The sequence below is a fragment of the Ptychodera flava genome, unplaced genomic scaffold (genome assembly GCF_041260155.1).
Source record: "Ptychodera flava strain L36383 unplaced genomic scaffold, AS_Pfla_20210202 Scaffold_84__1_contigs__length_488627_pilon, whole genome shotgun sequence".
Lineage (NCBI taxonomy): Eukaryota > Metazoa > Hemichordata > Enteropneusta > Ptychoderidae > Ptychodera > Ptychodera flava.
The window spans coordinates 88056-160144 of NW_027248406.1; the positions used below are offsets into that span (position 1 = coordinate 88056).

Below are 72089 nucleotides of genomic sequence, written 5' to 3' on the forward strand. Positions count from 1 at the left end.
TTGCACATCGTCATCTATTTTGTAAATTGGACGTTTCTTGCAAAATCTACTCAAGCAAAGCCAAGCTGATAAGTTCTGTAGTTGGAGAAGAATTTTCAAGTTGCTCTCAACTCAAGTTTTGTCTTAACACAATAATCTCCGGCATACGTTTTGTAGTTTTGAGGGAAATTGCACATCGTAATTATTGCCTGTATAGTGTTATGGTGGAATCTGTGACCTGTATTATTAACAGGGTGACAGGTAAAAACTTGCTTTTTTCATTCATATCAACAGAAAATCACTGACACATTTACAATACCTGCCGAGGAATGCGAAAAGTTATCAGTAGTCACTGACGGACGATAATTAAGTTGACAAAGCCCCATTAGCTGCATCTTTTTGCATTTTGCATACCAGAAAAATATCACCCGACCATTAGAGAGGTGTCTTAGCAAATTTCACCCTTTGTATTCTTGGTGGTGGATTTGGTCGATAAATTCAGGTGCTTACGCGTGTTTTTATGGCGGTCACATTTGAGTTGCAACTCAAAAATTATTGCGTTGTTAAAGTTTAAATTGTGCTTTCGTCGCCAACGTTTGAAAGACTTTCCGTGATCACATTTTGGTAAGCATTTTCCACATAAGTTGAGCTTGATTTCAAACCTTATCGAAAAACATGCAAAAAGATAAACAGATATTCAATAATCAATCACGAACAGATAGATTAAATATGCATCTAAAGGAGGGACGGTCGTTCTACTAGCATAGAAAAATTTGCTGTATCATTTGCCAACGAAAATGCTACAGTATTCCAGACTCCCTTCAGTAACACGAGAGTATGTATTCGTTTGCTAAAGTCGAACTAAATCGTAAAATTCACTTTTGCTTAATACAAAAACAGTTAAAAGAAAAAAGATAGCATCTGAGACTTGGCTCGGAGAGTTCGAAAAGTGCAGTTAGTTCGGAGAGCAACAAAATTCAAATTTAAGTAAATATTCGCAAACCATTCACCTCTGCTTTCTGGTAAACAGACACTGGTTGGCTATCGAAAGTAATGGGTCGGAGATATAAAATGGTTTGAATATTGAAATTTTTGAACTGTTTCCGACGTACAGCTAAAGGTTTTTGCCCGATGTTTTCCTTTTTATAGACAAAATTTTGTCATGGAAGCCTTACATAACACCATGGACCATGATAACACCAAAGAGGGTTGGCACAATTATCTTAGCGTCAAAGGAAAGAGCCCGCCCTTTCACATTGTTACCGTTTGTGTTTCTCTCTGTTTTGTCATATCTTCGACCAAGGGACCTTTAACGGAAACAGCTGATTCCATTTCGGTCCGGGCAAGCTCTTTTTCGTCCGGAAAGACCGCATTTTCCTGTCCTTCGATCTGCTCATTCTTTGACTTCTTGCTAGGATATTTCTTTTTGTAGCCAGGGAGGCCGCCAGTCTTCAAATCAGCACCATATGGGGACCAGTCATCCTCGTCCGGGCAAGACGTAGCCTCGTCCATCTCAACGTCAAAATTCCCGAGCTGTTCATGTTAACGAGATGTTAGTATTAACGGACTCGAATCTTCATTAAACACTTGAACAATTCTGTACTATTTAGCTTTTGAAAAAAACATCTTGCTGGTAAAGTGAGTTTAAGGGCTTCCCTGTTCTATATGTACGTCTCACTAATGGATTCTTTAACTATGATTGTAGAGGGCCCTATCATGAACAATGCTTTTTACAGAGCACTAATGTCTACCACATTTCCATCTCTGTTTGCGATAAAGACGTTATCGTGACCCTCTTTATCTATGTACGTCGGTTGTGTTCACTTCTAATGTCGTTTCAGGTTGCCAAGATCCTACCAGTGTTTCAGCACCTTTCGGCATGTGCACAGCTTTTTAATGTAATGCACATATGAGTTTAATCTTGAGCGGCAGAATGACTGGAACATTGACACTACATATTGTGAGAAAGATATCTCTAATGGTTATGAAACATTATGTTTCGATAGGGTATCACTCTTGCTGGATGCAAAATTGTTATCTTCACAAAAATAGTCCCCATCTCCTGATTCATCGTTTAAAAGTTAGACATAGCTTGGTAAGTTACATGTCACTAGATCGCTGATCTTTCGACAATGACATAGGTTATAATATTGACGTTGCGTTTGGCCATTGTTGGTCAAGGCGACGTACATGAAGTGCACAAAGTACTGGCATTATTCAGGCTCGATGAGCAGACTTCGATTTGGATTTTCATACTTACAAGCAAGCAAGCAAGCAAGCAAGCAAGCAAACAAACAAAGTAAATAAAATCAAAATATTCATAAAGAAATAAATGCGTATTATTGCATTCATACAAACATACATAAATGAAAGAATGTAGATAAATAAATATATAGATGAATAAAAAATAAAAAAATCTATGAATAATAAACAAATAAACAAAATAAATAAATGCTACTTTTGACGTCATGTTTTCATCATTGCCGCCTTGAACTGATTTTCCCCTCGCTGATCTGCTGGCGTTTCTAAATCTAAAATATCCACACATATTACAAACATGTAATAGTCATTTAACAAAGGGGTTACACTGAATTGTACAATAATAAAACAATAGGAATGCAGCGAATCACAATTAAACCTTTATTTGCGAAAATGCAATGCAAAAACAGTTATCCGATATTACTACATTATCCATATATCACTACATTTGTACATACAGTTTGGTAATAAAATACACTCTAAAATACTGATACTGGTCTACAAAAATACTGCTCCAAGACTATGCTATCATTGTTGGGTAAACAATCTTAAAGGGACGATAATCCAGGCTGGACAGTTGCCTGTATGTTACGTTCACTTTTTGTGTATCACGCACAAGCTATGTAGATATAAAGTTACAGTTCTGTCTGTGTGAACAAACGTCTGAGTGACTGCATCTATTCAACTCACTGTTTATCTGTGCGTCTAATAAAAAAACTGGTACTATTAGGCGTCTGCCTGCGTGTGTTGTATTAATTTTTGTCTACCAGGAGTGTTGTCAAAAGACTCGATTCTTTTTATCTCATTACGTTATCTACACAACGTTTGCGTGCGGCACAAAAAGTAAACGTAACATATAGGCAACTGTCAAGCTTCGATGATCTTTGCTGTAATGTATATTCAGCAAGAATTGTTATTGAACGAGCAAAAAGTTGTCTACAGTCAATTTTCTTCTATGACCGAGACTGACTCGCTACAGGGGATAAAATTGGAACAAAGTAAAGCCTTTAATATGTAAATCATTATCAAATAATTATAAAGATATATTACTCATATATACTAAGGCGTGAATAATTAAAAACTGGACTGCTATTATAATATTATACTTGAGGTAATTTCATTAAACCATTTCTTACTTTTCTATTATACACCTACCTATCCTGAGATACGCCTGAGATTTGTATGTCGTACTATTACAAAATGACAATGCTATATCATACTTGAAGTTATGTTTTTTGATATCAATTTCACTTTTTATTGAACAGATACCTACCCTTAGATAACACCTGATATATATATATATATATATATATATATATATATATATATATATATATATATATATATATATATATATATATATATATATATATATATATATATCCTTCTTATGGGGGCCACTCGCCTAATTCGTACAATCATAGTCGGAAACTGAGCAAGGTTTAAGCACAGACAGACGGTACAGAAAACTAGGTTTCTCTAGGGTCTATGGTTTAAGCTAACATCATCTTTTATCCCATTTGACGTTGCCCATGACCCTTAAAGTTTTACAAAATGTGTGCTGTAAACTAAGACTCTCATTTTGCTCTCAATATATATCCTTCAAGTTGTCTCCCTGTCTGCGTCTCGCTGTCTCAACAAGCCGACAAGTCCACACAAAAAGTTAAAAACTAGCCAGAGCATCTCCCACACTCTTGAATAATATATGAATTACATATATATTTCTTAATTTAGAAATCCCTCTTTGTATGCATGCTATGAAAGCCAAGACAACTTAAGAGGGTGGCCTGTGAGCGTTCTTAAACATTTTTATCATTTAATGCATTTCAAAATGTAACAATAAGGGTTTTTCATCGGAGATTATTAGATCACATAGCAGCAGCATTTTGCAAAGACATAGTCATGTTATGTTATGAATACAGCAGTATGAAGGGCAGCAGCTATGTATGTCTGTCTGTCAGTTTGTCTATCTTCTGAGTTTTTCTGTATGTATGTATGTATGTATGTATGTATGTATGTATGTATGTATGTATGTATGTATGTATGTATGTATGTATGTATGTATGTATGTATGTATGTATGTATGTATGTATGTATGTATGTATGTATGTATGTATGTATGTATGTATGTATGTATGTATGTATGTATGTATGTATGTATGTATGTATGTATGTATGTATGTATGTATGTATGTATGTATGTATGTATGTATGTATGTATGTATGTATGTATGTAAAGTAAAGTAAAGTAAGCCTTTATTGAAATCGTATCCCAGTTGGGATCTTGATCATAAAGTACAATAAAGGTTTTGCAAAAACAACAATGAAAGAGTATATATAATATATATATATATATATAAATATAAATATCTATACATGAGGTCAACATGTTAAAGGTTCATAAATATGTATGTATGTATGTATGTATGTATGTATGTATGTATGTATGTATGTATGTATGTATGTATGTATGTATGTATGTATGTATGTATGTATGTATGTATGTATATGTATGTATGTATGTATGTATGTATGTATGTATGTATGTATGTATGTATGTATGTATGTATGTATGTATGTATGTAGTAAAGTAAAGTAAAGTAAAGTAAGCCTTTATTGAAATCGTATCCCAGTTGGGATCTTGATCATAAAGTACAATAAAGGTTTTGCAAAAACAACAATGAAAGAGTATATATAATATATATATATATAAATATAAATATCTATACATGAGGTCAACATGTTAAAGGTTCATAAATATGTATGTATGTATGTATGTATGTATGTATGTATGTATGTATGTATGTATGTATGTATGTATGTATGTATGTGTATGTATGTATGTATGTATGTATGTATGTATGTATGTATGTATGTATGTATGTATGTATGTATGTATGTATGTATGTATGTATGTATGTATGTATGTATGTATGTATGTATGTATGTATGTATGTATGTATGTATGTATGTATGTATGTATGTATGTATCTATCTATCTATATATCTATATGTGTATGTATATATCTATGTATATACATGTGTACATTTCCATTTCGATTATTTATCGCTAGGGATTTACCACTAAGGCATTTTACAACGCAATCAGTAGAGGAAGATAGCAGTGGTTTGCTCTGAATAATGTTACATACATGTAAAAATAAACTCTTTTAAAAAATTAAAAATAATGAAAACCTTGAGCTAAATATAGACTTGATTATTGTGCAGCGTGATGACAGTGCATATAAAGCAGATACTTATAAGATGTGATGGTGGCCAACAGCAGATATGGAACACAGATAAATAGTGCCATTACGCAATATGCTGTACAGGCTGAACATTGGAGGTTTCCTAAAAGAAAGAAGACGCAAGATAGATACATTGTAATTTTCAAATACAGCAGAGGAAGCCAACAAGGTGCCGTTAAGATAGCTCAGCAAGAGCAAGGTCAGAGGTTGTGCAAAGCTTTGGTACGTGTTAACTTAAGCATAGCAAAGCAAAGGCATACAGATTCGGCAAGATCATCCAAATGGCAATTTTACACTAATTAGATGCATATGAATGGAACGAAAGGTTAACACATTCAACAAGTCTAAAGTATTTGTTCCCTGTTTGTGTCACTAGCTGTATGTTGAGAGTAAGCAGCGAGAGTATATTATAGAGTGTCTTACCGCTTGTCGTTTGTCTTCAACAGCCGCTGTTTTATTCAGTTCAGTTGTTCTTTGATACTCGGATAATATTATGATAAAAATTGGAATCTAAGTGAAAATGAATAAAGTTTATGAAGTCAGTATATGATGTATATAAATTAGTGAATACATAAATACCTACATAAATAAATTGAATCGATAAATAATAGAAAATAAAGAAATACATAAATACCTACATACATACAGTACATGCATAATATATAAATGAATTAAAAATTGATAATAAATAGATAGATAGATAGATAGACAAATAGATAAAAAGATAGATAGATAAATAAATAATAAATAAATAAATAAATAAATAAATAAATAAATAAATAATAAATAAATAAATAAATAAATAAATAAATAAATAAATAAATAAATAAATAAAATTGTGCTATCATAATTTTTTTAACTCGGAAAGCTTTGTCTCCCCATATAAACAGACACTATATAATGAAATCTATATATAAAGTATATGCATGATAACTTGACCTTGTCAAGATATGTGTGCGTGTGAAGATTCACTGACATTTTCCATATGCAAAGCAGGGGAAACAGCAGAAAACGTTAGGGTAAGGCCCCTTTCAACAAACACTGACTTACGTTCATTAAGAATGTATAAACATAGAAGGCTATTTGCATAATTGCCTCAGTGTTTCCACCCTGCAACAGAAATAAAAATTAAAGTCTTACTAGTGTGTCGATATAAATTCGTGAGATTGTAAAGGCTTGATAAAACAGATACGGGGATGTAATATTAATGGGCGCGTTTTTCTTCGAACGATAACAATGAATTTATCATGGGAATGGAAGAGACAGATAATGAGAATCAAAATGTTTTCAGGCACGAAAGCACAAAAACGCAGCCGTGGGACGAAAACTTAGATTGTATATTTCTGTTCCTTGAGTTAATTTCATTTCAGCCCTTTTCGATCACTTCCCGTCCACCTAGCTACCTACTTACTCATAGCTGCCTATCCAGTTAGCCAGCAAATTACCTATACCTAGCTACCTATATAGTTAGTTACATGTAGCAAGCGAGCTACCTACACACATACATAGATAGATAGATACATAGATAGATACATTGATACATACAAAGATAGATAGATAGATAGGTAACTTACGTATATATGTATGATGTAGCCGATATGTGCAGTGTCCATCATCTCGTAGAAAATCAGGAAGATCAGATAGTTTATCAGCAAGGGACGCGTACCCTTTCATAGGAAAAGATATTAATAATAATTCATCATTTTTTGAACAACATTTTAAAAGGGAGTATAATAATGATGTGTGTACGATATTCTAGGGTAATCTTTTACCACCAAGGAGTAAAGAACCAAAAGAGATTGAGTGATTCACAGATCAGGTTCATTGAAGACCAGCTTTGTTGTGGAACTATAACCACTATTAAATTTGCAATCAATAGGGTTTGTGGAGTGTTTGCAAATGTTAAACGAAACAATAAATATAGGGTGGGAAACAGAAGAGATTTGTACCTATGAGTGCAATGTTGTCATTAATATACGAATAGGAAATTTATGTATTTTCATCTTCGTGTGATATTTTAACTCGAAATCGATTGAAGTATGCCTTCATCTAAATTCTTCCCATGCTTGTAATTGCAAATGCCGATGACATTGACCTCTACTCTTATTGATAGCGAGCCCCGCCCTTATTGCTGTTCTGTGCTCGTATACATGTACTCCAAAAATAGTCTGTTGAACCAGTTTAAACAAACAGCTGTTTTGTTTTTTTCGCAAACAAGACGTACATGTATCTGTTCTGTTACGATGTATGAATAGGTACACATCCATATTTATTAACTGAGAATGTTGTTGGATATGAGAAATTGGAACATTTTGAAGGGTTACTTCTAAATTTACCCTTATGAGGAGAGAAGGACCTTTTTAGTTGCTTTTTTTCTCCGCCGAAAATTCCTTTTATCTCACTCATCCTCAGTATTTAGAATAAGACAATTTCTTATTTCTCCAATATGCGGTCTAAAAATCTTGAGCAAAGTCTTATTTTTTTGCCAAAGTCACTTTTTGGCATTTGACACGTGACTTACTTTTTCAACGCCGACCATTAAAATACAAGAGTTGATGAAATATATGGAGTACACAAACATCATAGTAAACCATAGCTTGTACAATCTGTCGTAGTATTCTGCGTACAAAAGTAGACAAAATCAACAAAATATTTAGTCTCTGCGTAATATAACTACACAGTTCACATGATATATAACTCTTCATACATGTGCATCTAAGTCTGGGAAATATGATAATGTCATTTGAATGCATTTTGAAACATTGTTGTATCTCTTATAAATTATTCATTTATTCATTTATTTATCCATTAATGAAATTAGTTCTCTCACATACCGCCATGTTAAGAACATGTATAAATATAAGATAATTTACATGTGTTATTATCTATTCATATATTAAAAGTTTACCTTGGATATGACGATGTAGCTTTAATTACAATAAAGTAATTTACGCTCGAATGGTATTGGAAACTAATTTTTATACAGATGATTATTTGTTACAGGCGTCGACTTTGTCAAAAGTCTGAATACGATACAATTTCTACGCACTTCCCGTGGGATGTTGGAAAACTCTCTGTTGTTACTGATTATCTCAATAATTTTTTAAAACTCTCGGTGATGGAATTATTGATGGACAATTTTACGTCATGTGGCTTTGTTGCAAACATTTGTATCCTCGCTCTGTTTTGTAGCCACAAACTATCAATATTACATTAATATTTATTCTAGAAATGAAAATGTTAAGCTCACCATCTTCACTCTTTTTATTCAGTCGGATTGTTAGAGAATGCATATACCAGAACAAGTAGACGAAAGATAGCAGCTGAAAAAAAGCAAAAAATATACGTCTTATTACACCTCACGTGTTACTCGTTTACGGATCGTGATTGGCTTAGACTCATTCACGTGATGTACAACAAAAAGTCTTGTAACAAACCTCGTCCAGACTCCATGTTCTTTGTGGTACGCATCATTTTGACGCTGATATATGCAAAGCGCAAGTAATCGGTTGACATTTTCCAAAACTGTCAACCGGTTAACAGTTCGCCACAACTGTTGACTGGGGAAGTTTGAAAGTGCCGTCTACGCATGCGCTCATTACAGAACGCGTTAAGAAGATGTGTCGTCTGCGACCGAGGCGAGTGATGATAGCTGAGGAACTTCTCAATTTTTCGACGAGAAAATTGTATGGGATGTCACATATTGGCGGCCCTATTCGGGCAAATAGGCCTAGTACCAATGTCAGCCAATTGGGTCATAACAAGAAAGAGAATCATAAATTTGGTGCAGCTAAACTCTCAGATTCACTTGTATTGTCGTGTTTTTCTGTCATCCCCTGATAACACTCTTTTTCTTTCTTCAGGTACACGTTTTCCAAAGCAAAACCTAAAAACTCTATGATCGTTTAATGTAATATGTGATCGGTAAGAAACACATATAAAATCAATTGATCAGTACTTAGATAGTTACAGTAATGAATTGAAGAAGACATTCAACCAAATGTTTGTTAAAAATGTGCCAGATACATTGTATTTTAGTCAACTTTTATAAAAGGTCAACTGAGACGTAGACTCAATCATGATGAAGTATTAAGTAGATCATACACGTTTAAAAGTGACCTGGACGTTATTATAAGCCATAAAGGGCATTGGCACATCTTTGCCACACCTCAGTTGCAGGGCTGTCAGTCGCTCGGTCGACTCAAAACAAGGTTTCAAGGTAAAATGAAAAGATCAAATTGACTTCAGTATCTGCCAATGACCTGAGTGTTATCCCGTGTCACTGCGATCCAATCACAACACTATGTATATTTTGACGCACTATTCACGTTCAGAGTGTACCCGTACATTTGGCGGACGATGCCGCAAAGACCCCTACCCGCATGGTCGTTCTGTCACGATGCATAATAATGAGGCCACAAATTAATTAACCTCCGGGCGAATGAATATGACATAAAGGTAACAGCGGAGCGAGACATGACGATTGTTCGTTTAGTTTGAGCTGCTATAACGTTACAGGGAAACAGCCGTCGGAACTGCGCCTGTGCGAGTTTCTTGTTTACAAACGAGGTATCTCGTGCACGATATCTAGATGTACCTCATCATCATAGCTGCAACATTTAAATTATACAATGTAGATTATGACAGACATGTTTAACTTTCATCAATCACCATCGTACCTTGGGAGGGACCATGCTTAGATACAGTTTTTACATTGGTCGTGTGGGTCCCATACGACCTTTGAGCGCAGTTCCGACGACTGTATCCCTTTAAACAAAACAAGCAATAAGAAAATGCCAATAGAACTATATACATGTAAGTTTTCCCATTTTGGGCATGGGTACAAAATAACATTCCAATGCTATGTCAGCGATCTATGTATCGTCTTTCCGTCGTTTGCGGCTTAAAATTTTATGCAAGGCCTGAGTCGGTCGGAGGGATCCATTCGTTGATTTCTATGAACTATATAGTAACTGTAATTATTAGTCACCAAATATGGGGAACTAATTAACCCCCTATCACAATCAGTCGGGTTAAAGGACATTGAATAGCTCAGGATATGCCACTTCTCAACACATAATTCTGGACGATCGAAAAACGCGGGAAGTCAGGCCGTCATTCCACATAAATATAACAGCAACAATTTATTTGTTTATCACTCAATGAATTAAAAAGAGTCACTCATTGTAAAGATTTGGTCTTTTTGCAACTCGTGTCTCTATGTAAACGCGACCGAAATTTGTACGCGAGTGTCTATCACAACGTAACCGAACACGATTCAAAATACTATTACCAGAGCTGGAAAAGTTTTCAACAGTTAATTGAGATATTATTGTTGTTTGATCATCCGCGCAAAACACGGCGGAAATAAACTACCAGCTGACAGATTTAATAAGTTATTCTTGTCTACTTTGTTTACAACAATGAGAACCAACTCTCATTAATGCATAACCCCTCGTATAATCGGCCAATGAATGCCAAATAAATTGATTCATTATTACTGATGTCAAACGGTAGGAAAGCACGATGAAAACGAAAATACCTTTGCCGAAGAAAGTTGATGTCAGTAATTTAATCAACGCGGTCATGGATACAAAAATACTGGCGCAATAGTTTAACAAAACATTAATTATCAGTATTGTTTATTTTAAGAAAGACGAATGGCATTGATGTTCGTATCTTTCCGCTCGGGGAAATTTATTTATGGTGGAAAAAAACGATAAAATGACTTATAATTCAGTAGCTGCTGTTCATATATTTTTAGAATTTAATATCAATGAATACTTGCCGTGACATGCATTAAAAATTGGTGCAACAAAAACAAACAACAAACGTGCTTGTCAGCGATTGTTGTTTTTCAGTTGCCTTGCTCATTTGAAGCGGCCGAATATTTCGTTGAGCTAAGTGTCACTTACCGCCCCGTAGATGGCAACAGCGCGTGTGGCTTCCTTGGTGTTGTTCCAGCACAAAATACGCGTAACAATCGGCATCTTCAACGGTAAGAAGGAATCCGACTTTCCGATCAACCGAACGATTCGACCGTGGGACGCGAGCGACCAAGCCCCGCTCCACTCAGACCATTACCTGCCCAGTGACTCGATCACACCTAACCGAATGACAGAGAACTTCATCCGTTCAGTTTTTACATCTCATTTCCCTGTACCAATACACGGTGTCACCAAAAATCAACCCGGATAGAGGATGACCGACCAGCTGCTACCAGTCACATCAACGATACACAGCCCGGTCATTTTTGCTGCCGATACAAAATTAACCTCAGCATATTTCATTATTCATTAATGCACGCTGCATCATCTAGGGACCAATGCGATTGGAATATCGAGGGCGTAATCTACTTTGTGTTAATTTCATTACCTAAGTTCAATGATACCTGTTCTGCATTAAGCGTAATGTTTTAGTAAAATTTATATAAAAAAGTTGAATTGTACCATTTTAACAGTTGATCATACACCCCTGGAGACCGGATGACCCCCTTTGTGGCTATAATTATTCATAAACGGGTTGCACAGAATACAAATACGACAACCTTTGTCGTTTCCCGAGATCGACGAGGACGACCTTGCGTTTAGAGCCACTAATTATGATATTTGATTTGATGCGACGAACCTGATGACAGCTCGACAAACATACATTTGTCATAATTTCATGACATTTTTGGGGAAAAGACGAATAGAGAGATTTGAAGGTGTCCGAAACGGACAACCATCGTTTTACATGTTCTGCATATACCCCCAAACACTCCAGAAACCTCATTTTTAGTTTAGACAGGGTATGTTTCTTCAAAAATAATACTCGTTTGAGAACGTCCTGACATGATTTTACACAAACATATGAGGTAAAATGGTTCATTAAAACAGACGAGCATATTTAACGCTACGTCTATTTTTTATAATTGCTGGACACGCGGCAACATCCAAAAGTATGAGTGGGAATTCCATTTTTAATCACCGATCAGCGGTCAATTATTACGCACCATCATAATTATGTATAACAAACTAAACAAATAGCAAAAAGGTCACACGCACACAGTCTATCCGTACTTGCGAATATTTTTGGATTATCTGTCCGCTCGGTTTAGGTGAATGTTGACTCAACGTCCGCCACCATTCAGGGTGCTGTTTGGGCGTTTGAAAAATCCATAAATAGGATGTGGCTGTGATAGATAACTACGTATTTATACGACGCAAGGCTACCACGCACGAGTCCTGAAACTAAAAATAGTAAGGCGATGGATGTCAACTGTTACCTGCTACACTAAGCCCAATATGTAAAGTATTATGAAAAATGTCAGAACCGATCATGAAGTAGTGTACCGTTTTCGCGCCATAGTCCATAGTAACCCTTATCTTTATTCACGCTAACCTTGTTATCCATCACATTTATCCCGCAGTTTCGTCAATCAATGTTAAAGGTATACAGTCACCTGTAATCTAAGTATGCCCATATATGGTCAAAGGCGTGTTCCTTGGTATTCAAAATGCCCATGTGAGGGCGCTGTTTTTGAAAAGTGGCCACCCATCAAAATTAAGGAATATCATGACGGTTCACATTCTACACACAGCAAGGACAACATATATATCAGATGACGAATAGAAAATGGCATGAAAAATAAATTTCGCTCTGTCGCTCCCAAAAATAATTCATCTAAAAATACCGCCGTGCAGGCAATGCTGCGAAACGCGTGGATTCTACACGCACTGCGGTTGCCATGGAATGAAAGTCATTTATCGCAGAGACAAAGTAAAATTCATCGCTGCTTTCGCTGATTGAAAACTATATGTCATTCATACGTGAGATCGACGTTAGTTTTATACAACATTCCGTGATTAACATGTTTCATCAAGATAGAATACGCCTCGGTGACAGATATTTGCACCCTCAATTTTTTTCAATTCATTTTCTTCTACCACTTGTGGGGGCTCGCTTTAAAGCTCTCAGAATAAGATCATTTTTTGCGGTCCCAGGTTTTGAAAATCGAAAATTATAATTTTCCTTATATAGTTAACACAGGGATGGCAGCCATTTTCAGATAGGTCATTTGTTTCTCCGGTACCAAAATCTGCATGTTGCCCCTGTTTTTATTCATGATTTGGTAAGAGAATTAGTGAAGATTTCAATTCTTTAACTTTCGAGGAGCGTAGTACCTTAATATTGTCCGACACCTGTGGCGACTCTCATCCAGACCTGTATAGGCCGATGTGTACACATTTCATGAGTCATATTGTTAGAAGGTTTCAGAAAGACTTTTTCTTCTTTTAATTTACAATGTCAATGTTACGTCTTTCCCGACACGCCAATATATTCTCCTTACACCTGTCTTCCCTCAAACATTCCGTTCAATGCATAGTGTGAATATTGAACTATTTATCTTGTTGTTATGTAAATCGGATATTTGGCCTGATGCTTATTTCTATCGCAATCCAAATAATATCGCCATGTCAAGTAGAAATAATTATTAATGAGAAAACGTAGTATATTATTAGATAATGAAATTCATTATTTTAATTATCAAGCACCATAAAAATCCTGTGACGCAAGGAAGGTAATGGAATGCAATTTTCAATTCTGATTAAAAACCATTGATACCTTCTCTTCAAGTTGTCCTAAATTATTAAAAAAAAAACCTGATTATTTTGTAAGTGAAGGGGAAATAGCTTAAGCGTAAAAGGTTTATACATGTATTTGACTTTTGCAGAGTGCATATTCCTCTCATTCGTCTTATCCGTGGTATAAACACAATATGATTAAAACTATATTTGTATATTTGATTCTATCTCCTGAGATGTATATGCAAATTTTTGATCATAGGAGGTATTGTGACAATAGTTCAAACCGTGTCATCTCCTATAACTCTCATTCATGGTAGGGTCAAAGGCCGACTTAGGTCACGTGACTGAGGTGAACTCAGATAGATCACACTCTAGCTGTTGGCAGGTCAGTATTTATGTGTTGATGTGACACTTGCCAAATCTTGTTGTAATTGTTTCGAGAAGTGCGCCATCACAATGTTTCAATGCCTTCCATGTTTGGCAGTCATTAGTAAGGTACGAAAACCATAAATACAATGCTAAACTTAAGCAAAACAACATCACAAATACTTCATTGACCTTCAAGGTTGTCTGTTCCCATACTGCAAGTAGTGAAGTCACTCTGGGAAGGCCTACACCAGTGAAACAGGCAAATTATCCTGGCATTCTGAGGTCAGATAAGGTCAGGTAAAGCGAGTCCAGTGATAACAATACTATGCGGTCTATTCGTCTTTCCGTCTTTGTCTATGGCTATCTCCTCCGTATACTCACTTGATCTTTGCTGGACATCACTTAAAGAATGGGAAATTTTATCAGAGACACTTGCCGTCCAAGCCATATCCACCTAATGTCATGCCACCATGTGAACAGTGAGATGTATTCACGTGAGAGAACTTGGGTCCATATTTTTGCTATAGTATTTTGTTACAAAGATATCTTTCATGACATTAATTTTTGCTACAAGCACAATTATAATGTGTGTTAATTTATCCGTAGGCCCTAAAAACCCTTCCAATCCCCAAGCACCATTTTTTCGTGCTAGAATTGTTTAAGTAACACCTGAGAAAGCTGTGGCCGCGGTGCAAGCCTTCTCAGTCAGAGCGCCACCGTGACCAATAGGTGGAATGGCTCGATTCGCCTTAGACGCCATCATTTTTTATCTGACTATCACGTAAATGTCTTCCATTTCTCTGCGTAAAATTTTCTGCTCCTCGGCCACGTCCGCGATTATTAACACACAATTCTGAGCTCGCTGACTGATGTCATTCATATCCGCCGTCAGCTCCCTCATGGTTTCGTGAAGGAGATCGGTGGTGGACGTGGCGGCGTCCATTCTATGGTACGATGACGTCATCATTGGCCAAACCTTGTCCACACGAGTAGGAGGTGATCCCTAGGGGAGAGAAAATGACAATACATTTCGTTAGTATGATTCACTACCTTAAAGAAGATCGACAAGGATTGTCACCCTCTCAAAAATAAAGAACTCAGCTGTTTCTATCTTCCCAACGTATCAAAAATTACCCTCGGTACTTTTACTTGGTGCACGGTGCGGTGGCGCTTTCGTTCACATTCAATGGTCACAGAGAAGTGAGACTCTTTTATTCGCAAGTAGTTTACTGTAAAGTGAGATGTGCGAGCGTGAAAGACAATGAGACATGGAAGTTTCATTTCTGAAGAGACCCAGTTGCCGATTGCTTCATCACAGGAATACTGATGTGCAGGATAAAAAGTAACGGTTCCCACCTGACGTTCAATTTACATCTGGGAAAACATGCCAAGCGGAGAAGTCTCGCAAAGTCAGAGTACTTTCTACTCACCGTAAACTTGACCCAAGTTCATCATCAGCACACGCATGCAGCTAGAGAAAGGTCACCGGGAAATAGAACATTCCACAATACATGCAATAATATACGTGATGGAGCCTGGGCGTAAATGTTCAGAATTGTGAGAGATGAAAGCTGTGGTAGCTCAACATTTTTTTCTGACTAGAGAGTCGAATAATTTCCCTTGACATAAGTATATTTGGACATATGAAAAGTACATAACTTGTTAGCTCTTTCCTCGTATTTTTTTGAAAAGCGATATCAATTTTCAATTCTGTGATCTTGTTAACTTAATTAATCTTTAAAAAGTCAAGGTAACGTAAGAAACGATGCATCAGAAGTGAATTTCATTTAGTTATGAACAAAAAGCCGGTAAAGTAACATCACAAGTTCAAGTATGAAAAACAACAATATTACTATTGTGAACGCAAACTTACTTGAAAATTAAAGTTTGGCAATGATACATAAAGACTATTCATTTGCTTGTTTGTTTGTTTGTATGTATGTTTTCTTCCTAATGTTGTCTTTGTCGAGTATGATCACAGTATTAACATTCTTAAAGAGGCTTTACCAAAGACAGTAATGACAGTTTGGCTGTACATGGAGACAAAATTATCTATTCGAGCTTTCTGAAGGAACATGACAGTTCCCTTTTCGCCAGTTGAGCTCGTGACCGTGTCTAAAGAAATGAGTGCAGACGCCACCATTAGCAGTAAGTGTGACATTTCGTCGCCATGCACTCATCGTCATGGTAACAATCACCGCGCCGACCCAGGCTCATCGTTCCTGAGTGTGCGTAACATGCATAACGAAAACTTGTACAGGAAGATTTGCCAAAGAAGAGTGTGGTGCGTCTACGTAGTTTCTTGTTTACATCGAGACAAACCAGCTAGTACTTGTCCCTGTATTCAAACATGTTGACTGTGGTGTTGACCCAACGCAGAAAAATAACATTTTCTGTAAGAAGAGTCAGCAAAAATACCTCGAGAAGAACGTAAACATTTTGTAAAATTATCATTAAAAATCCGGATAGACAGCTCAGTCAGGTAATTATTTGCTTCCCTCAGGATAACAATATCTTATTTTCGAACCTTCATATCGGGTTCTGTGTCTGTGTGCACTGATGGCTGGGGCAATTCCATATTAGATTCGTCTCTAATTTCTACTTCGTGAACAGTCGCCCAAACTGTGCTCGCTCCTGTTCCATTTCTGGAAACAACATCATCAACTCGTGCGGGCGCTGTTCTCGGGCGGAAAAGTTCATCAGATGGCGACTTCGCCTTCGAAAACGGCGGCTGCGAAGCGGTCGAGTTGACCTCAAAATTTGTTGGGAAGACCGTGGCGGGAGTAGAATCGTCGCTGATGGAAATCTCATTTGCTACTGCATCCAGCGAGACTGAAAATGACGACTGTGTTTCATCCAATATTGCACCATCCTTCAACGGAAGAGAGTAATACGACCGGAAACAATAAATTATTTCCCATTGCAATTCCACTTCATTCAAAATAACTGTCTATAGTATGATTGCATGGTGATTGAAATTGAATTCCGTGTTTCCCAAGTGAATACAACATTCATTGAATACTTTCATATCTCCTTTTCGTTGGGCAAACACCGGTTAGGTACACACAGGACGACAAAGCGCGCTAATCTAAAGTGTAGTTCATCGCAATTAGAGTTGATTGTTGATCTCTTTAAAAGCCAAGATATATATTACAAGACAAACATAATACCTGAGTTTCATTGTTGCTTCCCCCACTGGCTGACAGAGTTGATATTGGGATATGACACACAACTCACAGCACAGCTACAAAATAAAAAAAGAATACAATAGGGTAAGGTAAATTCATCAAACATCTATATCATGAATATAAGCACAGACACACATGCATACACACATACATACACACACACGCACGAACACCTGCAATGCCCATCTTCCCACCACCCTCCAAACACACATACCTCTGTCTGTCTGTCTGTCTGTCTGTCTGTCTGTGTCTGTCTGTCTGTCTATGCTTTTAGCATATACATATATATATATATATATATAATATATATATATATATATATATATATATATATATCAGAGTATACTGATGTCCTCGTGGGAAATTACAGTCCTCGATGCTGAAGCAGAGCGTTATAAATAACAACACAAAATTACTTCAAGTACAAAGTATTGATATCTGTTACTTCAGTTTCATGCATCCTGCAATCATCAGATAGAAGTGAAAGGATTCCTAGAATAGTACATACCAATTATAATTATAAGAGTGTCGAGCTTGGAATCTTTTCATTTCTTTTTGAAGATCAGTTGCTTGGTGCATGATGCATGAAATTTAAGTAACAGAGTTCATTACATTGTACTTGAAGTAATTTGTGTTATATTATATATATATATATATATATATATATATATATATATATATATATATATATAAAAGCAATAATTTAACAAATGCTAAAAGAAAACTGCTATAAGATCTCTCTCACTACCTCTCTCTTACATTATGAAGGCATTATGCAATATGTAACCTTACCGTAATAATTATTCTCAGTACCCAAAAAACGATATTGAACACGTTCATTTCTGTTAAGCCCTAATGACAAAAATATCAAATTAGCGAGAGATAAATATTAGAACATAGAAATTATGGCAAATCTACAGTGCGTTTCACCTAGGTATCGCAACTCAGCGTATGAGACGGACATATTCCACGTACAAAACACACGATTAGCTTGGGTATCACGACACATTTGAAAGCTACCAACTCATTGATTAATTACAGTAAACCAGTGTGGAGCAGCCCCTCTGTCTAGATTGAGAGATATACTTGATCTACAATTAAACTGTTTTTACGATTTCAGCTAAGAGTTTAAAGAGCTGAAGGTTTTCTCAACAGAAACGTCTGCTCTCGAAATAAAACATTAATACGGAATTTCAACTTGAAATGAATGAAATAAACTTCGTTTCTTGCGTTGACAACTGACATTTGAGGTTCATGTCAGATCTCGAAGTCGACATCGGGCCCTGTGTATTTCATTTCTTACAAAGTTAAAGTTTCAGTTCTTCAACTCTTAGCTGAAATTGTAAAAACAATTACATTGCAGATCAAGTGTATCTCCCAGACTAGACTTGGGCGGCTCTATCAATAAGTCGGTGACTTTCAACTATGTCGTGATACCCAGGCTAATCGTTTGTATTGTAGGTGAAATATGTCCGTCTCATACGCTGAGTTGCGGTACCGAGGTGAAACGCACTGTAATCGATTGTGATGCCTTTATTTGAAACAAGTTTCCTTGACTTCTTCTACTATATTTACGTCAACGTTATGTAATTCTATTGTTAAAATGAGGATTTTTTTGAAAATGATGCTAATAATTCTGTACTTTACTTCGATCCATCCATCCTTCTTTACATACGTCTTTACATCCATCCATCCATCCATCCATCCATCCATCCATCCATCCATCCATCCATCCATCCATCCATCCATCCATACATACATACATACATACATACATACATACATACACACACACACATATACATACATACATACATACATACATACATACATACATACATACATACACACACACACACACACATACATACATACATACATACATACATACATACATACATACATACATACATACATACATACATACATACATACATACATACATACATACATACATACATACATACATACATACATACATACATACATACATACATACATACATACATACATACATACATACATACATACATACATACATACATACATACATACATACAAACATACATACATACATACATACATACATACATACATACATACATACATACATACATACATACATACATACATACATACATACATACATACATACATACATACATACATAAATGCAGATGCATACATACATAATATCTGTGACCGATTCTCAAGACGTACTTACCGCGGCTCGGGTGACATATACAATCATGGCAGTATCCACGACTAGGTAAAAAATCATGTACAAAAAGTACGGTAGTAATAAAGTCTTCTGGTCCTATTCAAATTTTCCAATGGAAAAATAAAAAAAATGGAATCGTATGTTATGTATGCATGCAGATTTTATAACAGTGATGAGCCATTTTTGCCCCATACATGTTTCTAGATTTGACCTCCCATTGAGAAATATTGAAATATCAATTTAATTTTATTTACGCTATTTATTTATTTTCTAAGACCTATCTTAGTACTTGGTTACCATTGTGAAAGGCTTGTTTATGACGGCAATTGTATTATGGCGGAGAACGTTTCGAATCGATTCTTCACGGTTATTTATATTGATCATTGACGATAGAATTGGACCAGGAAATGATATTGTTACATTAACGTAGTTGAAATGAACTCACCAAGACGGAGAATGGCAACATTGTCAATACAGGTAAAATTATACGTAAATTTCGACGTTTTTTATATCTGTCATTTAGATTTCGAAAAACTTTGGGTTGTTAACCAATGAAGATAGCGATGCCTCTCTCGCTCTATTGTATGATTCAAGACGCCTTTTGCTGATGCAATGTATATTGTGAAAGAGAACCCCGTGTTACAGCGGATGGTCATGTTGGATAATATCGTGAAGAAATGCATATGTCATAGTCTAGTCATAGCCTGTAGCCCGTGTGCCTAGTTTGAAAGAAATCAGGCCAGACATGTTTATCAATGGCTTCTGGACATGAAAAAAATTGCAAGAAAATGGCCTCCTGGCAGCCATATTGTATCGTATCACAAAACACATTGGCGTGGCACGTATGCTATAGTGTATTATCCTTGTGCCAATTTGACAGAAATTGGGCCAAGTACGTCTGAGATATCTATGTGGACGTACAGACGGACGAGGCTCAATCTATAAATCCCCCGGACTTCGTCCGCGGGGATCAAAAGGATCTCTACTAGTAAGCAAACCCAACTAACGGAATCAGAAAACGTACCAAATGCACGATTACTAAACAGCATCGCCATTTTACATCTAATTACACGTGAAATTACACAAGAATTAATATGTCGTTAGAATGCGCCATGGAAACCGACATTGGTCGATAATTAACATTTGGCTATACCGCTGCTCTCATTATTGAGGTTACCATGGCCAGATCGTTGGTGATAACGGGCTTTTTATTTCTACCTCGTTAATTCTCAAGGCTATTGCCGGATTTCGATGTTTCTAGCAAAATTCATCAATAAAATAGGTTGTAATAAAGCTAATATCAATAACAGAACTGTACGCTTTATCCTTGCATAAACGATGAATGATAATAAACTTCCAATCACTACAAACGGTTTGTTATAGGGGTATTTATAGAACGCAACCGACATCTTCCGTTATAATTTTGGCCATTGTATGAATGGTGGAGATTGTTATCAATACCACACAATACAAATGACAATTGTATACGATGGTTTTTTTCGACGGGGATGGGGGAACATGTCCAGATCCATCGTCTTGGCTCCCGCATATCCCCGAGGCTTATCGAAATTCCTTGTGTAAGTTTCAATTTCACGTTTTCCTCGGTAACTACGAGGTGAGTTCACCTTCGACAATCTAGGAGTACTTCATTGGCAAGAAACATTCTGAACTTGTTATCGCATTATTAAGCGTTGACTCACGAAAGACAAATTGTGCGTATAAATTAATACCCATTCGACGACATAACTGATAAGGATGGATAACATCATGCTCGACAAAGGACAATTAAGAAGAGTAACTAATTAAGGTTCTCAACTATCTAGCCATATAACATTGCATGGAAACACTAGGCGTCATCGTCTTTAATATAATTCGTTTTGCTGTGTCGAAATTACATACTCCGCAGCAGCTTCGGCTAAATGGCAACCACTAATTGCTTGTAACTCGAGATCTCCAAATTTCCCATGGATGCGCACAATTTCTATTCATGCATGTGGCAATATTGAGTCTCTGTGACGTCATACAGGCTATCGTTTTGCAAACGTACAGGACGCAATCAAATACTGCTGCCCTTTAAGAAAGGGAGCCCAGACACTTCGCATCAAAACCAGGTCGCCCACACAACTTCGTGTCAAAACCACGTCGTGCCATAGATCCTTAGGGTCTATGGTCTTACCAAAAAACACCTCGTCCCACACCACTTCGCCCCAAGTACAGTACCGTCATACTATCAACTCGTCCTAAAACCACGCTATATCAGCGTGTTGTGTTTACATACAACTTGAAAGTAGTACCGTATCAGGACATTGTGGCTACCTTGAACCATTTATTCTTGCACAAAACCATATAGATGATAGAATTAGAAAAAAGTAAAAAACACATAATATGTCGACGAAAGAGCGTACATATAATTCTCGGCCACTAGTATAATGGCACGCTACTGACAAGCCGTCTCCCTACACATACAACTACCAAAAGCTACAACTGGTTCCTTGAGCGTAATTGAAGTAATTTTCTCGAACTGTGTACACTTTCAAGACTTTATGGAGTGATAGGTGGAGCATGAAAACTTCGAGGTCTGTGGTTGGTTATTTTCAACCTTTTTTACCAGTTAGAGATAGCTTCGGGCGAATTGGCATTGTTTTGAGGGGCGAAATAGGCGAAGAGGTTCCGGTACGAGGTTGTTTTGGTGTGAAATGGTATGGTAAGAACTACTGTGGTGCAACGTGGTTTTGGTGCGAAGTGTCTTGGAACCTTAGAAAAGTATCAAAGTGTGGTAAAAGTCAACATGTCGCCTTTGTGGATGGTATGCTTCGATCATCTTTTATAAACGGAGAACTTTTCTATTTCCATAGTATGAAAACGGCTGTATTTATGACTAACAATCGACACTAACAATTATAATTTGGTAGTACGCGAAAGTTTGGCAATATGTATTACTCCCAAAAAAGTAACATATAAGGAAACATTCTCACTGAAATAAAAGCACCATCATCAAAAAAGATACTAGCTCACCGTGTCCCTAGATACACATTAAAATTAGTTTCCTTTTTGCTATTTATGGTTAATCGGGAAATGGTGCGACGCTGACAGTGTGCATTCGCATGCCTGAAGACAAACCCTTCCGCAATGTTGTGAGAAGGTGCTGGCGCAACCAAACGAAAGTAAATGTAATTCACAACCTCATCCCATTGTTTAGGATTTTGGATTGCCTGATGAAACTTTGCAAGTAGGTCCAACAGACAGTAGGTCATACAATGTGGATTTGCACCACGATCTTAGTCTCCTGTACTTGCCTTCATGAATTAATTTACTTGTTTGACATACAATAATAATTGTGTCACCTTGATTTTATGATCATCCTAGGGTATTTGGAACGTTCGCTTTTTCATCAGTGAAAGAAAATTACACCTGAATGAAGGTCTTTGCAAAATTTGAGATTTTTCTAAAGAGTTGATCCTCTTGAAATACTTAACCCTTTGAGCGCCAAAGTCAATTTTTGTTGTCTTTATAAAATATACCAAAGTCATTTTTTTAGACTTTTGCCAAAATTTAGATAAAACAAAATGTAGCCAATGAAATTTGACATCCATTCGGTCCAAAATTATCAAAGAAATTATAGAAAATTCATAAAATTGATAAAATAATGCACTAAATTAAAATTTTGGCGGGACAAATTACAGCACTGAAGGGTTAACAGCAATACTCACGTTCTGCACTCCGACCAGTAGAATGACTGACACTATAAACACCATTGCATAAAGAAATACTGCGGCAAACCATATCTTGTAAATATTCATGTGAACCTCTGGCGAGAAAAGAGAAATAAAGACTTCATTTCAAAATTGTCATTTAAAATCTTTGGTTTCATTTCATGAGGTATGATAACTCTGGATTACATTGAACAGGGTCATAAGGTCAAAATCTCTCTTTTTTTCTGTTGGCGTCTTTCAAGCATTGGTGGAACAAAAATTTATAGAAATATCTACGACATCCGGGCAAATGTACAAGTTTGGTCCCCCTCCCACAAGTGCGTCCACTGCAAAACAATCACCAGGCACGTACATGCTATTTCGGTGGTATCCACGGCACCCAATCGGCAACGTATCAAAAAAGACGCAGTCAACGTTAAAAGGAAAAACTTCGATTAATTGATCAAAATATTCCCACTGTCACGTATGTTCCGTTCCTCCAAAAGTATTGCCATAAAACAGCTTCTAATTTTCTGACTTGCAAACGTTTACATCTGAACTCAGATGACATGATGTAGAAACCGAGGAAGCAAACTAAACGTCTTGAATTATAATGGAACAGTGTATAAACCTTGAGTGAAAGCAAGGCTATCATTACATATATATATATATATATATATATATATATATATATATATATATATATATATATATATATATATATATATATATATATATATATATATATATATATATATATATATATATTTGCATTCGGGAGGTGTGGGTTCGAGTCCCGCATGGGTACCGGTAACTTTCAATTCGCCAATATATTCCATAAATTTCGTATGGTGATTCAATTCAAACTTAAGCTTCTTTGGCTTTGCATCATTCATATGATTGATGCTCATTACCATTAACCGATTCCTAAGTTGGTGACTTGTGTGCGAGACCCTGTTGAATCCTGTGAGGATCCTTAGGCTGGAAGGTTAGGTGATGAGTTCAGCCGTCTTACTCACCATCCACGCACAACAGAATGAAGAGTTGCCCCATCTAAGAGGCAGGATCGCCCACATTTAGCAGACTGATCAATTAGCTCAGTTGATGGAGCAACCGAAATGTATTCGGGGGGTGTGGGTTCGAGTCCCGCTTGGGTCACATTTCATTCATCAATGTAATTAATATATATATATATATATATATATATAATATATATATATATATATATATATATATATATATATATATATATATATATATATATATATATATATATATATACATATATATATATATATATATATATATATATATATATATATATATATATATATATATATATCAAACAAAATTATAGAACCAATCTGCGTTTCTGTCTATCTAGAAGTCGGGTAAGCTAGATAGACATGCCTTTGTTATTTTTGAAATTAGCTCTTTGGGGTCAATGTATCAGAGCCATATTTTAACGATTTGACGGATCTTACATGTGTACTGAGAACAGAGCAAATATATCCTCAAATGAAAAGAGGTCAAAGCCGCAAGATGTGATCTTTGCTGTTAATATTTATGGCCACAAGTGCATTTGCGTGATTGCTAGTTTCTCTTAGCTAACGAGGGCGAGGGCGATGTTCAACCGTCTGTGAAACAGTCTTGCGTTGTCTCCTTTAAACGACAAAGAAAGGTATAGATTAAATATTTTCGATTGTCTTCCGTCATTGGCAAATCATATATGTGAGCCAGAGGAGCAGCCTCCACTGCGTCTCATCCGTCACGGTTATTATGCCTTTCGTATAAAACACAGAACAGTTGAGCTTGTACTTGACTTTTGGCCATGAAGTCGCATTGACGTGATGAGTCGGTGGAAAAAAGATGACTGCCTCATAAAAAACACGCGATATAACTACTTTCTCCCCTTTGAGTTATTGTTATTGCTGTCACCTAAATCAAAGCACGACAATTCTAAAACTCTGATCAACCATGGCGATTATTTCAGATGGCGAATTCAATGACTATAGAAGTAATATTGCAGCTGTCGAATGTGTGCAAATTACAGAATGTGATGTTGTCGTATTTGAATGCGAACTGTGTATTTCCCCCGTTCTTTTAAAGGGGTGGTCGTCGGAACTGCGCGTGTGCGACTCTCTTGTTTACAAACAATGTATTTCATACATGATATCTATATGCATCATTTCAACATAGCTGCAAAATATAAAGTTTACGACATTCATTGTTAACAAGCATGTTTCAACTTTCAGCAATCGCTAACGTACCCTAGATACAGTATTGACATCGGTCGTTGGGGTCCCTGGCAACCTTTGAGCAGAGTTCTGACGACCACCCCCCTTTAAACAACGTTTCGCGGCGGATGTTGGACGGACGACCGAACGTACAGCGATAGGTGGGACTGAGGGCAAAAGTCCACTTAAGTTTGTCACTTTTGTTAGATGTGTACGTCATTCAAATTTAACAAGATAAATTAGAAAAACATGTCAACAAATGGCGTGATACTATTCGAACTGTCAACAACATGAAAGATTTCAAGTAGACAGATTAACAATACAATTACTGCTGTTTTGTGGTAGTTTTCTTTCATTATTGTTATCTGTATTTTTTAAGTATAATTTTCCACCTTTCTTAATCCCCCACAAAAGCTTAGAGGGTGATATTGTATGTGGATGTACACGTTGAAGTTATTACTGCAATAAAAATGTCGTTGTGTATTTGAATGCGAACTGTGTATTTTTCCCGTTCTTTTAGACAACATTTCGTGCAGGGTGTTGGGGCAGACAACCAAACGTTGTAACAGCGATGGGTGGGACTGATGTAATACGTCATTAAAAAATTATTCTTGCCGAATTCAACAAGTCTTGAAAGGCCAAACGTCTAAAGCTGTTAACGTTTGCTCGCAAATTTTACTGGTAGGCTATGTTATTACATGAAGCAGTGAGATGATGATCTTTGAGTTACATGTATATTTCCAGGGATCGTGACGTCATTCAATTTTAGGAATGCACGCAAAACCGGAATGTACATGAAGCTCTCATACAGGTGTTCAGGCTGTTAACTCCGATTGAATAAAATATCTATGCATTTTGGATATCTTATACAAATAATATAACGCGGTCAAAAGAAAGTTTTATACCTTGATGGAAATGTCAAATCTAGTGCTGTGTGTAAAACGTAATTGAAATGTTTTATATACAGCACACGCGCTACCAACACGCCAAATCGAAATATACGCCTAGAGTCGACTTTTGACCGGAGATCTACGTCTTGATCAGCCGTGCAAATTGGTGCTTCAAAATTTCCCGGTATCGCCGTAAGTGTGGCACCTGTACATGTATTATCCTCTTGGCTGACAACCGTGTGCTAAACTTTGTACAATTATGGCGAGCAGCATGACCGACTGCCGATGAAATTTAAAAAATCAAAACCGGTGTAAATTTATTATGCAGTATGCAGGTCTTAGGCATTCGTCTTTAACTTTCCCATGAAGGCACCTCGGTCAATCGCGGGTTCCACCATATGAACTTTCGCTCTGCGGGTAATTTTCATCTTTACAAACAAAACTACTGAGGGCGTTATGAAATTCTGAGGAAAACACCGATATGATAATTCTTACCATCATGTTCCACGTTCTTGCCATAGAAGCTAAGATAATAGATGAACAAGAATATACACGCCAGGGAAAACATCTGCAATAAATTACAAAACGGATAAAATTACCTTCACTGCTACTCACATAAACGTAGCTTAGCGGGAGTATAAATTTAGAATGAACGTTCACAAATTGTCGTGTGATGCTGATGGCGACCGTTTCGTATTTCAGATGTAGGAGTTCTATTCGTTGTTCGTGATCAGTCATTGTGGGTAATTTAGGTCCTATGTTCTGCGTGGCGCGTAAAATGAGATCAAATTTCGTCGCCTGAAAGTATTAAAAGTACACAACTTGTAGGCCAAACAATTGAAAATAAAGAGATTAAACGCGAAAAGAAGCCCATTAGAGGTTGTTTACAATATTGAATGATATTATATATCAAAGTATCCGCATGAAAGATCGTCCCGATTGTCTTGATTAAAATGCTCTCATTTTAACACTACGTTTCGTTCACTACTGTCTTTCAAAGTGCGACTTCGATTTTAGGATTGTCCAACCTTTGTGGTAGGTGAACCACATAGATCAGAGATACATGATTGTTTGTTAGCGAATGTCATGAACCGAGAAAAGGGTGCCAATTGATGAAGTGATTCGGTGTTTCACAGCTGTCATTTGTTCACGCTAATGGGAACCCTGGGCAACAAATTCCAGCTATTTCACAATTTGTCAACAGTTCGTAAACGCGTGTACAAAAGTGGTATATAGGTAAACATGATAAAAATTAAATAGACATCGCTCTTAATGTACATATCAGCGTTCGAATTCCGATTACTGTAACACGGGGTCATAAGCGTAAAATTGAATATGAGATCTACGCTTTCTTTGACGATTTCCCCCTGTGTTCATAAAGAAATGGTGAATTTTATAAGCCGCCAGCAATGTAGTGCAGAGCACTTTGAAACCAGTACCGGTTATTTTGTGAATAAAAATACGCCTTATGAATGTAACTTGTTCGGTAATTTGGGCTCGATCTCGCTATAAATTATAAACAATACGACAAGCAATGGATTACAAATACCTCACATATAACCAAAGTCCAACATGAGTTTTGAGCCCGACATTTTTATTTCCTACTTTTACCGTGGTGCATTCATGAACTGCAAACTGACGATGACGAACTCTTAAGGTAGAATGCATCTCTTGGACAGGTATTAGGACTCTCAAACTTTTACAATATTCATTTTACACACTTTTGGGGTTCATCTTGAAGCTCTGGGAGAAAATATAGTTTTTACCGGCTTAGTGTTGTGAAATTCACGAATTTTATTCCTCCCCCACGGATAACACATGGATGACGGCCATTTGAATTCCAAATATCGTTTAATATGAGTTATTTGTAGTACCAAAATTTGCTTGGACCCCCTGATTTTAATGATTGAAACTTTGCTAGAGAAAAGTTTGAGCAAAAGTTTAAGTCTTTCATTTTCGAAACGCTAACTATTTTAATTCAAATGCAATAAATGCAGACGTACCAGTGAGAATAAACTCTTTTAGTTTAGTAATACTGTTCGGGTCGGACAGACATAATATCTTAGAGTGGCTAATTAAGTTGCATTAAATTTAGGTTATATTTACGTTGGATTATTCATAGTAATTGTTGTTATTCAAAATGTATATGATTAGGCAGGATTTTTATAAATTGTGCAAGTTTCCAAATCAATGACAACTTTAGAAAAACTTATATTTGGTTCTCTGTCAGAAATGTGACATTTAACCCTTTCACCACCATGGTTTGTCCCGAATCCATTGTTTTCTATGGTAAAGTTGGACCTGTATACAGGGAACTGGGGGTGAAAGGGTTAAATTATTTTGAACCTCCCTTAAATTTAATCTTTTCACAATTCTTTTTTTTAAGAGCTGGTTATTCATGTTATACCACAAACTATTGGGAACAAATCAGTCGAAAAATCCTATAGGAACATTTTAATAAACAGAAGAAACTTTTTGATGTACCCCGGTAAATTAACAAAATTTCCCGATCGTAAATTAGACCGTCTGCTATTCACATAGTTTCCATCTAGTAATGTAAACCGCCATTCTACCAATTGGCGGAAGATACGAACGGGTGTGTTTGAAACCTACCGTTGACAAAGCGCGAAATGTTTGCCGTTGGCAGGCGAAATGTTTGCCTGGGCACAGACCCAATGTTTTCTTTTTCGAGGGTCCGTGCGTCAGGTTGACAATTTACTTACAATACTGTAGATGGCTGTGGCGTGCGCGCCACTCCTCAGGTCGTCCCAACAACAACATCTCTTTATGATCGGCATCGCCGAAGTCGCAGCCCGAGAGCTTTTAGGGTCAGAGGTATTGTCGTCCGGCCGATGAAGTGCTTCTGCTGTCAGCGTCCTACGTGGTCAGCGTTAGATATGGGAGAAAGTAAACTCCGAGCATGGTGGCGCGGACCATATCGTGCGAACACATATTCCGTCGTCGCTTTGTGTTTTTGCCAGTTGGTTACGCTGTCTTTCTGGTTAGTTTAATCCGATCCAAATGCTCACCTCTGTCGATATAGTTCTGGAATAACGGGCATGTCTTTACTTTGGTGCAGTGCGCGCTTCAATCCGGAACAGATGTTTTCGACCAGGTGCTCCGAGTTTACCTTTTGTCGGCGATGATGATTTCAGGGGCGAACGCTCTTTTGATGTAACAGCATGGCTGTTCTATTAAGCGTTGTATGTATTTCGATCTATTGTATACGTTAAGGTGCTCTGTGCATAGAGAAATGAAGAATAATACCTATTGTATATTGCTTGTGTGCAGGAGATTTAACCTTTCCACACTGTCAATCATACAATATATTCCGCGATTTGCTTGAACATTGTGCCTGTTGACAACTCAAGCCTTTATGCTGAATAAGCTTATGGTATGCGTAAATCAAACACTTTGCCACGATGTGTCAGTCAGATTTGATATAACTCCAATCTGAGAGGACGTTTGTGCGCGTTCTTTCCAACACAGCATGTAGCTCAGACAATACATGTTGATCTAGGCTGCGCAATTGTACTGCGCATGACACAATGTAAAAATAGAGGCCTACCGATAATTGCACCTAATACCCAAGACCAATTGTGTTTAGGAACATACACATTTTTTGCAACGAATGTGAAGGCAGGTGGTGACGAATAAACGGCAGCTTCTCTGTGCAGATTAAGATCTAGACTATCATATTTTATATAAGCTTTGACGTGCTCTCGATAATTGTAAAAAAAATCGTGACTTTTTTACATCGTGGAGTGGTTGATTTATTAGTCTAGTCAACAAAAATACTGGTAAGCCATAACTCTTTGTAAGCTTCTTTTCATTTGCTTTTATTTAAATCAAATATCGCCGTATCAAATTGTAATATTTTTGTTCTACCGAAGTTGGCCCAGTAAAAGTGACTGTGTCGGCGACAAGTCCACAAAGGTTGTATAACCTATCACAGGTAAATTTAATTGAAAACACCAACATACTCAACATGCAAATAATGCCTCAATAGGGGATGTCGGCCGTTTGTATGGTGTTTGTAAAGTGATATTAGTTTCAATGGAGTGTATACGTAATTGTCGGATAATAATCTCTCTGAATACACCTTGATTGCTTAGTTTACAGAATAAATGAAACATGCTATGTGAGATACCAGCAACACTTTATAAGCTTCATACAATACGCCCCTATGTCTTCCTCTTTCTGTCCCCTGCATGTTTATTACTTTTCTTCTCCTCTATGAAGGCAAGGAGCTACAACTCCTACTCTCAACCGCCCCCTCTCTCTCTCTCTCTCTCTCTCTCTCTCTCTCTCTCTCTCTCTCATACAAAGATTCTTTGTCGTGCCAAAGTACGCACAGTGTTTATTTGCACAAAGTTGGTCTATTTGATCACGATGATAAATATCGTACTTTAAAATCATTTAAGCAAAAACGCTATATTATAGTGTCTGGTGAACCAAGCCTGGCATACGCCAATGCTTGATGAAGCATCTTCCTAGAAATGTCTGGCATGCCATTTTTTACTTGTGTACCCCTACATGAGATGCTGTAAATAACTGAACGATATGTTGACATGACTATTGAAAATTGTATCATGTTTTAACACAGCACATACTGACAAACAATCAATCTTGGCCAGATGCGCACTTCGACACTTCTGTGCACTGAGACCATACCTGCAAATTTCAGTATTTAGCAAGTGAACTAAGAAACATTAATTTTGTCATAAATGTAGCCTATGACAGCTAAGCATCTTCTCATATCACATCAATTATGGTTTTATATAAAGATCTCACGTTGTTTGAATTTCGGTCCATTTAAAAAAGTCATTCAGATCATTTTCTTGGTCAGTGTGAATTCTCTCTGGAAATCCCAGTAATTTGGAATTTCTAATATTTGAGAATTTCTAAAACTGAATTATCAATCTTGAATTATTCCATTTCCATTCTAATATTCCATTTAAGTTTTATAATATGCCCTTTGTCAAAACACCAACAAGTTTGGTCCTCGATAAAGGGTATATAAAGATGTAAACAAGAAAAAACAATTTGAAAGTATACAGTCACCTGTAATCTAAATATGCCCATTTTTGGTCAAAGGGGCGTTCCTTGGTATTCAAAGTGCCCATGTGAGGGCGCTGTTTTTAAAAAGCGGCCACCCGCTTAAAGTCTGTGATTGGTTAGATTTTCTCTTTCCATGGTAACTGTGGCAAAATTTCAACAGGTGACTGTATACCTTTAAACGTGAAATTAAATATTGGACAACACACTGTACACTAATATTTACATAGAATATAAAATATTCATACTAGCTCCCATGTATACGTGGTTTTATACGAAAAGATTAATGAGTTTCGTTCTGAGGTACCTTAGACTTTTACTTGTCTGAGAGTAACAAATGTCAATCAACAACATCAGTCCTAACCACCCTGCCGATGTATGTCTATCTGTCTGTCTGTCTGTCTGTCTGCTAGTCTCGTTCATTGATCTTATCGATTCCTTCTCTTCCTGTCCCTTTTCGTCTCTATCAGCACTCTCTCTCGTTTTTAGCTCATGCCTTCCTCTTTCAATGAACTGTGAAGAATCAGCCGAAAGAACAAAAGCCCATACAATCATTTAAAAAAAACGATACCTCCATGTCGAATTGACAGGGTAGCCGGATTACCAAAAGCACTACAAAGAATACCCCATCGTCATTATAATCAAAGTATTAGTTATTACACTACATCAATCAAACTTCATGATCAGACATTTATCTACACTAATAAATCTAAACATTCTAAAACATAATCGCGACCAACATCAAAAGTATTAAATTCCCGAGCTGATCCTTGTTCCCCCTTCTTTGTAAATTAATGGTCCGAGGTTGCTTTGCACAGCAGCTAAATTAGTAAGTTCACTTGTCTTTAGAACACATCATCCTCGAAATACCGGTTGCTGTACGTGTTCGGCGTCTGTACCTCGCGTGGAACGATCCTTGGCGAGCGGGGTCGGCGAGGACTTCTCATCGGCGTCGACGACCGTTCCTCGAGCTCGATATCCTCGGACATCTGTAGCGTGGACTTGGACGAGTAGTTGCGGCCTGTGTTTCCGTCGTACACGTAGAAGCCGCCAGACGTGTTGAAGGCGTTGGGACCGCCGACGACGATTTTTCTGGTTTCCGACGAAGCCGACAGTGGTCTGTCGTTGTATTCAGTCTCCTGCAAACGATTGATACGGCAAAACACATCAACTAGAGTAAAATTGTGCAAAAAATAACGCGATACTAGAAAATGTCACTTTTGTAGGTCATGAATTACATAAATGGTTTCAAAACAAGCATAGTCATAAATCACTTTTTAGATTTAGCACACGCTCATGTTTTTATGTTTCGCTCATTTAGTTTTTTCTAGGTCATCACAGTCAGAACAGTGTTTCCGTTAGCGTACAAACTTGCGTACTGTACGCATATTTATGGCTCTGTACGCAAAATAAAAATCGCTTGCGTACGGATGTACGCAAATTTCTGGCTCTCGACTGAAAATCAAAAATTGTTCGTGTATGTGTTCAAAGACGTTCTCAGCACACGCAAGTAAGTGGGGCGTCGACCTGTTGAAACTATAAATAGCACGGAGTGAACGCGTACCAAAGACGTCCCTAGCGAGTTTCAGGTCACGTTCGTTGATGTTCACATACCAGCGCAGACTAAACTAGTTTCTCCTATCTACAAATCAATACTGTAGCTGTCAATCATTTCCACGCACATTGACTTTCGACCAATGACAAGACGTGCCTAATTAACTTAGAAACAAATAAACTTTTATCATCACACGATGTTTTTTTCTTTCCCACGGGCTTGCACAATCATTTCGAGTCGCTTCTCCACGCACGTGTTATTTGCTATTTGACTGTTGATCCTCTATCCACGGACTGGGCTAGACGTAAATAAATATGTCGAAACGTCAAAAGACACTCGATTCTCTGTGGAAGACAACAAAGACTACAGAACCACGCGTTAACGACGATGTTCGTGACACGGAGCCGGGTGATAATAATGAAGCTAATAACGCTACCGAAGACGTTGGAATTTCAACACCGCATGCCTCGGTTTGAAGCACAACAGTTACCGATTTGGACACGCCTAAAACAGACGGATAAAAACATCAAAACGAAGTCGACTAAATGAGAACGTCATCGATGACATCATGATGATAACACTGCAAGGGCCAGAGATCGGAGAGTTTGACTTCCAAAGTGCGATGCAAGAGTTTAGACGGCAGAAACAGCGGAGAAAATAGATTTGTTTGACGTCTATTTAGGGAACGATGACGTCACCACTGATACCAGCGGCAGCCTCTGTGTATTAGAGGTACTTCTTTGTTTTGGTTTTATGAGGTCAGTGGTCACCGTACGCGACTTTTTTACTTTGTACGCAATTTTCCAGAGCCTATGCGTACATCGTACGCAAGTAGAAAAAAACTAACGGAAACACTGGTCAGAATTCGATTTTCAGAGGGAAAAATAAAAATACATTGCAGCACGGTACACCTAAGCAAATTAAGAAACGTCATTTTACATCACTTTTCATTTTTAGTCAAACTTTAACTTTGAATGACTCAGCAAAAACTATGACTGAAACCAAAATACATGGGGCGGGTTTTCACTGAATACATGTACGTCAAAGTCAATTTTTGTCACCTTTAGAAAATATACTCCAATCAATTTTTTTCAGATTTTTGTGAAAATGTTGACAGCAAACTATACACAATAAAATGTTATGTCCATTTGGTCCAAAATTATCAAAAAATTACAGAACAATTCATAAAAATTGGTAAAAATATTGCACTAAAATTTTGGCGGGAACAATTACAGCACTCAAAGGTTTAAAACAATCTCTCTTTTTTAATTTCGTCTCATCAGATATAGCGGTGAAGAAGATGGCATTACCCCTTATCGACGATCCAAGTCTGACTAGCTGAAAATCGAAATGTGAATTGAAATATAGAGAAAGCACATTACGGCAAACGGTGTGAGGCCACAATTACAAACGTTTTTAACCAGGAATTCATCTCGAATATTGTGTCGACGGGTTTCTATCGTTCTCAAAAGGAAAGGGTAAAAGGTCATCTGAAACAATCTGTTTACGATGAATCATATTACGCAGCGATGTCCCCACAACTTTGCATGACCGATTTTTTTTTTTAAATTTACGTTTCTGCCGAAAATAGTTTCTCATCGGTCATCAAACCTGTCTGTAGAAGACCCATTCGTTAACATTGTTTACGTGAAGCGTATGACAACGAACCGTGCTTTAAATTTGGCCGCACAATGTACAGTACCTCATTCGTCGCCATGACAATTCATGCTGATATGAACGTTTAACTCAAATACAGCACATGCGATGGGAAAAAACTTCTCCTATTTTGTTTTACGATATGGTAATCCTTTCGAGGGATACTGACTATTGCTTTCGATAATTTTACTTGTCTTTCGTTTTAGCACTCCATGTAATTTGTGTTTTGTTCGTCTTAGTTAAGCATGGTGGAAATGAATACAAATTATCCTTATAGCTTTGCCACCAAAAGACATCCTGGTAAGCTATGCAACGTTGTCGACACAGGTCTGGACAAAACCTTAGTCTGTTATTGTTCATGTTTGGCAGTGACGAAGAACAGGGGTGTATTGACGAATTTAAACACAGGGCACGAGGTGCCATATTTTACAGAAAAACTCAAAATGCAGCAAAATACTAAAAAGTTACAGCTGTTGACAGATTTGATAATATCTAGCAAATTATTAGCCATAGCTTAAGCTTTTATCAGCTATGAAAATAACGTTCAGTCTAGTCAGTCACATCTTGAGAAATTTATGTATTCGAAATTTCATCAACTCGTTGACTTAAAAAAACGATATAGGTAAGTATACCATGTCAAACGCAGGCACATGTGCCTGATGACATTGTATCGCATCCTTGAATCACGGTTACACAATTTTCTGGTCATATATGTGGTTCAGGTATCTATGTTTTTTAAAATCGTTGGGCGTCATCGTCAGGAAGTCAGGCAGGTCTTGACAAGACGATGCCTTCTGCTGATGTCGTAGCCTTGCCGAAATTTGATCGAAGAATCGTTTTACAATTGTTTTTCCAAATCTTCTGTTCATTTCTATGAATATTACACGGCGACAAAAGGGGTGAATGCTTTCTACGTCATGATTATTTTATCACCTCGACAATCACTGAGAAAACAAACATAACATGTTTCGATGGTTGTGCCTTCCTTGAAAAACCGATCATGAACCGAATACTGTATTTCAAATATTCCATATTGATAAACACCATGACTGCGCGAAGGTTTCTGTTAAAAGTGCTCTAAAATTAAAAAATTCCAGAAGGAAATAATTGAACAGAAAAACCTAGCAAACTAACCTAAAATTCAAAAAAATGGCCTAAACTTGAAGATTATATTCAGTATAAACTCTCTGCACATTCCGCCGAGGATACTTGAAGTGTTGATTTTCAAACTCGACATCAACACGACTGTGGATATTAGTTTCTTTCATTTTTGAACAAGCCCACACCAAGCTTTAAATCAGTTGATAGATTTGACCGATCTGTCAACCGGACGCAATCATTCTGACTCTGAACGTGTTCAGGTTCTGTCTCGACATGCTCTGACCGTGAACGCGTTCATGATGACGCAAGCATACCGTTTCCCGCCAAATATAACATCAGCGCCTAACGCACATTTCTAGTCCCTTTTAAATAACCAACGAGGTGTGGCTGTCGAGCCCGCTTGTATTATACGCTCATCAAACTTACCGTACGGTAGTCAAAACTCTTTCCTCTTCCGTCACCGAGTTCTTGGTATTGTGAAATGACGCAAATTAGAGAATAGAGCTGAGAGAGAACAAAAAAACTTCTATCAGTGGCGCACACAGCCGTAGATAATAAATAATTTGACGACAATATGAAGGAATTATAATAGTAAAGACACCATATGAAAACTCATTCAGCGTAGATTACAAGTCTGTCATGAAGAAATGCACGAAAAAACTTTAATTGATAAAATACATATATCGGAGCATGTAACACATTTCAATAGTATAGGATCTGAGGTCAGTGCACTTATTCATGACGTCACACGAACCTCTGCTTGTTCAATCATTACTTTTGACAACTCTGGACGGAGCGAGTCAGAGTGGGCGCAAATTGTATCTGTGTTCTGTACAGACATGTCACACCAAACGACAGTTACATACCCCAAGCACCGCTCTTGACACGAACCAGGCCAACGCAAATATGTTGAGGGCTGAAACACTCTGAAATATAATCAAGGTCAAGGAGAAAGTCATGATTCAGATCAGCACTTCATTTCAAAAGAATCAGTGAAATTCGCGTCTGTCTTTTGCCGGGCAACGGAGTGCACCTTTACTCGTGTGATAAAAAAGTTTAATTTGTGCTGCCTGCCAACAGAGTGGATAAATCTCAGACTCAAATTTGATGCGGTTGGCCTTTGTTTTCCATCCCTCCCTACAAATTCTTTCGCCACAAAGTTCGTATTTTCAGAAAAGGTGGTTCTTCCGATGGCTTATTCGTGATCTTGTTCTGAGAACACTACATTCATACGATGGTAAAAGAAGTGAGCTTAATTATTAACATCAAAACTACTCGAAGATATCTTAACAACGATAATAAGGTACAGACAAATGACGTCACTTCCGTTCTAAAGAACTACATCCTTGTTACGGGCAAGTTAATATGTCATAAGAAATGCAAAGTAATAATCCTAAGAGGCACACACTTACGTAGAAAAATATGAGAATAAAAACAGTCGCTCCTTCAAATAACAGATACAAGATGTAAAATAGAATCCATGGCATCATGGCTCTGTGTTCGTCCTATGATTATAGTAAAACATAAATGCAATGTAAGAAATGATAAGTAATAGCATAGGCCTATATACGAAATTAGGCACAAGCATTTCTGACCCTGCTCCCCACTCCTTTATCTGACAGTCCCTGTCTGTCTGTCTATCTGTCTGTCTATCTGTCTGTCTGTCTGTCTGTCTGTCTGTCTGTCTGTTTATGGTTGTTACGCTATCTATTGTGTGATACATGTTGTTATTTCGTTGTCAAAATATTATCAGTCATTGTCAGTAACTTATAACTTTCGAAAACATCGATATTACGTTTCACTAGCGAATACTCTCAAATGACAAGGAAACTAAAATTTCACCGGAATTAGATGATTTACCGTACCTTCTTAATGGCGATTAAAAGAATAAGAGACAGCAGAAACAGCACGGCGCTCGCCGCCACCATAGTGGGATAAACCGTGAATGGGATTTTCAGATAGCCTGGATTAGATGAAACAGAAAAACTGTGAGTGGTTATGTTTGCAGGAACCCTTTACAACGTGTTTTTCAGTCTCAATATGTCCGACCTCTTGACATCATAGACCCTAATTACGGTCTGTGATGTCATGCAGTGATGATGAATGTGTTTACCTTCACCTAAACCACGTGTTTACTTCAGCGGAAGCGAGATCATTGTAAGGATTCCGAATTTTACTATCCTTGAAATGAAGGGAAAATAATTGTCGTATTGTGCTGTGGAGTGCCACGTGTGATCAAAATAAAACACATTATTCGTCAGGATACTTAACTACGGTTAATTTATTAAGGGAGAATCAAATTAAAAAAAAATGTTTGGTTAGTGAATTTTTATGTCTTCCTGCCGAGAGAAAATTATCTTTGATACACATTCACTGTCTGCAGTTATTTCTCTTAGAAGTTTGCTTTTCCATTTCGTTCAACTTTTTCGGTGAAACATGCTAAGCATTGTTAATCTTTTTTGTTGGTACAATCTGCTCTTCAGGAGACAATCGATGCCTGGAGCTCATGACCTTTGGCCTTATGTGCCCTGCTGACAAAAGAGTCCACTGGTCTATTCGGTCATGCAACCTGTAGGGTTGCCCTTTGTTGCATGTGTTTATAGAGAAGCACACATTTTATCTTCTTACATTTTGCCCTTCCACATTACGAGGATGGGAAATTAGCTGAGGGGCATTCTCGCACATGATGTAACCACTACGTTTACATACCAACACTTACTTTCTTCGCAATATGGAAAACTACAGATACTTTACCGTCATCCATATCCTTGTATATCACGGTGAAGTAGAGATACAGTCCGATATTGAGTAATGATATCACCTGGAAATAGAAGACAAGGCGACCCTCAGAGCTAGAATGTGTCGGTAGCAAGAATGAGTCCGGGTCCTCTATTTTTTTCCATAAATTGTCAATGTCACAGTGGCATATGATAGCTGTCTTACTGTGTCTGTGGAGCGTGTTTTAGTCACAATTTCTCGCATACATGAGTATGTAAATGATTTTTTGAGATAAAATTTATTCGTTTATCTTGACCTATCTTCAATCTTGACTGAAAAAAAGATTTAACGGACTCATGTATGTGAGAACAACAGGCCAACAAAAAACGTCATCATAATTGGACTGTGGGAGGAGTAGAAACCAATGTAAGGGTACTACTGTAATACTTGTAGTTCATCGCTACACCTTAAGCTTGCAAGAATTGACGTTTTATATATAATTCCATTCACACGGACCCTCCACTATATCGTGTGGAGGGAGTTGTATCCTCTACCTTGAGACCTCTGAAATATATTAACGGAAGCACATTAAAAACGACAATTGTAAATGTGTCGAATTTAAGCCGCCCATGAGAACGTAGAATGTAATTAACGCTATGGTCACAATTGACTAAGAACCAAACGCGACATCACAAGTTCCAAAGTCGTGACATTTTAAAACCATTCGTAAACTTTGACGTCGGTGTGCGATTTGCCTGTGTGACACTTATTATAGTGAGATAAACACACATGTAGCACAGGGGCGATTCGCGAACACATGAATGGTGACGTCTTAAATTGAATGGTCGCATTCGATTATAAAGGCGCTCGTCAAGGCTAATCCTCATACAATAAACACAAAAAGCGAACCTCTCCCAGTTTTGTTGGCGAGATTTCAAAGCAGGGCGTACTTTCTTGTCGAAATGGCTGACTCGTTAACATTCATGCCTTAGTTTTGACAAGACACTAGGGCACTTCGCCATCTTGGTTGGAAAGTCGTCAACAGTTTCTACACAAAACATGGTTACATGGCCATTTTTAATCTCAAATGATACCAAGTCATGAAATGCGATTTCGGTTTAAGTTGTCTAAGTTTCCTTGATGTGTCCTCAGATATTTTTGTTTTTCGTCCACCGTTCACGATCATGTCAAAACGGCCCAGAACTAGTGTTCGATTTGTAAACACATGTAGGTAGTCTGCTACTGTTGATAACTAAATTCTAATCTAGACTTCCTTTATCAATAATAGCATAGCACTCTGTACATGGCGTTTCGTGTTTGCAAAGCTAAACAGAAACTTTGTCTTTCAACATACTTTAGAGAGAATGAGAAACATTGCTAATATTTTGAAAACAAAAATTTCGCAATTTTGTTGTATCTATCTCGCGATATGTTTGTCTAGGTATGTTTATGTATGTATATGTATATAATTTAAATAAATCATATATATATAATTTAAATAAATCATATATATAAATAATTAAAATAAATCATATATAAAAATAAATATATAAATATATAAATATATAAATATATATATATATATATATATATATATATATATATATATATATATATATATATATATATATATATATATATATATAATATATATATATATATATATGATCTCCGAATGGGTCTCCAGTCATTATGGCGAAAGTGGAAAGATTTCGTCTGGTATATGGATAACTATGTACATATATGTCGATGATGACGATGATTTTCACCTTTCAGAAGATATTTTCCAGTCAAGGGAAATAATTCATGTCCTAGAACATTTAAGCAGAACCTGCCTATCTTTCTCAGTTTTACCTTCGAGTAATATAATTGACGTATTTTTGAGTCCATTTAGAACATTGCACAGCACGGTAGCTGTCAAATTTTGTCGCCTTTAAATCATCGTCGTTTTCGTAGCAAACGCACGAGACTCACTTATATGAAATTGACTGTTTTGTGGCCAGTATTCATCTATTTCATTTCATTTTCTTCACCGGTATCAGGTATACAATTGACCTTGGGAGCGATTTTAGGACCACCGCCTTGACCAAAATTTAACTAGATAGAATGGTACAGTTGACCAACTATATTGAAAGAAGAAGTAAAATAAATCCGTTCAATATTGCTATGATTTATCTGTCCTAGCAATGTGACGTATGTCGATAAATACAACAGAGTTTATGGTAATAAAAGACCTACCATGGTGTAGATGCCCGTGACTATGGCTCCGCTGCGAATATTACAGCAACAGCATCTGACAATAATCGCCATGTTGAACTGAAAAAATGCCTTATGTCGTCAAAGTGGAAAATACCCGATGCCTTTTTCAGGTAACCTGCTGTACTTAGAGAAGTTGTACTCTCAAGGACATCGACTTTCGAGATGCGACACCGTCTGAAATACGCCGATCTCGGCAATGGATTTACTCCCTCTGATCTGTCTTAAAACCTCAAAAGAATTTAACATTAAATTTATGAATCAAAAAAATCTTTACTTTCACTAATGGACTCACACACTTGTACTGCTGGTCAAACAAAATCGAACTTGAGATCTACACACGTGGGTTTATCATCCAAAGTTTTCTTAAATGTCTTCGCCGGGAAGGGGAAGCGTCTCTGTTCTTAACAGCCTTATAACTTGAGAGGCCATATAATATAAGAGCACAGAGGGGCTTAGATAGTATTCAATGAAGGCCCCATCCCATTGAGCGCGCCATTCCTATGACAAAAGAAGAGGATTAGCGAGACGCAGGTAAACAAAACGAACAATAAGGACAATGTTGGGTAGTTTACGACAATGCGGACAGTAAAACGCTGACGCTTGTGTATGTTTCTTTGTTGTCACGTTGAGTAGTGAATTGGACGAGTGGATATGTATTGTACAGATCACACAATTGCACTCAAGGGCCTTCAGTAGCCAACAATACTTTCGTACAGTTGTCCCGAGAATATTGTAGCTCCCTCTAAATTAGCTATCCATCTGGATTTTATTAGAATTCCTGTATAAGCAAACCATATGATCTTTAGCAGCATCTATTGCGCGAATATGAACAACGTAATGTCGGGTGATTTTGTCAGGGGGGGGGGGGTTGCTATGCTCCAACAATAGCGTCAAAAATTACGTTCACTGCATAGGCACTACGTGGCACACCCGTGATATCAAAATATTCGTTCATCATACACCATCATCGTCGTCAGCGCTTTATGGAAAAGCAAAAAAAAAAAAAAAAAAAAAAAAAAAAATGGCGAGCGAACTTCTCAAATGTATCCATCGTTAACAATAAAGTGAAATGTTTCCTAAAAATTTGAGTAATACACAGAGTTTACGCCTTATCCATAAATAAACAGAACTGAACAGAATAAGTTTTCTAAAGAATGGAATTGCGAGCGCCGGTAGCAAATTGAAAATATACTGATATCGATTAGTAGGAACAAAACAAAAATGCTACAAATGTCAACACAGCTTGCGTACTCATTATGTGCTTTTACATCAAGTAGCCATGAACAAAACAAAGAAGACAAGAAAGTATGGCGCCCTCAACCAATGCACTTTATTGTCTGTGACGTTGCTGAAGTCAGACTTGGTTTTGGATTCGGCTAATTCAACATCGCTTTGCATTTCCTAATGTGTTGAAATCCTGAAACGATTGAGCGGGGGCTTTAAAAAGCAGATTTATCTAATATAAATATTATTTACTTGATGAAATATTCAATGGAAAACAAAAGAATGACAAACTGTTAATGGGCTGTTGACACATTTGCTAATGCGAGAACGCCTTTGACATATTCACGAGAATTAATTGTCTTTTGTTTTCGTAACACTTGAGTATACTAGTAATTCTCTAATCTTATATTCAAGACTTATATTCGAAAGAAATTCTAGCTCCTAACAAACACCACAAGAGGGCGCACCTGTATTCCATGCGTAGAAGTGGTAAACAACTTTGAACACGTAGTTCGCATACCAGTAGTTAATTTATCAACAAGCCGACCTACCCTATTTCAGTCGTAGCTTTACTAAATCTTATTCGAAAATATGAAGAAGATTCTGTCCTGTTGGTAGAAGCTGTTCATTTATTCAATTTGTATACGTATTTTTTTCGATTTGGACCCACTGGCTATCTAGACGGGACTGAGAGCGCTGTTAATGTTACCATTCATTGTCGCAACCTCAGACATTGTAAATTGCCAATTGGGTAATCCGTGGCTTTAGATACCGTTTGTCTGATGATCACAGAAAGTAAGCTTAACTCACTCCAGGACCAACGAGGTAAACCGATCGTCCCCTACCTGATACTTGCTTACCACGATCTTGTAAAATAGCGTAACGAGTGAGTTCAGTAGCTTGTGGGATAATAAGGCGTCCAGTCCCAGAACTCACGGGGAGTTGACCTGTGCTCGCATAGCAATCGTTGTATGCCACATGTCGGTGTATTTATATTTTATGCATATCAAAATTTCCTTATCACAGTACCTAGTACCTATGTAGACACGCCCAGCGCCCAGGTTGTAGAATCACCTTACATCGTACAACGTACACCTTTCCTCAAACTCAATATTTGTTGGCGTTTTAGTTTTGGGTTATTGGATTTTTTTTTCATTGTTTATTTAATTTCAGGGATAGTTAATAATACTTAAATTAATTATAGTGATGTGGGAATATTTTTACGCGTTTTGGTTCTTCGACTCTATACTATGCTCACCGATGTTCACGGATGACTAGATAAACGACTTAATTTAAACTAATATGTATGTGATAACTTTTGTTTAACTGTGAACAATATTTATGCGATTTGTAGTTTGGGGTTTCTGATGTTATGTAAACCACACACACACGTGTGGAAGGAACGTGTGTTAACTTTAATCGCTTTTCAAACAATCCGGGCAACTTTCATAATCCGACCAAATGCAACAAATCCGCACATATGTTACCTGTGAAGGTGATTCGCGCCTACAAATAGAAATACTTACAATTCTGCCCAAAAATTTTCAAAGAAACTTTAAATCACTCCCTTTCAAATAGATTAAGAATAGCATGGGGGGGGGGGGGTCACCGGGCAACAAATTACGCAATATTTCCCAACACTTCAAATTGACCGAAAAAACAGCATTTCAATTTTGGCAATTCATCAGCCGGTGAAAACAAAAAGCTTCAAAAGGAGCCCCTACTAGTGCACTGATAGCCAGAATATGTATTGCAAATGTTTTAAAGTCAGATTATCTGCCCCGAAATTGGATGCTGTTCTTGTGCTCAATGGACCGGATTTTTGGATTTGCATATGTTTTTGGCTGTATGCTGATAGATTAGACAGAATAGCGTAGAAGTAATCGGGCTGACAGACAAATTCAAGTTGCGTTAGAATAGGCAAAGTGTTTGTGTATACCTGGGCAATGCGTAAGCGCAACTGATTAAAAGTGCGCCCTATTTTGATGTAATGTAAATTGTCAGAATTTTTTATAAATGAGTAACAAACACTGAAAATAATTGTACTGATGGATTTTTAGGTAAAAATTCTTCCTTGACATGCCAATCAAAATTTTCCAGTTAGAAATGAATGGATATGGAGATATGGTAATTCAGTCGAATCCGTATCCGAAAGCAAATTACCAAAACCGAACCCGAAACCGAGTCCAACTTCATTTATGTTGAATATACCCGTATTTGATTCAATATGAGTTATACGTGCCATTTTAATTGATTCGCTATCTTACGCACATTATTTCTGGCCAGTTGACGCAACAGATGCAAGGCAGTTCTAAACTCATCCTCGACCCATATCATTTACGAGTTATAACCTCAGACACAAACCTTCCAGTAGTCGATATTCTTGCTGAAAACGAAAAAAATTGACATCCTCAACCTTTTCCATGAAGCCTGACTTGCAACCAAAGGCAGTACACTCGACTTTGAACGGCAGAGATATCTTAAGTTTGTTGCAAGCAGAACTGCATGGAGATGCTTGCCTCTACCGATGCTGAACCGCGGGTGCCGAACCCATCAAGATAGTATCACTTGTATCCCCGTGGCTCGATCGACTCATGATATCGTCGGAGAAATGCTATACGCGAAGCTGGAGGATGTTTACTAAAGGTTTGGTCAGGGAGACTGTGTCATGCTGACCTAACTATGAAACTACGTGGCAGATTTTTGTCTTAGCTAAGTCATCAGAATTTTTGCGTCATTTTATTAGCCCTAAATACAATTTTCAAGTGGGTGGCAATCATAAGACCGACGAATAATTAAGCCCGATAAAAAGTAAATTACGTTACAAGACTGAAACTGTGCACAGACGCTTATTAATTAAAGTGGCATCAAATATTGTTTTATACATATAGTTTAAACATCCCAACTGTTCTCCTTGTTTTTTACGGGGGGGGGGGGGCACAGAAAAGTAGGAACAATTATTTATATCGCTCAAAAGTTAGACTATAAATTCAGTAAGTGTATGTCTTTGTTGGTCATATGATGTAAGTAGTACATGGTATAGAGGTGCTGCGAGTGGGGCAATATATACAGACATTACGTTGCAACAATAAAAACGAAGTTGATTTACGAGTTTGGCTATCTACATGATTATGCGTTGCTAGTTAATACAAATATGTTAAGCTTATTTTCGACTCCTAAAACAAACTTCGCCGGTTTTGATACATTTCGGACTTCTCTTTTGTTGGATCCTACGAATAAAGCTCTTCATGATATTTTGCCGGAATGAACAATCAGCGGGTGCAACAGGGGTCTGGCCAGCAATACATTGATTAAATAATTATTGCATATGTTGAAAGACAAAGTCAAAGAAAACACGCGATACTTGTCAAATATTCTAATCCCACCGCTACCTATTCTACCACATGCCGAGCCATCCAGGTTATGGCATAGGCTGTGTTGCGGAGGATTAATACTAACACCCTGACCCAAGCCCCATACCATGGGATTCAATCTGATTAAAATCAGATGTAGGGTACGGCGACGTCTGTACGTGCGCGGTATTTGCCTCTCACTACGGCGACAGCAAGAGAATACTGCGCAAGTACAAAGGTCGCCGCACTCTACACTGTAAAAATAGCGGACGCTAGACGCGTCTTTACGCGTTCAAAATGTTCATATCGGTGTTCAAATTTGAATGGCTAGTGTTCATATTGTTAACACTTGTGTTCATAATATTAACAATGATGTTCTAAACCTGAACACTATGTGTTAACAACGATCTCCTTCAAGTGTTCAAAAACTCAGCATCACAAAAATTTTACAATACTGCGAAACAATTAACAGTCTTTTGTGTTTTTTCTTTACAATGGCTATATTAAATTTACTATTGCTTGACTGTCCGGCAAACGTAGACGAATTTTGGTGTAACGAATTTCACACTAAGTGAAAAATATCTCCGGCCTACAATTGCTGAAAGCATGCTTTTTCTAAAAAAGGAAGTATACAAAATAATTTTACACGTTTATTACGGTCTGAAAGTTTAAAAATTTGAAAAGAAAATCAGAAAACCACCATGAACGTTTTAATTTTAACATCGGCGTGCAAGAGGCGTTCTACTTCTAAACACTTGGTGTTCAAGTTTGGTGCCTTTTCCTATCCCATGATGCATCAAAACGGAAGTTGCGACATTTTTCTTGTAAGCGCACCCTGAAGTCATGATCGTGCGGAAGCAAGACTAGAAAGGGTAAGTTTCCTCTCCAAAATAGTAAAGGGTTTAGATTTTTGAAGCATCTATATTATCATCCTTTGAAATAAATTGTATCGTACCTTGAAATAGCTTAACTACGTGAAGAAACCTTTTTTCTTTCAGTGGCTGCTATACCAAGAACTAGCTGTTATTACGCAGTGGTACTTTTGGCCATGGCCTATCGATCGATCTCACTCGGGTCAAGGGTCATCGCAACACAACTGTAGTGATAACCCTTGACCTTAGCGCGATCGATACGCCTTGCATAGTACCGCTGCGTAATCACAGCTAACACATGTCTTTTAGTAAACACAATCGCATGTAAAACATCAGTCAAACATTGTAGAGTATACAATTTATTGTTTCAGCATATGAGAGTTTGGCTTTTTTATTTTAATCAGTTGATGACAAGAAGCAGCAAATATTTTGTATCAGTATTGAAGAGAGGCACTGCATATGAAAGTATCCCCTTTTCCTTAACCTAATCAGCTCCTTGTCTTCAATTTACAGTCTCATCTCGCCACATTACCTATTGTTGCATTTTTTTCAGGATGTAAAAAGTAGGATTTAACTTAAAATCGAAGAGTTGTCATAGAGGCTGGTGGTACAGATATCGAAGAAGATGAGTGTACAGGTAGCTGTCTGGAAACAAGCTTGAGAACCTCAGTTCATCTCTAATGTAGATTTAAACTTCCAAGGGTCAGTAACTGAATTTTGCTAAATTTATGTATTTTTGTTCTGAATTAATCTAAGCTTTGGTAGCATGCTATGATCAACTAAATGTTGCCGGAGAATAAGCTTTCACAGACGTGTAGTCTCCCTTGTTTAAATTAAAGCTGAAAGCGACAGACTATTCAGAGTAAAAATGTCCACTCTGAATTACTGATTTTTCTGAAATTTTCACTCTGAATTTTCTGTCACTTTCTGCTTCAATTTTTCATTCCCCTTGCATCTGATAAAGGAGACTTCACGTCTTTGAAAGCTTATGCCCTTTAACATTTAGTTGATCATAGCCTGCTACCAAACCGTAGATTATTTTGTATTGTAGCTCAACACGTCTCTTGTACTTAGCAACTGGTTTTTAGCTTTGCTGTCAGCTAAATAGGTAGATGTGTAGCATTGTCCTCAAATTTGTACATTCAAAGGTTTTTCTTCAAAAAAGCCTGTACGAATCCTTTAATATTTGGATTACAGGTCCCAAGGGATTACCCTAATCAGATATGTTCAAATTATGATGAAATATGCAAATTTATATTTTTGAGGCTAATTTTGCTATATTTTGGCAAAAATCTTCTTCTCTTTTATTGACGTCTTCAATATTTGGTAAACATGTACCTAAAAATGACCTTGGTCAAATTTGAAATATTCAAATTTTTATATTCCATGGCAATTTTTGTCATTTTTGGTCAAAAAATCTTTAATTTTTTTTTTAAACTGCTAATCGAACAGCTTTGATATTTAGGACATGGATCTCTACTGATAGTCTTTTTCAGATTGTTCAAATTACGTAGAAATTTGCAACTTTGTATTTTTAGGACATTAAAGACATTTCAGACATTTTTAAGACATTAGGGGTTACCAGAATGTGATATATTCAAGATATGATGAAATGTACATTTTTTCATTTAAAGGGTGATTTTTACCATTTTCGGTAAAAAAAATTGTATAAAACTTAATAGCAGGGTACACCAGAATTTGAAAAGTCTTTACGAATATGTTTTAAATTTCGGAGAAGTATATTTTTGAAATGTCACCCATTTATTTCAGGGTTTATTTAAAATATTACAAACAAACAAACCTTTTTGTTTATGATGAAGGACTTTGTTGGACAAGGAAATAGGTTTTACCCTGCCAAGGACCCACTTTCCCCACTTTCTCATGTTGTGCCTTACTGTGACACTTTGACAACTCGACATGTTGTGTTTACTTTAGTGTATACAACTAAATACCATGTGCACCAGAGAAGCTTTGACTAACTTCTTTTTTCTTCGAAATTTACAATTGTCAATACAAGAGGGAATGTCTTTAAGAAACCATCTTACAAAAATGGAGTATGCATTTCATACATACACGTCTTTTCAAGACAATAAGTATGCAAAATTTTGAGCTTTTTCAGATGATTTTTGTACGTTTTAAACAAGTATAAACATAAAACGTAATCCACAATATGGTGATTTTTATTGCTTATGTTTTTGATAGGAAGGTGTTATTAACACTGTTGTTTTTTTTTCCTCTGACAAACTTTACATACAAAGTTGCAATGTTTATTTGCCCATTTTACAGTAAATTATTGTAGTTTACTCTAGAAATGTTTCGTGTATTTTTAGAATAAAATAATTTTACTGGATATCAATGATCTGTAATGTTATTTCAAGGCTTGAACACCCCGTGAACGCCCAAAATTAAAGGTGTTCAACAAGCGCGCATCATGTGTTCTAGCCTTTAACACACTTATCGTTGAACGGCGTCCATGCGTTCAAAAAGTGTTACAGCCCTTTGAACGCGTAAAAGCGTTCAATTTTTTGAACACACTTCCTGTGCAACGTGTGTTCAGATATGGAACACCATGTGTTCAATATAAAGTCTGATGAACACGTAGCGTTCAAATCTGCACGCGTGTGTTCAAAAATTGAACGTTGGTTGAACACGTAGTGTTAAATTTCTGAACGTCTAGAGGCGTTCAAAAAGTGTTACAAAAAGGCGTTTAATTGGTGTTCTATACTTGAACACCTAGTTTTACAGTGTACATCTGATTTTAATCAGATTGTATGGGACTGTACTTCCCCGAACAACTCGTTAACGTCTGATAAGAGCGGAGAGACTGTGGTATGGTAAAACAATTCAAAGCATTGATGACATGTTTATAGTGCACATAAACGAAAAGAACCGTGGCATATTGGCGATATACCACGGCTGGCATACGCTCGAGCTCTCAGCTTAAGCAAAAATCCATTTATGACGTCCCACGCCAGAATTTCAATGTACTGTTATGATATAATAGCAATAAATCACACCCACCGACGGTATACCACTCCATTTTGACCAGTTCACTCCATATATGGACTCGTTATCGCTCGTGCGAGCTGGTAAAAATCTTCAACGAGACATTTCAATCAGATAATTATACAAGGTACCATATGTCCTGGTATGAGGTCAGTCCTAAAATAGATCGTGCTGGTGCGGAGTGTCGCAGTCGCACGGCACCATGAAAGACACTGAGGTAATTGTGTCTTTTTCTGAAGAAGAAGGGAAGCTGTAACACGAAAGGTGGGTTCAATATTTTTTATTTGCTTGTAAAGATACCTTTCACATTCATCACCGAAGTAGTGTCCCCTGAAACAAGTATTTGCCCATTACTGCCGTACTATCATAAGTAAAGTTTTAAAGCGTTTTGGACTCCCACTCAGCGCAAGCAGAGTCCAAACATTTCACCTGGATGGAATAAAACTAACTGCTAAACGCAATAGCGAATATATTTTGCTACAGACAGACCAGCTACACAAGAAAATCATGGCAAAAGCATATACGAATTTCACAAAGAATGAAAAAACTTGAAAATGCGTAGTAAATATGTACATGATATGCTGAGATATTACGATGGCAAGAGGCATACTGGCCGGATTTTCGACTTTTGCTCAGAAAGAATCTGTACGCTACGATCGTATAAAGTGCAGAAAATAAACCACAGTTTAGAGCATATTTGTGTTAACTGGCAACGCATTATATATTTTATCTGACTTGTAAAACTCGTTACTCGACTTCGTGTTTGTTGTTAGTACTGTAACGAAATGTTATCATCGTCCCGACTCAAATATAGTCTTGTCTGTTTGCAAGATAAATCGTTTCAAGTGTACATTTTGAATAAGATTTAAGCAATAAAGCACACCCAGCGATGGTATACCACGAGATTTTGAACAGTTCACGACATATATTCACAAGCGATAGCGAGTGCATATATGAAGTGAACTGGTCAAAGTCTAGTGGTATACCGTCGCTGGTTGTGATTTATTGCCATTATATTATAACAGTATATTGACATTCTTGAATGTCATAAATGCATTTTGCTCGAGCTGAGAGCTCGAGCGTACGCCAGCCGTGGTATATCGCCAATATACCACGGTTCTTTTCTCGTCTCGACCCATCAGATCGCTGCATTTGCACCATCAATATACTGGTATGATATAAATTTTATTTATACTTTGAATTCGATTGGTCTCAAGCCTCTAAAGTTGGAAATTCCACCCACTGAACAAGCAGTAAATACGCAAGCGATGCTGTGCCGTATCGATCGCGCTCGGGTCCGTCAATGGTCATGACCACAGAACGGAGACGATGCAAACTAATATCGTAGTGACGACAGCGCTGATAATTTCGTTTCGTATTAAGTTTATAGAAGTAGGGCAAAAACAGCAGGAATAATGAGAAAGCACGTGGCATGCACGCCAATTTTTGTAGCGTCTGCAAAAACATGCGAGTCGCACACACACTACAGGCTTGAACATAACATCTCTGTTTCACGATGAACTTTTTATTGTTGGCAATTTACCTTGATTAATTGGCTGTAACGTTTTACGTCCTCCTTGAGGAATCCTACAGTTTACATCCACCGTGGTACAACGTGCAGTGTTGGGAGCAATTGGTTGTCCTTTACCGTTTAATCTTCATAATTTATTTCCTTCAGTAACACCAGAGGAAAAAACTTCTTTTGTACCAATGATAGACAGAATGGACTTTTGTCAAAGACACGCAACTGTCAGTGCGGCATAGATCTTAGGTTGCGCCGCTTGAACGGCCGGGAGATTTCATTGTTCCTGTCCTGACTGCTCTTGGGCGCGACAATTTGCTCTGGCAGTTGGTGTAATTTACATAACTCATCTTTTGTCACCATTCTACATGTAGAATTGATGTATTTGTCGAGTTTTAGTTTTCAGTTGTTGACACCTCTTTTCGGTTGTCTATTTGTGCAAAATATGTTGTTGATTGGTTTAATTTTTTGTCAAGATGTATTTCCTTTAATTTCGCGGCCTCCAAACAGATGGGTAGCACGGCTGTATTGTGGAAATTGGTGCACTCAAGTCTGGAAAGTCCAAACACAGCCGGGTTCGACACCGTGACGGACATTTGGTGTTTGCAGGCAGTGTTCGCGATTTTTCGCTGTTTTAGTTGACCTGCGTGATACGAATATTTATCGATTTGTCTGGCCTGATTCCAGTATTGTTTCTGTTGTATAGAGAGCGCACACTTGTCTGTGTAAGTCTCCTCAGTTCTCTCATTTGATCGTTAATTATTCTCTTCATTTGTTGATACTTGAAAGGATTCGCCCACGCAAACACCATGTAAGGCATGTGGTTGCATAGCTGTGGAAACGCAGCTATCTGCTATCAACCCCGCCACGGATAGCTGCGGACCAACTGGCGGCGAAATGGGTCCATTACGACGACACCACTTGTGTCGGAACTTTGAACGGCAAAATAAACCAAAGTGAGTGTAATTCAATAAAATGACCTATACCTGCCTGAACTCTATCTGATTATTACTCATTCCCTAACTCGGGGTTAACCTTTGACCAGCATAGCGACGAAACAGCCAACAGCCAACAGATAGCTGCGTTTCCATAGCTAGTGGTTGCATATCGAGCGAAGGGTGGAGTCAACTTCTTTAGATTTATTTGGAAGTCAGTGCAATTGGCGAACACTTTTCGGTGATAAAGCCGAGGCGTGGTTGTCACTTGAATAATATATTTTGGGTCTTTATCGTATGAGTTAACAGCCCCTTCGTCGACCCAACACTGCATACAATAGCATAAGTATATACTAGTTGTGTCACAACGCCACTGAATTCTGACATGTAGACAGTGGCAGTGCACATACCAGACGGAAAAATGAGTTCATGCTAGTGGCAGTGTATGGACCCTACATAATACATTGACAGCCGATTTTGTGCAATGCTGTACTTCATTCACTTCGTCAATGGGTGGAATATTTATAAAGTAATTTTTGTGAAATCTTCAACTATTTATAATATCGTTGTTCACATTTTCATTTACAAGAGCCATGAAATACTGCATTTCATACAGTGGTGAGTGATGAACAACTTTTGATAAGCTGCATTATGACAAAAAGTCACCACACATCCTTAGTATTTTAAAAATGCAGCAGATCTACTTGACAAAAATTCAACGATAAAGGTCAAACGACGGTGAAGCATTCGGCATCTATAATTTCCTCAACAACCACAGGTCTTGAGTAGCTGTGCAAATAAAAACAATAACATGAAAGTATATTGGAAAAATAATAAACAAGCACAACAAAAACGACAATGAAAAATTCAAGAAATCAATACAATGTCATAAAATTGAATAAAAAGAAACACAAAAATATCTAAATCAATTTAAAGTCAATACAATTGCAGAGTATAAATCAACCAGTTCCTTCATGGCATTGCCATCCTAACCTATATATGGTACGTTGCACCCGTTATCTCAACTTGTTCTTGTGGATTATAAATTATAGCTAGTATATCACATGCCGAAGGTGCTGGTACTTTTTATTATAAAATACGTGGTAAAACTAACAAGGCTCTTTTCTCCCTGTATACTAAGTGAATTTGGATGGCTGAACTTGAAGAAGACATTGATTGACACGACACAGTAAGAGGAAATGGAGTGAACATTGTGACCAATCTTTTTCAATCATTTCCCTCTTAAGTTACCAATCCCCCATTCCTAACTCTTACCTCAAAATAATTCATCGCCCCTTTTAGAACGTAACCTTCGACCTCATTTCCATAAGTACTTGCATAGCTTTCACATCATCACTTATTGGCTACACCACTTATAAAATGCTGATAAAATATAGGAGACATGAATGATTGCAGTGAATTATTGAAGTCTAACGTGCGTAAAAATGCTACTGTGAAGCATGGATGTTCCAAGCCCGAGTCCAGTGCGACATACCTGCTGAATGTGTGTTAAGGCGATACCGAAGGATTCAAGTATCAAAGCAACGGTTGCTTGGGAAAATTTGTCAAATCCACGAAAATGAGAGTTTTTGTGCATTTATTGACCCTAAAATGCAAAGCAATGGCACCAAAACCAAGCAGACGCATGGTTGCCGGTCATGGAACGCGTTACGTCATAGATATGCAGATTAGCACAGCATCTTTTTGAAAAGATTGAGTCACTCTATTGCTCAAAATCCCCTGAAATTTTACGCAGTGATACTTGACATAATGCTTCACAGATGGATTTGGTAAGCCGTGAAAGAAACACTATATTTCGAAATGGCAAAAATCTACTTTGTAATTTCTTACAATTTTTAATCATTTTCATCTCACATCTCAAAAGTTATATATATTGAGAATTTTCTATAATGCATGCTCATCCTTATTTATCTTGGCGGTGTCTACAATTCTGCTGAAATTCATTTCAACAGATAAAAAATTGGCCGACTTGAAAGCAGTCACAAGAGCAGAAGACGATAGTGCCTACAAAACTCTGTAAATGCACAGTCCCCCTACCGTCACGTGAATAGTGCGCATTTTGGACACTTCAAGCCTTGGCAATCGGGCGCGCGTTGAATCCTTCGGTATCGCCTTAAGTTGAAATATTACCGTAATGACGACAGCGATGACAATTTTCGTTTCAAAGTTAAAGCTATAGATGTAGGGCAAAGGCATCGGAAAGAGAAAGAAAGCACAGCATATGCTAGCTTTTTATAGTGTCTGCACAAACAGTGAAAGTGTGATTTTTGGTTTGTACAAAATATGATGCAAATGACAGCATTCAAAGTTTTATACGCGGCCGTCATATCGACTGCTATTTGCATTTGCATGTACGCTGGATTTTTCTCACGTAATAAGTGTGCCGTCTTTGGCAACTCAGTACTGGAAAGGAGTGAATAAGGCCCTTGCTTTCGGCGTAAGTTTGTACAAGACAGCAAATTTGATGTATACGGTGTCAAATAGGTGATATTGCATCCTGAATGAGACGGAATTATTTCCGCAATGATATAAACTAACTATGCCTAACCCTAAATGTATATGTTGGTCTTCATTTGCTTGATTTTGTGTTGGGTAGAGCAAAATTCGGGCTAGGAATTGTCGTAAATTCCCCCACTTTCGCTCGCTCCATTCAGACAGCGTGGTCAACTAACCCCAATTCTTGGCCCCCACTGTGCAAGGCAATCGGAAATTGTGAAACTGATTCGAAGAACTAATACATTTCCTCACGCAAAATGTTAGTTTTTCGTTAAATTCTATTAAAAGTGACTTAAAATAACAGAAAAGAAACAAAGATAATGATTCTCACACACTGTTCTGTATTTTATATTTATCAAAGGGCGGTGAAGAAGTAAAGATCAACCAGTATGAGATTGTTTACGAATCTACCAGCCTTAGCAAGGTTCCTCGTGGTCTTATTGATACTGGACGCCATTGATATCAGCAGCGCCCTCTACGGTCAGACCCATTCAAACGACCCCAATGCATGCAGAGGACCCCGCTACCGTGACGAAAATCCGTAAATACTTTACTTTGTTCAGAAGAGTTTATTGTTTGATAGTAGGTATCTTTAACATGATGTCAGTTCAACGACCCTGCTCATTTGAAAATTAGCATGTAACTTCAAGGGTTATCGCAACTTGAATTTGGCGATCGGCGTAGTTCCTCACTATCTTTACTTTTAAAAAATCAAGGTCTGTGTGATTCTACGTATTTCTATATTTATTCGGTAGGTATGGATACTCAAGAAGATCACAATTTATTAAAACAATCGCATCTTTCAAAATCATCTTATGTGCGACAATTGCAGGGAATTTCAAAATTATGTTTGTACTCGTTATAAGAATATGTATCACACTGTATGATATAACCAAGAAGTGCTGTAACCTCCATAAATGTAATAATATCCATAAATGTAACATCAACCATAATTGTAATAAAATGCACCCATAAATGTAATATCACCTAAAAATGAAACAAAACTCAACCATACATCTAATAAAAACACCAACCACAATTGTAATAAATGGTAACCAGAAATGTAATAAAAAATTACCCATAAATGTAATACTTGTCAACCATAAATGTAATAAATCTGTTTTGCCGTTGCAATTATGGAATTACCCCTTAAATATTTATCAATGTAATAAGGAAAGCAACTCCAAACATTATTCATATCTTAATTGTTTGAGTGTGTTTTTATGTATTTGAAAGTGTATTTTACATTTCCTTGTTTTGTGTACAGAACTGACTGGCCATGGCGAGACACAGCTGTAATCTGAACGTCAGTGCAGTCTCTACTCCAGAGTGGAGGAGACTGTATAACACTACGATCCTTTAAGGCCGTTCTTTCGAATATTTGCCGTACTTTCTTAATCAGTCGCCTCAAATTCGTCTTCAGTGGATAAATTTTCTGTCTGGAATAATCGATAGATTGTCTGTATTCCTATCTTGTTCAACTTGAAGTTTGTTCCTTCACTGGGGATGTTAAGATGTCTAATTTTGTTCTACTGTGTTCAAGGTAGTGATCGTATTGTTTTTACTTGATTGAAATATATAGTAGATATATGTTCTCGCAATATGTTTTGTGTCGTAAGTTTCTGTTATAAGGTTGTATATTTCTCTGTTATTTGTTCTGAGTCATCTGTCATAAACTTTGTGGTCACTGGTTGACGAGTTATTATTTACTCAGGGCAGTGATAAACAAATGATCATAATATGCAAGTTCGAGTTTATTACATTCATGGGTGAGTTTTATTACATTTATGGTTAATTTGTTTATTACATTTGTTGTTGCGGGTTGTTACATTAATGGTTGACTGTTTTATTACATTTGTGGTTGATTTTATTACAATTGTTGTTGATATTACATTTGTGGAGATTATTACATTTATGGAGGTTACAAGTGCTAGTGCAGGGCGGTTAAATCTAATAGTACCCCATGTCCATTGTTGCAGTATCCGTAGTATAAGTTTGCATAACGGTGATAATCTTCTGTAAATATTTCAAGTGATTTCATGTACTTAAAAATACATATGGGACGAACATTTCTTTACCATTTATTAATTAATCCTTCTTAACATTGTAATAGTCAAACAATGTGATGCTGTCATTGGTATCCTTCGGAATGGAAATCCTCTAACTTACTTTGATTTGTTTTGCATATCTATACTACATAGATTCAGAAGAATACGCATCCACGTGTACATAATTAATTCCTCATTCAAGAATGATCCATTTCTCCATACAGGGTTTACGTCTGTTGCGATGGTTTCATGAAAGATGCTGACGCTAACTTGACTGCATTGTGCCGAGGTAAATACATTCAATACGTCATAAGTCATGCGCGCCAGAAAGCGCTTGCCGTTTTTGCATATTGAGCACGTTTTTAGGATGAAGGACATTATTATTTAAACTCTTGTCCTACATAGATCGTTTTCAATCCTGGATGTTAAAATTCTCAATCGCAAATTGAAAGACAGGTATTGAACATGTGTCACAAGGATTTATTAACTATAGACTACGCAAGTCTGTTGGCGGAGATAAACAATAAAAAAAGGACACGCCATTTGATTATTTTGAGCAGAATTAGATCCGATAAGGTCGAAGCTGCACAATAATATGATATTGAGTCAACTTTGTCTGTGAAACTGGAAAACTACACAGTAAGCCGAAAATCGAGTTTTAGTCATCCTATCTTCTTATGGTCGGCCATGATTACTGTGTATTTTATATTCTACTATCTTGCATGGTTAGACTAGGTAGTAAATTTGGTTTCTATGTCAAACCTGTATTTAGTCAGGGTACTCCGTATTCTTTTATTTGGAGCATCAATAATTGTGACACAGTTTTCAATCGTTCATGCAATCTTGATCCTACCATTTCATTTACGCTTAACTGTTTTCAGAATGTCCTGACGGAAATTACGGCGAAAACTGTAGGGACAAGTGCACCTGTGATAACGGTGGCACCTGTAATAAAGTTGATGGTTATTGCATTTGTCCAAAGGGTTATTATGGACAAAAATGTGAATTCTCTTGCAATTGTATAAATAGCAGTACCTGCGATATGCTAGACGGTTCCTGTGTCTGTCCAAGTGGTCGCCATGGGTCTGCATGTCAAAACATTTGCAATTGTCCGAAGGACACTTCTTGTGATGGCAAAACTGGCAAATGCAACTGCAAAGACGGTTTCTATGGTAGTCCTCCGAGTACAATGTGTAAACGCTGCAATTGTACAGAAAACTTCAAGTGCGATCCGTCGGAAGGATGTGTCTGTAAATCCGGGTACTACGGTCCGCGATGTGACAAACGGTGTCAGTGTTATAATGGTGCATCATGCTCAACCGTGAATCCTAACGAGTGCGAGTGTGCTCTAGGATGGATTGGACGTTCATGCACACAATGTGACAGTAACACTTTAAAAGAAAGTAATCGGCCGTATTGTGAGGATAAATGTTTCATGTGCTATAACGGACATGAATGCAAACCTTCGGAAGGGAAATGTCTCTGCTTATCTGGTTGGCATGGTAACTGGTGCGACAGAAAGTGTTACAAAGGGTATTACGGCGAGAACTGCACGAGCAAGTGTCCCTGTTTGAATGAAGGTAACTGTGATCATGTGACCGGTGCCTGTCAATGTAGACCTCGGTTTCGAGGCAAAAATTGTGAGCAAACATGTCCTGACAATTGCGTGAACTGTAAAGAAGAACGCTGTGTTTCTTGTAAACGTGGCTGGATCGGAACATATTGCTAAACACCATGTCAAGTTGGTTTCCATGGCGATAGCTGTAGAAAAAGATGTGAATGTTACTGTTCCGATTCATGCAATCACGAGAATGGAAGTTGCCCAAGTAGTATTAGGTAAAATGTAGTCTGATTTTGAAAGTAAATAATACGCATGTTTCCCTGGAGGACGATGATACTTTTTCCTTGGCCACATACTACTAGTCGCTGCCATTATAATCCCAATAATTGTGAGTGCGTCAACACGCGTCACAGCCCTGCTTCAACTTTTTTTACTTTTGATCAAGATTTACAGGCGACAAAGTTACATAGATAAATTTAAAAAATAAAATCAATGACAAGGCAATAATATTTTCGCTTTGGAATGAAATATGTAACATCGTTTAATATCAAAAAATGTCCGGAAGCCTACTCAGCGAGCTGCTGCATATATAGCCATAGAGACTATCAACACATGATATTTCAAGTCTTGCTCCGGGCAAGGCTACGAGCTCAGCCATATCATGGTATTAGAATAATTGCAGAGTAAGCACTCTGCTAAGTGCATTCATTTTGAATTCTTCATCATGATTCATGGTAATGACAGCAAGAGGTTTAATTTCCCGTGCATAATCAATGTATTGACACTGAGATGTCTTACATCTACAATATGATACTCAATTTTAGTTTTTCAACCACTAAGCTTCGCCTCATCTAACATGTTTAAATTTTATGATACCCACCCTGGCAGTCTGAAAATACGTATGACACTGTTTAACGCTGGAAATAAATTTAAATTTCAGGTGTGATGATAATACCTGTAGGTGTAAAAACGGAGCTACATGCATTGAACGTCTGAAGAAATGTGACTGTAATCCTGGCTGGATTGGACAAGACTGCAATATTTCAGCAACGACTTTAGGTAATTACGGTAAATTCAGCATGTATATGCATTTCATCAACCGTACTGTCGGAGTTAATTTCAGTAACATGATCACAAAGAGACCCCGTTCTTGATACACTACACGTAAGTTACTAAAATAGCTTCGCAGTGAACCGTGAATGCAGTTTCCATTTGTAAGCAAATAGAATTCAGCCTAATACCAAGAATTTTCATTCAATTTATTTACAGATAAAAAGAACTACACACACAACGCCGGTCATTCGAATTATAATAACTATCATAAGCTCCCATTAAAAGAGGACCTCACAATTGAGCTTTTGATAAGTGTCTCACTGGCAGCTGTAGTAACCGGCGTACTAGCATCAATATTCATAGTGGTCAAGAAACACCGGCAAAGGTAAGCTTTAAAATATCTTCAGACATTATTTATCATAAGAGTCATACGTCTGTGAAAATTAGTGGTGTAAGTCTATAAGATTCTTCATTGTCGATTAAAACGCAGGAAAACATTTCAGATACATAATTTATGTAGTACTGTTGTGAAAATACTCTTTATGTGTGACAATTCTTTATGATCCCTAACATTATTAAACAGACATAAGTTTTGTTTATTTTGCCGTAGGGAAGCGACAATTTGTAATATTTCCAGCAATATAAGCTATTTGAAATGACATTCGGGAACATTGATAAGTTCAACCCCTAAATGGTTGCCATAGAATCGTGCGTTATCAGATTATACATCACTTTCTCTTCGTTTCGACCTGAAATACCAGTATATACCAATTTTTGTGAAAATCTAGCATATTTGTATGTGGACTTTAAATTGATATGGTTTGTTGTTTAATTATTTGTACTTTATTATTAGCATTCAGTAATTAGGTATTAAACATTTCTTAAAGTACTTCATTGTTCAAACTCAACAGCGTGGAGGGAAAGAAATTTCGCTCTGTTGAGTTTGATAACGATATTGGTTTGCACCTATTATTGGCAATGTACTATCATACGTCATTTATCCTACGCATAACGAAACTTAAAAGGGGCCCTTAAACAAAAATCAAACATTTTCATTTTCCTGTAGAAAAAGGTACAGTGGTGCTAGAATCCAAGAAACCAGTCCGGATTAAAATAGCATCGCATTCAAGACCAGTGGTACAGTATCGGAAAAACAAATAGATATATAGATTGATTGATTGATTGACTTGCTGACTGACTGATTGATCTACTGATTGATTGGTAGAATTAGAAAGATGTTTGTTTGTAGCTTGCATAAGATATTGAATAAAAAAGACGTGAACATGTTTAAATATATCAGCGAGAACAATGTCAATGAAGTGAGAGTACTTGAAGGGAGTAGGCTAAAATAAGTCAATGACTAAAAACCCTGTACGCGAAAGTTGGCAATGATTTGTTATCCATCTTTATATTTATAAGACGACTACATGCAGTTCGATTTTACATACAGTTATGATGACATAAAGGGTGCACCTTGCTGACGTGACATCGAAACGAACATGAATTGATAGCGGCAATCTAGAATAGATCTGAATTTTCAAATCTGTGTTGTGTTTGATTAATCCCAAACACAAATTTTATGCATGAAGATTAGTGTACTTATTACAGTTATTTTCCTTCATTTCGCACTTTGATTTCATGGTAGTTGCTATGAGTTGACATCTATAAGTATTGAGCCAAATGTCGATTGCTCTTACAAATTTAAGTAGACTTGATATTGCACAGCTAGGTATTGATGATGCATTACATAATTTTGATTAATTTGCATGATTATTGAACACAATGGCAAAGCGATGAAATAAGTTTCAATCAAAGTGCGCAGACATACAAACAAATGACCTAATGACGGATCGAAGTTAACAATTTTTTCCAGTACATTTGTGTATTTTGATATTGTGTAATTGTTTTCCGATTGTTTTCGTGTTTCATTTTAGAGTTTATTATTGACAGTTTTTGTTTTCCGCTGTAGTCAACATTAAAAAGAGTGTTAACATAGTTCTATAAACGAGCCTTCATAGATAAAGTAAAGACAAAATCGCTTTCGCTTTGCTATATATAAAGCTAATAATTCCAAAAGACATAATAATTGATGAGAAAAAATAGCCAACCGATCGACCCACATCTTGGCGTGACGATCTCCTGATCGAGGCAGCTCATTTCTCTTTGGTGAAAAATCTGTAGTGAAACTTGTCAGTGCGTTATTGCAAATTGTGAACCATCGCTAAAGTAGACTTGGCTAGAAACTTGGGATTATGATTGTTAAGAATAGTCACAGAAACTTTACAAACCTCTAACATCGATTGACTTTGACATAATAATTTAGAGTATAGATAACAACCTTCTTGATTAGATTTTTGGTTGTGTTGTTTGCTATGTTTAAATTTAATTTTCATTGGATTATGGTTGTAATAAATAGTGTAAATTTGGTGAATGTTAAGAATAGTCACACAGACTATTTTTTAGACCTGTAGCATCTTTTGACATTGATATGAGAATTGTTAGTTAGTTGTCTTGTTAAGATTTTTGAGTTATATTGTTTGCGATGTTTATTCGATTATTGTTGTTATCAAAAGTATAAATTTAGTGAATGTTAATATAATATACCCTATTTTTACAACCATTTTTATAACAACCAAATTTATACTATTGATAACAGCAATAATTCAGCCTATAGTATTGTAGACTTGTAACATCGTTTGAAAATGATATGAGAGTGTAGAGTTGATTTTTTTTGTCGCTGAAATTATGATTGTAGTATATAGTATGACTTTGGCGAGTGTTAAGAAAGGCCACAAAGACTACAATTTTTTAGACCTGTAGCATCTTTTGAAATTGATATGAGAATTTTGAATTACTTATCTTGTTTTGTTTTCCCGTTTAAATCCAATTTTGAATAAATTATAGTTGTTATAAATAGTGTAAATTTGGTGAATATTTAGAATGGCCACATAGACTACAAATTTTAATACCTGTAGCATCGTTTGACTACAAATTTTAATACCTGTAGCATCGTTTGACATTGCTATGAGATTTTATAGTTGATTTGTTTCTTGTTTAGATATTATTGTTGTATTCAATAGCATAAATTCGGTGAATGTTAAGAATGGCCACATAGCCTATTAGTTTTTTATCTTTTGCCAAGTTAAGCGATGTATTCATCGCTCTGATAAAGTTTGTGTGCGATATGCCATAGCGAGTATATGTGAGTACGAGTGCTTCATGAGCTCTTCAGCGTGTGGAGGGGTCGCAGTAAGTATAACTGAAACAAATTTGCTCGACCCGAAGCATCTTTTGAAATTGACATGGGAATTTAGAGTTGATTTGTTTCTTGTTTAGATAATGGTTGTAATAAATAGTATAAGTTTTTCGAATGTCAAGAATCAGGGGTAGGAATGAAATAGGGATGGGGAATAGAAACCACCCTGTTGACCACTGAAAACCAACCGTGGACCGGAAAAATCCCGCGGTTGACAAAAAGATCCTACAGCGGACCATGTAGAACCACACGGTAGACCACTAAAATAGTGCTCATTGGCCACATGAGGACGTGTTTTAAAGATGGCGACGTCTGATGATGACACAAACTCCGCGCCCGGTAAGTGATTTTTCATCGATAAACTACTTATGAGATGAAAGTCTATACTTCAAATATGTCCCATCCAATGACAAAATGTCTGGAGAATACTTAGATCAAGTTTCGTTGGCCGATTCCGTTCTAATCAGAAGAAAATCGCATTCTTGTGTTGAAATAGCAACACAGTTTCCTCGCGCCCATAGCAGTAGCCTATGTAATGGCATATGTGTATGAGTACGAGTGGGTCGAAATCATACCCTGTCATTTTGCTGCAGTTCCGTAGCCCACAACTTCCTCGATGAGTGTGTGGACAAAGGTGGGTCAACTTTTCCGTCCGTACGTCGCAAATCGTCGCAAACCTTTAATAGCCGTAAATGATCTTTCGATTGAGTTAACAGAGGCCTACTGGCCGGATTTTGGACTTTGGTTTAGAAAGAACTGTACGCTGCGATCTTATAAAGTGTCAAAAATAAACAACATATTTGTGTTAACTGGCAACGCATGTTTTATCTTTGTAAAACTCGTAAATCAACTTCATGTTTGTTGTAGGTACTGTCCCGACTTATAGTCTTGTCCGTTTGCAAGCATAAATCGTTTCAAGTATACATTTTGAATAAGATTTTTATTTGTACTTTGAATTCAATTGGGCTCAAGATTCCACCCCCTGAAGAAGCAGTAAATACGCAAGCGGTGCCGTGGCGTATCGATCGCGCTTGTGTCCAAATTTGCTCAAAATCCCCTGACATTTTACACAGTGATCCTTGACATACTACTTCACAGATGGATTTGGTCAGCCGTGAAACAAACACTATGTTTTAAAATGGCAAAAATCTACTTTGTAGTTTCTTACAATTTTTAATGCCATTCCTCCCATATCTCAAAAGTTATTGATAATTTTCTAAAATCGCATACTTAGCCTTATTTATCTTTGCGGTGTCTACAATTCTGCCGAAATTCATTTCAACAGGTGAAAAATTGACCGACTTGAAAGCAGTCACATTTACACAAGAGCAGAAGGCGATAGTGCCGAGAAAACTCTGTAAATGCAAAGTCTCTCTACCGTCACATGCAATAGTGCTCATCTGGAACACTTCCAGCCTTAGCAATCGGGCACGCGTTGAATCCTTTGGTATCGCCTTATGTTGAAATTTTACCGTAATGACAACAGCGATGACAAGTTTCATTTCAAAGTTAAGCCTATACACTGTAAAGTTAAGTGGTAAAGGATAGAACACCAATTAAACGCCTTTTTGTAACACTTTTTGAACGCGTCTAGACGTTCAGAAAGTTAACACTACGAGTTCAACCAACGTTCAATTTTTGAACACACGTGTGCAGATTTTGAACGCTACGTGTTCATCAGATATTATATTGAACACCATGGTGTTCCATATCTGAACATACGTTGCACATGAAATGTGTTCAAAAAATTGAACGCATTTACGCGTTCAAAGGGCTGTAACACTTTTTGAACGCATGGACGCCGTTCAACGATAAGTGTGTTAAAGGCTAGAAAACATGATGCGCGCTTGTTGAACACCGTTAATTTTGGGCGTTCAGGGGGGTGTTCAAGCCTTGAATTAACATTACAGACCACTGATATTCAGTAAAATTATTTTATTCTAAAAATACACAAAGCATTTCTAGAGTAAAATACAATAATTTACTGTAAAATAGGCAAATAAATATTGCCAATTTGTATGTAAGGTTTTTCAGAGGAAAAACCCAACGGTGTTAAACCCTTCTATCAAAACATAAAAAATATGAACAAAGTAATGACAAAACAGGTTTTACTTAAATATTGTGGATTACGTTTGAAGATTCATACTTGTTTAAAATGTACAATAAATCATCTGAAAAAGCTCAAAATTTGGCTTACTTATTGTGTTGAAAACACGTAATATGTATGGAATGCATACTTCATTGTTTTAAGATGGTTTCTTTAAGACATTTCCTATTGTATAGACAATTGTAAATTTTGAAGAAAAAAGTTAGTCAAGGCTTCTCTAGTGCACATGGTATATAGTTGTCCACATTAAAGTAAACACAACATGTCAAGTTGTCAAAATGTCACAGTAAGGCACAACATGCAGAAAGTGGGGAAGTTGGTCCTTGGCAGGGTAAAACCTATTTTCTTGTCCAATAAAGTCCTTCATGAACAAAAAGCTTTGTTTGTTTGTAATATCTTTAAATAAACAATGAAATAAATCGGTGACATTTCAAAAATCTACTTCTCAGAAATTAAAAACATATTCGTAAAGACCTTTCAAATTCTGGTGTACATTGCTATTAATTTTTATACAAATGTTTTTACCAAAAGTGGTAAAAATCACCCTTAAAATAAAAAAATGTAGATTTCATCATAATGTGAATATACCACATTCTGGTAATCCCTCATATCTTAAAAATGTCTGAAATGTTTTTAATGTCTTAAAAATACAAAGTGCCAAATTGCTGCATAATTTTAACAATTTGAAAAAGGCTATCAGTAAAGATCTATGTCCTAAATATCAAAGCTGTTCAATTAGCAGTTTTGAAGAAGATTTTTTAAAGATTTTTTGACCAAAAAAGACGAAAATTGCCATGAAATATAAAAATCTAAATATTTCATCACAACTAGCACAAATTTGACTGGGGTTATTCTTAGGGACATGTTTACCAAATATTGAAGACGTCAGTAAAAGAGAAGAAGATTTTTGCCAAAAATAGCAAAACTAGCCTCAAAAATATAAATTTGCATAGTTCATCATAATTTGAACATATGTGATTAGGGTAATCCCTGGGGACCTGTAATCCAAATATTAAAGGATTCATACAGGCTGTTTTGAAGAAAAACCTTTGGATGTACAAATTTGAGGACAATGCTACACATCCACCTATTTAGCGAACAGCAAAGCTATAAACTAGTTGCTAAGAACAAGAGACTGTTGAGTTACAATACAAAATTCTCTGAGGTTTGGTAGCATGCTATGATCAACCAAATTTTATAGGGGCATAAGCTTCCAAAGACGTGAAGTCTCCTTTATAAGATGCAAGGGGGAATAAAAAATTGAAGCAGAAAGTGACAGAAAATTCAGAGTGAAAATCTCAGAAAATTCAGTAATTCAGAGTGGACATTTTTACTCTGAATTTTCCGTCGCTTTCTGCTTTAATTTTTCATTCCACCCTTGCATCTGATAAAGGAGACTACACGTCTGTGAAAGCTTATTCTCCGGCAACATTTAGTTGATCATAGCATGCTACCAAAGCTTAGATTAATTCAAAAAAAATACAGAAACTTATCAAAATTCAGTTACTGACCCTTGGAAGTTTAAATCTACATTAGAGATGAACTGAGGTTATCAAGCTTGTTTCAACACAGCTACCTTTACACTCATCTTCTTCATTAATCTGTACCATTAGCTTCTGTAACAACTCTTCGATTTTTCAGTTAAATTCAACGTTTTACATCCTGAAAATAATGCAACAATAGGTAATATGGCGAGATGAGACTTTAAATGAAAGACAAGTGGCTGATTAGGTTAAGGAAAAGGGGAGACTTTCATATACACAGTGCCTCTTTTCAATGCTTACAAAATATTGGCTTCTTCTTGTCATCAACTGATTAAAATAAAAAAAAGCCAAACTCTCATATGCTGAAACAATACATTGTATACTCTAAAATGATCAATCGATATTTTACATACGATTGTCTCTACTGAAAGACATGTGTCAGCTGTGATTACGCCGCGGTACTATGCAAGGCGTATCGATCGCGCTCAGGTCAAGGGTTATCGCTACAGTTGTCACGGTTGCGATGACCCTTGACCCGAGTGAGATCGATCGATATGCCATGGCCAAAAGTACCACCGCGTATTCACAGCTTGTCGTTGGTATACTAGCCACTGAAAGAAAAAAGGTTTCTTCGCGTAGTTAAGCTATTTCAAAGTACAATACGATTAATTTCGAAGGATATTAATACAGATGCTTCAAAATCTAATACCTGTTACTATTTTGGAGAGAAAACTTACCCTTTCTGGTCTTGCTCCCGCACGATCACGACTTCACTGCTTCAGGGTGCGCTTAGAAGAAAAATGTCGCAACTTCCGTTTTGATGCATCATGGGATAGGAAAAAGCACCAAACTTGAACACCAAGTGTTTAGAAATAGAACGCCTCTTGCACGCCGATGTTAAACTTAAAACGTTCATGGTGATTTTCTGATTTTCTTTTCAAATTTTCAAAATTTCAACACGTAATAAACGTGTAAAATTATTTTGTATACTTTCTTTTTTAGTAAAAACATAGTTTCAGCAATTGTAGACCGGAAATATTTTTCACTTAGTGGGAAATTCGTTACACCAAAGTCCGTGTACGTTTGCCGGACAGCGAGGCAATAGTAAATTTAATATAGCCATTGTAAAGTAAAATAAACAAAAGATTGTTAATTGTTTCACAGTATTGTAAAATTTCTGTGATGCTCAGTTTTTGAACACTTGAAGGAGATGGTTGTTAACACTACGTGTTCAGGTTTAGAACATGATTTTTAATAATATGAACACTAGTGTTAACAATATGAACACTACCCGTTCAAATTTGAACACCGACACGTACATTTTGAACGCGTAAAGACGCGTCTAGCGTCCGCTATTTTTACAGTGTAGATGTAGGGCAAAGAGATCGGAAAGAGAAAGAAAGCACAGCATATGCTAGCTTTTTATAGTGTCTGCACAAACAGTGAAAAAGTGATTTTTGGTTTGTACAAAAATGATGCAAATGACAGCATTCAAAGTTTTATACGCGACCGTCATATCGATTGCTATTTGCATTTGAATTTACGCTGGATTTTTCTCACGTAATAAGTGTGCCGTCTTTGGCAACTCAGTATTGGCAAGGAGTGAATAAGGCCCTTGCTTTCGGCCTAAGGTTGTACAAGACAGCAAATTTGATGTATAAGGTGTCAAATAGGTGATATTGGACCCTGAATGAGACGGAATCATTTTCGCAATGGCATGAACTAACTATGCCTAACCCAAAAATGTATATGTTGATCTTCATTTGCTTGGTTTACTGTTGTAGATCAAAGTTCCGGCTAGGAATTGGGGTTGACTGACCAAATAGTCGGACTTTCGCTCACTTACGCTCGCTCCATTGAGACACTTGGCCAACTAACCCCAATTCCTAGCCCCACTGTGCTTCACCCGAAACAAAACTAGGCAGTCGGAAATTGTGAAAATGATTCGAGTTAATACATTCTTTCACGAAAAATGTGATTTTGTTAAATTCTATTAAAAATGACTTAAAGTAACAGAAAAGAAACAAAGATAATGATTCTCATACACTATTTTGTGTTTTATGTTTATCAAAGGGCAGTGAAGAAGTAAAGATCAACTGGTATCAGAATGATTCTGAACCTATCAGCCTCAGCAAGGTTACTCGTGGCCTTTTTGATGCTGTACGCCACTGATATCAGCAGCGCCCTCTACGGTCAGACCCATTCAAACGACCCCAATGTATGCAGAAGACTCCGCTACCGTGACGAGAGTCCGTAAGTACTTTACTTTGTTCAGAAGAGTTTATTGTTAGATAGTAGGTATCTTTCATATTATGTCAGTTCAACGACCCTGCTCATTTGAAAATTAGCTCGTAACTTCAAGGGTTATCACAATTTGAATTTTGCGATTCGTAGAGGGTAAGCTTATCTCTAATTGGCTAGGAATTGACTTTCAGTAATGTTGTATTATAGTGTCTTTAATGTACATAGCAAGTTTCATCAATTTTGATCAAGTCAATTCAGATAAATATCCCTAATTATGAAAATTCATTTAATATTCAAATTAGGTTTTGGCTGAAGTAAAAATGTCTTTTGACTTTCAATAATGTTATATCACAGTATCTTTGATGTATATAGCAAGTTTCAACAACTACAATCAAGTTAATTCAGATATATATCCCTAATTGGGAAAGTTTATTAAATATGGAAATTCAGAATTGGCTGAAGTAAAAATGCTTAATAACTTTCAAAAATGTTAAATCATAGTGGCTTCAATACATGTAGCAAGTTTCATCAACTTTGATCCAGTCATTTCAAATATATATCCCTAATTAACAAAGTTCATGAAATATGCAAATTAGGAATTGGCTGAAGTTAAAACGCTTAATGACTTTCAATAATGTTAAATCATAGTATCTGATTGATTCTGTATGTTAAAGCTCCATTAGGTGTAACTTTTGGCGAAATTTTCAGAATTTTTTCTTCTGTTTCAGCTACAGTTTTTTTAAAAACCTGAACCATAATGAAATGCCCAATGTTTCACTTATCAACAGAACCTATTTTAGTGTAATCAGAAAATTGTGTCAAGACTGGAACTCATTTGTCAACAATAACAATAAAATGGTCATTTCACATATACAGGATGTCTTGACTGGCGGAATACTGGATATTTCAGCTTGACATACAGATGGGAATTGGGTATTGCAGTTATACAAATAGAATACTGGAAAAATTACCAAAAATTATTATGTCCCTTGAACTTTGAAACTATAACAACTTGTTCTGTTCCATTAAGAACTGAAGATCATTTTCATTATTTCAATATGAGTAAATAAATGATTAAAATGTCATTATCTTCAGCTGACTGGGTAAAGGTGAAATTACGTTATCTTCGTAACAACTATGTGAAGGCCAAGAAGCCCGGATCAAGTGGGAGTGCACGCAACACCAGTAAGAGAAGAAATTGGTTGTTGGACAAGTTGCAGTTCTTGGATCCATTCATTGCATCGCGACCATCAATATCAAATTTGGATGAGGTAAGTATTTTGTTTAAATAATGTATCCATAAATTAAACAACTATTGTATTATCTGTTGTTGTGGAGAACATGCAGATTTGTCTCTTTGTTACTGAAAATTCACCAATCAATAGCCAACATTGCAAAAACATGGAGACTGATCTTCATTTTTCTCTAATGAACAGATTTTGTCACAACTATAATCTTGAGGCACAGTAGCTGTAACTTTTGATGATTATTTCACCATTTTTATTCTGTTCAACAATTGCTATTTCTTGTTCTCTTCACTAAATTATATTGAGTTTCTCAACAAAGTGTGTATGTATGTATGTATGCCATGTTTTTTTGTTGACATTTGACTTTAAGTCCAGATTAAAAGTCAGTTTTCAACAACAACATTGCTGGTAATGCATGTATTGACTGTGGTGATAAGCTGAATACTTGACATATCAACATGATGTAGGGAGAAGAACATGAAACCATTATCAAACGTTACAGCTACTGTGCCCTTAACTCAATGCTACGACCGGTTCAGTTTTCTTAAAACTTTATTTAATTCAATATAAAATTGACTCAACATGAAGCACAACTTGTAGTGCCATACAGTAAATGATCTAGAAGATGATGTACTCCTCATGTTCCATGGTGCGCTAGCCGAACACAGCCAATGAAAAATTCAGCAAAAATCACCATAGACTAAAAACAGTCTTTGAAATATTTTTCATGCCATAAATTGGCCAGAAATCACATTGTCAACGAAAGACTTACAGACTAGTCATATGGTTTTGCCATGGAACTGATCCAACTTCAGAGCAGAAGTAACCTGTGAGAAGTCGACGCTGCTCCTTTGCCTCTCTTGTTGGATTTCTACCCAGTGTTGGAGCCAATCCAGCTAGTGCTGGATCATTGCGCCAAGCACCAGCAGTAAATGTGTGATTTTCAACATCTTCAGTATCAGCAATGCCTACATAGGTGTGCTTGTTTTTATCAACCAAAACATTATGCAAGCAACATGCTGCTAAAACCAAACCTGTTACTTTATCAGGGTTTAGGTTGATGGTGGTATGAAAAACACGAAACCTGTTGGATAGAATTCCAAATGCATTTTCTACTACCCGACGGGCACGGGAGAGTCGATAGTTGAAAATCCTCTCTTCTGTATTTAAACTTCTGTGAGGATATGGTTTCATGATTGTCCTAGACATGGGGAATGCATCATCCCCAACAATGTGATAATGCATTTCATTGATATACTCGACCCCTTGGATGTTCTCTGGAGGTTGTAAATCGAGACATTTAGCATCCAATGCATTTTTAAGAGCAGAATTATTAAAAACTCCTGCGTCACCTTCCCGACCAGCTGCCCCAGCGTCTACACAAGTGAACTTATAATTTGCATCTACTAAAGCCAATAAAATAATACTAAAAAAGTGTTTGTAATTAAAAACTTCAGTTCCACTGTGATTTTCCCATCGATGGCACCAATGCAGCATGGGTAGTTCCATTTTTGATGAAATTCTTCAGCAATTTTCAGCCATTCTTCTTTTGATGTTGGAGTCTGAAAAAATTAAAAAAATATCAGAGATTATTATACACCTATTGTTGTAACCTTTGACAAAGCCTGCATCTCATTACACTTAAAGTAATAAATCTGGCTGATACAAATTACAGTGTTAATGTTAAACATAATGAGTCTTTATGAATGTAATACACTAAGGACTTTAATATAACCCTCAGTTCTAAGTGTGAGTTTCATTCTGTAGACTCCTTAATGTTTATGTGTAAAAAAACAATGTAATTGGAAGCAGCTAGATTGATCATTTCAAGTGTAATGTTATGCAGGCTTTCTTCATAAAATGTAATAAAAAAGTAAAAAAAATCCCCCAAAAAGAAATAAAAATAAAAAATACAGATATGTATGGACTCAGGCCCAATCAGTTATGTAAATGACTTGAATATATCGCTTGTCCAATACATCTGTCACTGAGCCCTTGTCGTTATAGTATTGTATTTTGTAAGTAACCCTAAATATTATAAAAGACAATTAATATAACTGATATTTTTAATCATTTCAGCCATCCCCATCCTCAGTAGATGATGATATTGATGACCCACAATTGGTAGATGATGAGTCAAATTCAACTTTGGATTTCTCTATGCCACCAACCCCAGCCAGCTGTAAGGATTCAACAGACGGTGATGATAAATCAACAAATAAGCCAATGAAGACAAAAATGAAGTCTTCCAAAAGACATCAGGCAGAAATGGAATATGAACTTATAAAGGGAGTTGCAGAATCAATTACTGAAAGAAACAAAAGACAGAAGTGTGGTGATGAAAAAAAGGATGCTGTTGAGACTTTTGGGAATTATGTAACCCAAACTCTACGGGAACTTGAACCAAAGATGAGACATTTGGCCCAACACCGAATATCAAATATTCTGTTTGAGGCACAGACAGGGTCTCTTATGCATTATAATGCCCTTCAAAATCATCAGCAATTTCAAGCATACACACACAACTGGCAGGTACCATATCAACAAAACTCAAGTCCCATCAATACCACCTTTCATGCAGCTAGAGATTCTGCTGTTCATCTACCTCCACAGCAGAATATCTGGCAATCAGATAACAGTAACACAGTCAATTCACAATT

At 36.8% G+C, this 72089-nt stretch overlaps 5 protein-coding genes across 6 annotated transcripts in view; 1 reads left to right on the plus strand and 4 right to left on the minus strand.

The window, feature by feature from the left end:
* Positions 1-11727, minus strand: part of LOC139129017 (uncharacterized) — a 13104-nt gene extending 1377 nt beyond the window's left edge. Inside the window, exons 1-7 of the mRNA XM_070694695.1 lie at positions 11402-11727; positions 8737-8809; positions 8008-8105; positions 7061-7153; positions 6537-6596; positions 5910-5996; positions 1243-1512 (exon numbers count right to left, since the gene is read on the minus strand). Coding sequence (XP_070550796.1) covers positions 1243-1512; positions 5910-5996; positions 6537-6596; positions 7061-7153; positions 8008-8105; positions 8737-8809; positions 11402-11476 — 756 coding nt within the window. The 5' untranslated portion in view covers positions 11477-11727. The remainder of the gene's footprint in view (positions 1-1242; positions 1513-5909; positions 5997-6536; positions 6597-7060; positions 7154-8007; positions 8106-8736; positions 8810-11401) is intronic.
* Positions 11728-13987: 2260 nt separating this feature from the next.
* LOC139129000 (uncharacterized) lies at positions 13988-29742 on the minus strand. The gene is made up of 8 exons (XM_070694676.1): positions 29377-29742; positions 27149-27221; positions 23545-23642; positions 19838-19930; positions 18406-18465; positions 17596-17669; positions 15856-17297; positions 13988-15428 (listed from the first exon to the last, which is right to left on the minus strand). Exons 1-7 carry the CDS (start codon positions 29449-29451, stop codon positions 17240-17242), a joined length of 531 nt encoding a protein of 176 aa, XP_070550777.1. The 5' UTR covers positions 29452-29742; the 3' UTR covers positions 13988-15428; positions 15856-17239.
* A 1241-nt stretch (positions 29743-30983) lies between these two features.
* LOC139128999 (uncharacterized) lies at positions 30984-41176 on the minus strand. Its single transcript, XM_070694675.1, has 7 exons — positions 40980-41176; positions 38778-38844; positions 37889-37986; positions 37436-37528; positions 36890-36949; positions 36450-36527; positions 30984-32850 (listed from the first exon to the last, which is right to left on the minus strand). Exons 1-7 carry the CDS (start codon positions 41049-41051, stop codon positions 32557-32559), a joined length of 762 nt encoding a protein of 253 aa, XP_070550776.1. The 5' UTR covers positions 41052-41176; the 3' UTR covers positions 30984-32556.
* Positions 41177-69280: 28104 nt separating this feature from the next.
* LOC139129003 (uncharacterized) overlaps positions 69281-72089 on the plus strand; it is a 2927-nt gene continuing 118 nt past the window's right edge. Inside the window, exons 1-2 of the mRNA XM_070694679.1 lie at positions 69281-69453; positions 71509-72089. The exon at positions 71509-72089 is cut by the window's right edge and continues 118 nt beyond it. Of these exons, the coding sequence (XP_070550780.1) occupies positions 71590-72089 (500 nt within the window). The 5' untranslated portion in view covers positions 69281-69453; positions 71509-71589. The remainder of the gene's footprint in view (positions 69454-71508) is intronic.
* LOC139129001 (uncharacterized) overlaps positions 70014-72089 on the minus strand; it is a 4713-nt gene continuing 2637 nt past the window's right edge. For both annotated transcript variants that reach the window (XM_070694678.1, XM_070694677.1), the window contains exon 5: positions 70014-70991. In XM_070694678.1, coding sequence (XP_070550779.1) covers positions 70836-70991 — 156 coding nt within the window. In that variant the 3' untranslated portion in view covers positions 70014-70835. The remainder of the gene's footprint in view (positions 70992-72089) is intronic.

Excerpts from the sequence above, each read along its gene's own strand:
- LOC139129000 (XM_070694676.1), bottom strand. The coding sequence starts at position 29,451 with ATGCCGATCATAAAGAGATGTTGTTGTTGGGACGACCTGAGGAGTGGC. Across the intron at positions 17,670-18,405 it reads TACTGAGAATAATTATTACG|CTGTGCTGTGAGTTGTGTGT; the intron begins GTAAGGTTACAT and ends TTTATTTTGTAG. Across the intron at positions 17,298-17,595 it reads GAAGCAACAATGAAACTCAG|GATGGTGCAATATTGGATGA; the intron begins GTATTATGTTTG and ends CTTCCGTTGAAG.
- LOC139128999 (XM_070694675.1), bottom strand. The coding sequence starts at position 41,051 with ATGGCGATTATTGTCAGATGCTGTTGCTGTAATATTCGCAGCGGAGCC. Across the intron at positions 37,529-37,888 it reads TTTTAATCGCCATTAAGAAG|GACGAACACAGAGCCATGAT; the intron begins GTACGGTAAATC and ends CTATAATCATAG. Across the intron at positions 32,851-36,449 it reads AGAGTTTTGACTACCGTACG|GAGACTGAATACAACGACAG; the intron begins GTAAGTTTGATG and ends AATCGTTTGCAG.